Source organism: Cucumis melo, chromosome 11 (genome assembly GCF_025177605.1).
Source record: "Cucumis melo cultivar AY chromosome 11, USDA_Cmelo_AY_1.0, whole genome shotgun sequence".
NCBI classification, from domain to species: Eukaryota; Viridiplantae; Streptophyta; class Magnoliopsida; order Cucurbitales; family Cucurbitaceae; genus Cucumis; species Cucumis melo.
In genome coordinates this window covers 6,774,930-6,833,775 of record NC_066867.1, presented here as the reverse complement: position 1 = coordinate 6,833,775, position 58,846 = coordinate 6,774,930, and the positions used below count along the sequence as shown (strand labels likewise).

At 33.1% G+C, this 58,846-nt stretch overlaps 1 protein-coding gene and 1 pseudogene across 2 annotated transcripts; both read right to left on the bottom strand.

The window, feature by feature from the left end:
• Positions 1–10,945: 10,945 nt before the first annotated feature.
• Positions 10,946–18,957, bottom strand: LOC103498358 (metal transporter Nramp5-like). Of its 2 annotated transcripts, none has more exons than XM_051091597.1 (14): positions 18,600–18,957; positions 17,033–17,187; positions 16,573–16,651; positions 16,201–16,241; positions 15,893–15,971; positions 13,763–13,867; positions 13,560–13,669; positions 13,273–13,454; positions 13,101–13,170; positions 12,762–12,935; positions 12,568–12,672; positions 12,352–12,483; positions 11,550–11,645; positions 10,946–11,461 (listed from the first exon to the last, which is right to left on the bottom strand). In XM_051091597.1, exons 2-14 carry the CDS (start codon positions 17,168–17,170, stop codon positions 11,123–11,125), a joined length of 1,650 nt encoding a protein of 549 aa, XP_050947554.1. In that variant the 5' UTR covers positions 17,171–17,187; positions 18,600–18,957; the 3' UTR covers positions 10,946–11,122. The 2 variants fall into 2 exon arrangements, with proteins under 2 accessions (XP_050947554.1, XP_008459158.2); XM_008460936.2 differs by having other exon boundaries at positions 17,033–17,181.
• A 10,419-nt stretch (positions 18,958–29,376) lies between these two features.
• Positions 29,377–36,489, bottom strand: LOC103498448 (cytochrome P450 89A2-like; annotated as a pseudogene).
• Positions 36,490–58,846: the final 22,357 nt, after the last annotated feature.

Genomic DNA, 58,846 nt, shown 5'->3' with positions numbered 1-58,846 from the left:
TAACAGACACCTAGCGGGACTAGTAGTAGGTCCCTTGCTGAGTATATGTTTATACTCACTCTTTCTATGTTTAATATTTCAAGCAAAAGTAAAGGTAGAGTAAAGCTGGCGAGCGACAGAGAAGGATCCGTGACATGTCATATGCAGACTCAGTTTTGCTTCTGCGTATATGTATCAGTGTTTTAACATTCTGTTTTTATTGAAAATTAAGTTTCCCTCCTTTCAAAAAAGTGTCTCTTATTATTGTTTCTTTTTTAGTAATGACCTTAGCTTAGTATAAAGAGTTGGGTCGTTACATGTTAACTCGTCAATATAAAATAATTAATTTTTAAATTTTGTTAATTAATTAATTTATCAAAAAAAATCAATGAATTAGATAAAAGAATGAAATTTAATTATTATAAATTAATAGACATTGATAGACACTGCTTTTATCAGTAACATTGATAAACAGTGATAGAGTCTATCAGTTTCTATCATTGATAGAATCTAAAATTTTGCTATAACTCGTAAATATTTTAATTTATTTTACTATTTTTGAAAATGTCCCTTTAAGAAATTATATATAGTGAGTATCCATTTTATGGATAAATATTATAGTGTATCAATTTTATGAATAAAAATCAAGTGTATAACAACATTTTGATAAAAAAATTGCAAATATAGCATACTCTATCAGATTTCTATCATTGATAATAGACTCTTATGATTTATATCAGTGATAGACCAATATTTGTAATATAATTTATTAGTGATAAAATTCTATCATTGATAGATTCTAACAAATTTTGTTATATTTGCATTTTTAATTTTTGAATATGGGATAGTTGCAAATGTAGCAATTATATTTAAAATAATTAAGTATATAGCAATATTTTAAAAAAATTGCAAATATAGCAAAATCTGTCAAAATCTATCAATGATAGGAGTCTATCATTGATAGACCATGTAGCAAATGTTGGTCTATCACTGATAAACCATAAGAGTCTATCAACGATAGAAGCCTAACACTGATAGATTTTGCTATATTTGCAATTTTTTTAAAATATTGCTACATACTTAATAATTATTCTAAAAATTGCTACCCATTGTAATTACCCTTTTAGTATTTTGTTATATGTATTAATAGTTTAAATATAATTACTATATTTACAAGGAAATAAGAGGAAAAAAAAAGTATCTATCATATAGCTTCAATTGCTTGCTTTTAAAATTGAGTTCTTCTGAGAATGAGCGACAAAGGAGATTTCAACTGCGGATCAAAGTAGCTGATGGGAATGATGAAAGGATCAAACGCGGAAGAAGTGTCGAAATCAACATTTTCATGAACTCTTTCTTCCCATTTCAACTATTCTCAATATTGTTTTAGGGTTTGGGACTTTCTTCCTTAATATTTATATCGTATTTTTTTATTGGGTCTTTGGGCTATCAGTAAAACAAACCAGAATTGTGAAAGAAAAAATTATATAAATAGCAAAACAATGGATAGCAAACACAAAAATAGCAAATCCAAAAAAGAAGCTCCATTATAAATATCATTGAGAATAAGAAAACTAACATTCATTAGTGATAACTCCATTATAAATAGCATCGAGAGCATGTGAGTAATGCTTGTTCTTCAACTATTTCAAATCAATCACAAACATGATATTTATAACCATAACAAATTTGGAAATGATTATAAAGATTATAAATAAAGTAAAGATGTAAATATTTTCTCGAAAGAAAACTATGACAAGTAGTATAAATAGTAATGGTAACAATAATAGTGACCAAGAAATCTTAAATTGCAAGTTGAGTTAAAATTGAGAATCGAGAAGAACGAGTCGACGAAGATGGTGATTTCGACACTTCGTTGACATTTGGTGTGTTCATCGATTTGGACACTTCATAACAATTTAAATAAAAATATGTATCTAACCACTAAGACTCAAGTTTGACATAAATGAAACCATCAAAACAAAAGTTAGACCCAAATATGAAAAAGGTAGCAAACTTACAAAAAAAACTTAATTAAATGTTAAATTTATTTGAAAATAAAATAAACTGTAATACAATAATATATATTTAAATTTAATTTAGTTACGTAAAACTACGTTGCGAATTTATAATCTGAAGTAAATGTGGGATAAAAACACACTAGAAGAATTTTGGCCTTTAATGTCAGTTTAAAACCGACATTAAAGGTCTTTAATGTCACTTGGCAACCGACATCTTTGTGAGCGTTATTAAAGGCCTTTAATGTCGGTTGGGCTTTAATGTCGGTTTAAAAACGACATTAAAGGGCTCTTTAATGTCGGGTTAAAAACGACATTCAGTTTTCAACCGACATCTTTGATGGTGTTATTGAAGCCCTTTAATGTCGGTTGGGCTTTAATGTCGGTTTAAAAACGACATTAAAGGCCTCTTTAATGTCAGTTTGTCAGTTTTCAACCGACATCTTTGATAGTGTTATTAAAGCCCTTTAATGTCGGTTGAACTCAGATGTCGGTTTAAAACCGACATTAAATCCTAGGTTTTGGATTCATTTTTACAAATTTATTTTTAATTGCTACATTATTGTCCTATAGACCGACATTGGATCAATGTAGATAAATATGTTTTTCACATGCCAACAAATCAATGAAATTCATATTATGTTAGAAACTATAATATTTGTCTTTTACATACACAAAATAAAATCTTAATATTATGTTTATATATACATTCTACGATAGTACATGAAAAAAGATTCTAATACAAGAATTAAATAATTAAAAATCCTAAATGCCTTCTCAATCTTCAATTTTCAACGGTCGTTGGCCATCTCTGCACAATCGCTTAGCTTTCAACCCGATATGACTTCAATTATCTACAAACAATATCCAAATAGACATTAATTCAATCCAATGCATTAATCTCGAGCTTTTTCCTTCCCTATTACGGTGCAAAATCATTCAAAAAAACAAACTACCTAGAGCTCAAGTAACTCAATCATGCCCCCAAATTGCCACTCAATCATGCCCCCAAATTGCCACTAAGAAACCCAACAGAAAACAACATCCAGACTAGGAATTGGCAGAATAATAAGCCAAATTTGTTGACTACGAGTAAGCTTACTCCTAACGTCGAACAGTAATAAGAATAAGAAGTGATAATCAAACAGTTCAAAATAAATCCCATTCTTACCGATGCTTGCGGAGTATGCCGTAGAGATAGAAACGGTGACGAAGGGAGAGAGCGAGCTTGTAGAGAGAAGATGCCATGTAGAGGAAGTATGACGTAGAAATAAATCCCATTCTCAAGATTTTATATCCACACCCCAATCGACATAACTCTCTTCAGTCTACCCCATCCATCAGGCTTTCCTAAATCTCTTCAATCTAATATTGAAATATTTTTACATAACATTATTATGAAAACCAATATCAATCTATAAAGAAATAAGCAACATCAACACAATAAGTAAATCAATCATATTTATATACCTTGGGTGTGGAGAACCCTTGATTGGCTTTTGGTCATATTTCCTCCATGAATAATCATCATATCTGCTAGCTTGTTACTAATCGTGGGCACCTTAATCCGCCATACAGCAGTTCACCATAAAGCAGTTTTTTTTTTCTCATTTTATGGCTTCACAGTTCACCATACAACTTTCATATATTACTATTCGTATTAGTCAAACAATGGAAGTCAGTTGAACTGTGGTCAAAACAATTAAACTGGTGCTAGCTTCATTACATATCAAATTAAAAGGAAAACTAGCCCAATTAGTAAAAAGTTAACCTTGGTTTTGCATTTCTTCACTCTCAGTCGTTCCTCAATTACAAAGCCAACCTGTAACGTTATGGAAAAAAAAATTATTTAACTTTCCATTGTCACATTTATCGATCATTAGAGCATAGAAGTTCAAATACAGCAGTGCAACGGACATACAAATTATTTAACTCTCTATAGTCCCATTTATTTGATTGCTAATTCTTTAGTTTCTTCCTTACCTTTGGGACCTTCTCTGTTTTCAATCATAATATAATAGCGGATATGTGAAAGGTTAAAGTACAGTTTGCCATACAATTATGGTCAATCACAAACTCTTCATCGAAGAGCATGCTATGATCTTTTATTCACACATCAGCATCTGTTAACACTGAGAATTACTCTGGACAATGATTACAAATCCTGCACATGGTGGCTTATTCATGTTTCAAACTAGCTAGAGCAATTACTAATGTGATAAACATGAACTGAGTTTTTAACTATAATCTAGAAACAATCAAACTTTAGATTATATGTTCATAAAATTCATCATCTTATCAATCAACCTCTTAGGATCTTGAAATGCCTTCTATTTGGCCCATTGATGAAATAAATGGGAAATGACTGCTCTGTTATCCAGATCAAATCTACAATGGAATAGAAAAGACTTCTCACTTGAACAAGAAGACAAAGAACTATATCAATGTATAAAATCTTCTTTTTGTTTTTGGGTAAAGATACACAAACAAAACAATGGAATTGGAAGGGGGAAAACACCTTTTTAGGAAACTATTCCCGTTAGTAATCTCTATTGGTTCTTCAGAGTCTCTAATGTCGATTTGGTTGTTAGCAGGATCATTTAATGCCACATCCAAATGAGCTGAAATAGGTTTTTCGAGATGCATATATGCATTCTGCTCTGAAGCATCATGGTGTTTCTTTTGCAAGTGCTGGATACTAACTTCAGCCTAGAAGAAAAGATTATATCATCAACAAAAGTTCAAAATTAAATCAGGCTGAATCATTAGCAAATCAAAAGCCCTGTAAAGAGATAAGGTAAACTATCATGTTTGGCAGAGCAACTTCATCATCATCAATAACTGATTTTTCTTTTAATAATAAACAGCTCAAACGTTCATTAAGAACTGAATTAATTCAGTATCTTATACTATCAAAGTATTCAGTTTGATTAAAATACACCAAATTTGGTGTACTTATTGAACTGTAAATGGACACTTACATAGTGGATTTAATTCATTCGTATTCAGTTTGATTAAAATACACCAAATTGATCTGATAATAAACAATAAAAATCAAATAAATTATTTATTATATTATTACCAAAGATCGTCAAATACATTAAAAGAAATTCCTGATTTATTTTATTTTCTTACCCAACTATCACATTTTCATTTCAACCCTCTCTCCCTTCAAGTACAGCCCTCATCCTCATCCTCATCCCATTGACGATGGCAATCTGATTACTTCTAGCAATGGTCTTTTTAATATAAAAAAATCAAGATCTTATAATTGAGAAGAAACGAAAAAAATACAAAAATACAAGCGAACAGAAGGAGTATAAGGTAATGAAATCTAAAATAAAGCTCGACAGAAAACCACCTTCTGCTCCCACCCCAGCAATGATGACCCTCCAATAAGTCGTGCCTTCCCTTTCGAATTGTATCCTAGGCCTGCCTCCCCCTGACTTCCTTTTTTTCCTCCTCCCCACTAATTCCTCCTCTAATCCTTTGGTTCCTCATGTTCATGACATTCATCCATCCTACCATTTTCCCAATTTCGTCAAAGTTTTTCTTCACCATTCACCCCCAAAAGGATTTCTCCACTGCCCCGCATGTCCCAAAGGTGAGATTGACTGTTTGACAAAAGAACTTAAAAAATTGAGTCTTAAAATAAAGACGCCAACTGTTTGACAAAATGGCTGATGAACAAATGACTGCAAGCAAGAAAATTCTCTCAAACACCAAATAGTTTATCGATTTCGAGAGAAAAAAATGACCCATTTGAATAAATCGCACAACAAGCAATGAAGTAGAAAGAGAAATGAAGTTAATGATTAGAATTAGACAAAGACATTCATTCGACCCCGTTGAGAAGAGGAAGGGAAAGGGAAGTTCACGAAGAGAGACTTACTATGGATTGTAGAAATGGCTGAAAAACATGAGGGCGACGTAGAAAAATAGAAAGAGATGGAGAATGGATTGGAGCAGAGGAGAAAATAAGCCATGGCGTGAACTGGGAGTCGTGGTGACGATGGCGATAATTCAACCGGTCAATACTTCATCGGCCGGTGGCGACGATGCTCACGAATTGCAGGGAAAAAACTCACTCTCTCTCTATGGTGACTGTCGGCTGCACTCCTCTCACCCTCACACTCTCCTTCATCTCTTACTAAATATATGAATATATATGAAGCCCTAAAAAAATAAGTGAGGAGAGACAAAATTTTAAATTCTTATCTTTAATGTCGGTTTTAAAATAGCGGGTCTTTTATGTCGGTTTTAAACCGACATTAATCCTTTCTCTTTTATGTCGGTTTAAAACCGACATTAAACATCCACATTTTAAAAAGCGACATTAAAGATCCGTTTCCATTTTTTCCAACTGACATTAAAGGTCATATTTCTTCTAGTGACACTATTCAATTTAGATGGAGATTTTATAATGTATAACCTTTTTGATATAAAATATTAAGTATATGTCAATTTATTAAACAATTTGTAAATATAGCAAATATTTGATTTTTTAAAAAATATATTTTAATATTGCTCTCGTTTTAAAAAGAAATTGGTGCGATTTTCTCCTTCTCCTTCTTCATTTTCACCGTCATTCCTCTTCTCCACGATTTTCTCCCTTCTCCAATATATTCTCTGCGATTTTCTCCCTTCTCCATCTTTACCATCGTTTCTATAATTTTCTCCACGTTAAGAACACCTTCGTCCGCATCCAACTAGTCGTCATCTTATTGTCTATGATTTTCTCCTACTTTCGTTAAATCATCTGGTATGTAATCAGATGTTTTTTAAAGATTTTAGATTTGATCTTTCTTTTTAGTTTGTTTCCTCTTATTTTAGTTTTTCCGTTTGACTCTTTGTAATCTTTGTTTTTAGTTGTTTTCTCTAATTTTAATAATTTTCCAAGTTGAATCATTGTAGAATATTTTTTTTGTCAATTTCATGTTTTTATGTTAAAAGAATTACATGTCTATTAATGATAGTGATAGACTTGTATCCTGGTGTATCACTGATAGAAGTCTATCACTGGTACACTATGATACAAGTCTATCACTGATAGACACTTTATCTTCTACCAATGCTTCAATGTAATACTAGGATGAAAACTAATTTTTTTTTTAATTTTGCAGTAATTTGGAATTATGATTAAGCTTCCAATAGCAGTGTTTCATAGTGGACAGTGGGATGATGCAAATAGTTACTTGAATTACAAGACTACAAGCGTATTGGGGTATTTGGTTGATGAGATGATGTGTTTTGAAAATTTAGTGAGTTTGATATTAAGAGAAGTTTGATTTGATGCATCTCCTTCTTCAGTACAATTGTTAATCTTATTGAATTATGGTATCATTGATATTTAAACTGTGGTTCAAATTCACGAAGATAAAGATATTACTAGGTTTCTAAGTTTAGTTAAAGGGCAAATTACAAGACATTCATTAGTTGCCCATGCTATTGCTCATGTCTTTAATATGGATTTAGAATGGTCTAGTGTTGTTGACAGTGGGATGGATAATTTGTGTTCTTTGCTGCCTTCTTCTTCCATTGATGATGATTTTCAAATTCTTATAGATATTCATGTTAATAGCTTGTCTTCTACATTCGATTTGAAAGAAAAGAATATGTTTGCTAGCAAGGAACTACTATCAAAGTCATTTTACTACATTGCTATAAAGAATAACTTTGAGTTCAAGACTATGAGATCAAATTCTAAATCTACTGAGCTTAAGTGCTCCCAAGATAATTGTCCATAGTATGTCCGTGCATCTCGTTACAAGGGTGGGGAATTATGATGACTAAGGAAGTATATTGCTAATCACAATCGCTCCATAAATGTTATTCAAAGTACTCATAAACAAGCATATTCATCATTGATTAGTGATTGTATTGTAAAAGACTTTAGTTCTTTTGACCGTTCGACTCCAAATGATATTATGATTCACATGCGGACTAAACTTGGTGTAAATGTTAGCTACTATAAAGCATGGAGGGCAAAGGAACTTGTGATGAATTCTTTGAATAGTGAAGAAAAAGAATCTTATGCCTTGATTCCAAACTTTTTTATGAAACTAAAAGAAATTAACCCAGGTATGTTTTTATTCTTACAATTTATATATCATCAATCAAGCTTCTAATGATATGGTCTATCGCTGATAAGTTCTATCAATGATAGACCTTATAGTAAATGAGAATATCATCAGACGACTAATGTTATGGTGGTTTACTATAGGGTCTATCAGTGATAGACCGTATTAGTGATAAACCATATCAGTGACAGACCTATAGTAAAAGATAGTAAAAGAACATGTATGTATGTATATGTTTGTATATACATATATATGTATGTACGTATGTTTGTATATACGTATATATGTATGTACGTATGTAGGTATATACGTATGTATGTATGTACGTATGTATGTATGTACGTATGTATGTATGTACGTATGTATGTATGTACGTATGTAGGTATGTACGTATGTAGGTATGTACGTATGTATGTATGTACGTATGTAGGTATGTACGTATGTAGGTATGTACGTATGTATGTATGTACGTATGTATGTAGGTACGTATGTATGTATGTACGTATGTATGTATGTACGTATGTATGTACGTACGTATGTATGTACGTACGTATGTATGTACGTACGTATGTACGTACGTATGTATGTACGTATGTATGTACGTATGTATGTATGTACGTATGTATGTACGTATGTATGTATGTATGTATGTATGTATGTACGTACGTATGTATGTATGTATGTATGTACGTATGTATGTATGTATGTACGTATGTATGTATGTATGTATGTACGTACGCATGTATGTATGTATGTACGTACGTATGTATGTATGTATGTACGTACGTATGTATGTATGTATGTATGTATGTATGTACGTATGTATGTACGTATGTATGTACGTATGTATGTATGTATGTACGTACGTATGTATGTATGTAAGTATGTATGAAACTAATACAGAGGGACATTTTAAGTGTTGTTTTATGGTTATTGGAGCCTGCATTGAAGGATGGAAATATTGTAGGACCAACATATCAGTTGACGGTACATTTTTGAAATTTAAATATGGTGGAACTCTTTTGACAACCTCAACAATTGATGGTAATAATCAAATTTTCCCATTGGCCTTTAGTATTGTAGATTCTGAAAATGATGCATCCTGGAGATGGTTTTTTTAGAATATAAAGAATAGTTTAGGGGATCAGAAAGATTTAGTTGTAATATCTTATCGACATTTAAATATTCCAAAAAGTATTCATAATGTTTTTCCAAATGCTGAATATTATGTTTGTTTGCAACACCTTCTAAAAAGTTTGAAGTTGATATATAAGGACCCTATAATTGATAAGCTCTTTTTTAGATGTGGAAAAGCATATACAGTTGTTGATTTTGAGACTAATATAAGATGGATGAAGTCTATGTATCCTAGTTTACGAGACTATCTTAGTAAGGTTGGTTTTGAAAAGTAGGCTCGAGCATACAGTACAAGGAAAAGATATCAAATGATGACTACAAACATTTCAGAAAGCTTAAATGTAGTTCTAAAAGAATCTAGAGATTGGCCTGTTGCAACATTACTTGATTCTATCAGACAAATACTTCAAAATTGGTTTTATGTTGTATGAGAACTGTTTTAACTAATTGGGCTAAGGGAGAATTACGAATACAACATCAAAACTCAAGAAGCTTCACAGTAAGTTTTTGTGTTTCAATGTTTATTTATTTAATTAGTGGGTAATGTAACAAGACTTATTAATGATAGACTCTATCTCTGATAGATTCTTATTAGTGATTGTCTATATCAGTGATAGATTCTATCAGTGATAAACTATATATGTTGACTAAGTGTCTTTTTTTTAGGTTAATGCTATTAATGATTTTGAATTTCAAGTGATTGATGGAAGAAAACAATTTATTTTACAGTTAGATTGCAAATCATGTACCTATCGCGTTTGGGATCTTGATGAAATTCCATGCGCCCACACACTTGCTGTTCTTCATGGGCGTAATAAGAATACTCTAATATACTTAATATACCCCAACAATTTTTCACAACACAAATGACACATTTCTTTCCAATACGGTATTGCATGGGTAAAATATAAAATTCGTACTTGTTCGCTTGCAACGAAACCCTAATTTCTACACAAACTAATTGAAGTTTGGGAAGAAGTTCGAAATCGATTTCAAAATATTGCAACGTGTGAAATATACAGAATATACCCTAACAAGTATTTTATATAACCATCAAGCATGACTTACCGAAATAGTATGTGACGGTTGAAACTCTTCCTATCTAAGCGTCCTCTTTCGCCAAAACGCAAGCTTCCTTATACAGAAAAGGAAAAAGGTGGTTGTGCAGTCGGTTTGCGAAGGAAGAAGAGCAACAGTTGAAAGTTTCTTCAAGAAGGAAAGATTTCGACAAATTTTGAATACCAAACCGTTCGTCACGATAGCCCTTTCCTTATGCACGTCTTTCCACTTTCCTTATTTTCCTTTTTTTTTCCATTAATATTAATATTAAAGGTGGGTAGTTTTGTCATTTGGGCTCAACATTTATGTAAATTTGTAGACCATTAGGACTTTTGTGAAAATTATGGCAATCTTAGGTCCAACATGTAAATAGAGATCCCTATTTAGGCTATTCTAGTTAAAAGCCCTTCTATCAATGGTGATTTGAAAATGTGGGCTCATTGATTACATTTTTTGTTGTTAACTTATGTTACGTAATTGTACTAGAATGTGTGACTCATTGCCAAATCACCATAATCATTAAGTGCAATCCAATTATAGAACTAATGGTGATCAATCCTAAATGTGTTTGAAAATCACGTGAGATTTCCTAATTTTTTCATATACTTGTGACTGATTTTTCTAATTTTTCTCCCCGTTTTTGTTACCGTGACCTGTATAGTAGTAGAGTTATGAATCTTTAATAGTAACAAAATTAATAATTTGTTGACGGCACTTTTAATGATACATCATCGAAAGATTTTGAAAGTAGATGCACGCACAAGCAAATAAAAAAACAGTGGGCCATGACGGCACTAAAGCCCATCAGCCCAGAGATGAATACATGCCCATATTAGGGTATCAAGTCTTCTACTCTGGTAGTTGAATATGGGCCAAATCCTCTCTGAAAGGCACTGGAGTGACGTCACGAGGCCCAAAAGAATTATTAAGCCCAGTTTCCAAATGGGCTTGGGCCATAGCATCATCCTTCTCGGGTTCAATGTAAGTGACGACCCTGTCTTTTCGAAACATTAGGTAAATAACGGCACCAATGTAGGCAGCCATTAAGGGAAACACAGCGATCCCGATGAAAACATTTGCAACTTTGTGTAAATTATTGTGAATTAGCCAGTCCACGAAGGCCGTACTGAGATAATAGATGTTGATGCCGATGATTGCGAGGCCCAATATCCATGAGATTACAATGATCTGGGGAGAAAGCCCAGATTAGTATAAATGGGGTTAATGGGCCGGCCCAGTCATAGGAAAGATGAAAAAGGGAGAAGATTAGGCTTACGTATATGGAGTTCTTGTGGGGGCCCATCTTGGTGCTGCTACTACTGAATTTGAGTAGTGGAATTAGAGCAAACGGAAGCTCGAAGGAAAGGATCATCTGATGCAAATTACGCATTAAATTAATTCTTCAAAATTAATATTTATATAAGAAAATTTATAGCTACAAAAATCAAACCTCTACTCTTCGGGCTCGTAATTACCAATCTATGCAAGCTCATTTTGATTTTATATTTTTTATTTTTAGAATACGTTTTTCATTTTATCTTTTCTTTTTGGAGAATGGGGATCGACCCTTCTACTCCTAAAATGAAAACTTATGTTTAGTGCTATTTAGCTAAAAAAAATTTGAATTAACTTAAAAAATAATATTTTAGAAAACCATTTTTATTTAAACTCTCTCAATAAAAATATTTAAAATAACCCTAAAACTATTCTAAGTGTTACACTCTAATTTTTTTTAAAATGGCTTATTAATGTTCAATAAGAAAGATATTTGAATCCTTTTTGAGTTGATGTAAGTCTATTTCATTAGATTTTTTAATATTAAATAAATTATCAAAATTTTATGTTGATTTTTTTAAAGAAAAAAGTTAGCCTGGCAAATAGTTCTTTTAGAAAAAAGTTAATTCAAACCAATGTTTAGTTGGTTGTTATATAGTTCATAAATATATTATAAACAAATTATAAATAACTTTTAAAATTAAAATCCAAATTTTGAATCCATAGAAACTATGTTTACCAAACATATGTTAACTAATTGTAAAATTTGAAGAAAGAAAAAAAAAAAAGGAAGAAGAAATTACCGATGCAATAATGATGAGACGGCCAGCTCCTTGAGGACCGCCGATGATGGATACGATAAGACTTGGCGTTATTGCAATGGACCTTGTCATTAGATTTCTTGCCCATGTTTTCATTTTCAAGTCCAAAAATCCCTTCAACCAAAATTATATATTAGCATTCATTATTATTATTATTATTATTATTAAATTAAGATTAATTTAAATGAAATTAAATACCTGCATAATGAACTGACCGGCATAAGTGCCAGTGATGCTAGAGCTCTGTCCCGATGCAAATAGCGCTATGGCGTAAATAGTGGAGCTTGATTTTCCCAATACATTCTGAATCAATATATTCAAGCTAATTTATTTAAATATATGTATATAATTATGCAAATTAATATAGTTAAAAGAATTAAATAATAATAAACCTGGAGGAGGAAGGAGGCGGAGTTGAGAGTTATGTCGGAGCATTGATCGGCGGTAGTTTGGGCGACATTTCCGACAGTACAGACGGTGCCGGAAACAGAAACAACGGCGACGTTTATTAAAAATGCTATGAACAATGCAATTCCGCTCTCTATTAGGAAGTACCTACAAGCGTCCTGCATGCCACATCAAACCCAAATATATTTTATTTTGATTAAACCATGTTTATAATCTTTAACTTTCCTTTTTAACCCTATATATATATATATATATAACAAAATTCTAATATAATAAAAAAGCAACAGGTGATGTGATCACAATGGGGCTTATTTATTACATACGTTGATACCGCGGACGGAATTGGGGACTTTCCTTGAAAGCACAAGAGCGGAATGAAGAAACAGGTTATGCCTGCGCAGCTCCATTAATTCGAATTATATAGAATTAGTGATAATAATATAATAATAATAATAAATAAATAAATAAATAAATAGCTAGAGGTAGTGGTTGTACGGCATAACGAGGGCGCCCAGAAGAGCAATGGCGTCGGCGGTGGCTCCTTCGCCTTTGAGCTTTGGAACAAACATTCCTTTCAAAACACCGCTCGCTGGAGGCTTCACGTAGCTCATTTCTCCAAAGAAACACGCCGCCATTACGAACACTAATATTGCTATCAACAATTCTAGCTTCCTTGCCTACGTACAATATATATTGTTTGATTAATTAATTTATTTCTTCCTAAAAACAACAACAACAACAATTAAACCACCAAATATAATTAAATGAATGAATGAATTTACCCCATATCTTTGGAGACCAAGAAGCAAAAGGGTACTTAAACCAGTGAGGAGTACTCCTGCCCAAACAGGAATATGGAATAGAATATTCAGAGCGAAGGCCGTTCCTATCACTGCATCCAACACACAATATAAAATTAAATTAATTAACGAAAATTAATTAATTTAGAGTGCATAATAAAATAAAATACAATACAATACAATACCTTCTGGAATATCGGCTGCTATTACAGCAACTTCAGCTAACAACCAAAGACAATACTTCACAAATATTGGATATTCGGCTTTGCACACTTCCGATAGATGTTTTCCTTAAATAATAATAATAATAATAATCATCATTAGTGTTAATCAATAAAGTAATCATTAATTATTCTGGTAAACGGTTAGTCCTGTTCTCAAATTATTATTTTTAACGCTTTTAATCTAAATTTACACTATCTAAAAGGAGTTAATAAGGGGAGAAATATTTGTTTCTCTTTTTGCTCGTTTTAATGATTTGTCGTAGAGTTAAAAAGGAATTTTTTTAAAAAATATAGTTTCAAGTAACTATTTTTGTTTAAATATTGATCACTTTGGGAGGAAGATAAAGTTATAATAAATTTCACAGCGGACTTGATTTTATTTGTTTTAAATTTGATTATTCTTTTTTTTTAAAAAAAAATAATTATATTGGCTATAAGATTACATAACCTAATTTAAAACTATTAAAAACAATTTATTAGAATTATAAAGGGAATATTTGTATATATTTTATTAGTTTAAAGTTAGGATAAAATTTATCATTAAAAAATTACAGATAAATTATTTATGGTACATGTGGAAATTTCCGATAGATTTATTGATTTAGAATTCAGTTATATCTGATATTTGATTTCTAAAAATTTATCTTTAAAAAATATTCAAATAAATTATTTATAGTGTAATTGCTAATGATTTAGTTATCTTTAATAAATTTGATTTAAGAAAAACAATATTCTCTTTCATAACATAAAATCAAATTTAGATTAAAATAAATTAAATTCTGGATCTAAAATTTCTACTCATAGATTAAGTTTTCTGATTCTCTTCGTTCTTTTCTTTCTATTTTTACGATCTTTTTTAGTTCATTAATACATGAGTTTTTTTATTTATCTGATCTCTCTCTGACTTTTTGATTTTTGATTATGTGATCTCTTTATCCCTTTGGTTTTGTTAACATATAGAACTTTGACGAAGGTAACTCTCATATAAACTATATTTTGAATAATATTATTAAGATTTAATAAAATTTCTTATCCACATGTAACTAATAAAATGATCAAAGAATCAAATTCATCTATAATTTATAAGGAGTACTAAGTCGTTGTATGATAAAGTTGACGCTTAATTTTGATAAAACTTGGCGAAAATATAAAGGTTAAATTATTACAAAATTGAAAATATACTCAATTTATGAACTAAATTATAAATATTAGCAAGTAGAGTGTTTTTTTTAATATCATTACTATTATCTTAATATATTAAATGAAGAATGAAATGAGAATCTTGGTCCTCCTTTTTTCTATATTCTACCTTTTCTATAATTACCCCTCTATCTTTTAGTATCTCTTTTAATTTATATTTTAAGTCTTAATCGTCCGAGCACTCTTCATTTCTTTAAGAATATATAACCAAATCTTTATCAAACGAAAGGTTCCTTTTAGCACGACGAATTTAATATAGGTCTAAGAGCTAAGCTTCTCTAAACTCTATCATCTTTATATATAATATATATAAAATATATTTAATTTTTAATATTTATAGCTTAGTGGTTACTTTGTCGGTAATAATTTATTTTCTAGATTTTTTTTTCAGTTACAATCCTTGATTTAGAAATTAACATGCTTCAACTGACAGACCTAAACGAAGAATAAAGAAGGTAAACGATAAGCTTACCTTTGTAGTTCTTAACTTTTTCTTCATTCAAAAACTTCTTTTTGCCTAAAGATCATGGGCAAAGGACAACTACTATGTTGACCTACTAATCTCAAGACTAAGAATCGAGTTGTGGGACTCGTTTTTATGAAGGAAATCTTAGAGAGATGGGTTTAATTAACTGTTTTTATGTAAATTGTTTGATCTAATTTTAGGATGTATTATAGGATGGATTTTCATCTAGAAATAAAAATTTCCTGTCAATAATAGTATCTCTTTTGGTAACTAATTCTTGTACCCTCCCAAATTTTGGTTTTCATCATTCCACGTAGAAGGTTAGAATAAAAATTTATTAAAAAAAGTTTGTTGCAAAATAGAAAAGAAAATTATTTTATTCTAGATTATCCTAATAATATATATTATAAGATTAGATTACTTACCGGTGCTTACGCCAAGATTTGCAGCAAGGGATTGGATTATGAGCGCAAATATTAATCCGATAAGCACCACCCATAGAAGCTGCTCATCAATTCACCATTTTATTTTACTAAAATGAAATACTTTAAATATAAATAACTTTCTTGTAAAAGTATGAGCACCTGTTTATACATATATATTACAATCTCAAATTAAAATTTATGAAAAAAATTGACATGTCATTCCTCCCACAATTAACCTGACTTTGTGCATAAGGAAAGCAATTGTTTTTGGAAGTCCATATTTTGTACAAAATTTTGATTTTGTTTACCTCGAACCCGTGATTAGCTCCCGCCTGCAAGTCCGTTTCCACTGCAAATTAAGTGGAAAAGAAAAATAAAAGACACGGTATAGTATGTCAAGTTACAACTTTTGTTTAAAATATATACGATAAATAAATAAATAAAAACAAAACTTTGCTTGCCCACTAGCTACTTATGTGTGTATACTTTATCTATTCAAGTTTATTTTATTGTCTAATTCTTTTGGAATTTTCGAACCATTAGAAATGTTAGGAAGTCAAATTTAAAAGAAACAAATATTTATGAGTTGGACGTTTATATATTCTATTTATTTATAATTATTTTACTGGAGAGGCATTAAGAATTCTTGAATTTGTTTATGAAAAGAACAATAAACTTACGGTTGCCAGGATCAAGGTAAGCTAATGAGACGAGAAAGCCAGGTCCAACATGTGATACAAACTTTCTCCATCCAGGTTTCTGAATAATCAACATTCAAATCAAATTTAATAAAGGAATTTATAATGTAAATGGCAAATTTTTTGAAAATATTTTCTATATTTATAAATATTTTTATTTATTTTGTTATATTTAAAAATAATCTTTTATAAAAGATAAATACATATATTAAAATAAATTTAAAAAGACATTTTCAAAAGATAACAAAAAAAATTTTGAAATTATTTATAAAATGTAAAAAATAATTATCAAACTTTCTCTAGCAAATTTTAGTTTGTTGCCATATTTGGTAAGTGTTTTCAATTTTTTTTTTCATTTCACAGGAATTTCTCTTAAAAAAAATATGTTTTACAATTTTGATAAATAAATATTTTGTTTTTATTTTAGAGATCATCAAAAGACCTGATGGGTGGTGTTTTTTTCTTCTTGGTGATTCTGTAGATTAACGGCGTTGGTCGGAGTTGTGATGTTAACTGCCACTATGCGATTGCTGCCACCACCAAGAGACGGTGTCACCGTCGTACTCATCTGTGCTTCCATTTGCCGACTTCCTGTTTCTTTCTTATTCAGCGTCGATGCCAATTTGATGATTTAACGTAATTTGCAGTTTACTTATTTATAATGAGGGATTAGCCAATTATGTCCGACGTGGCCACACTTTTTATTTTTTGATTACGAACATCAAAAGATTTAAATATTGTTCCATATTTACACTACATTTAAAAGAAAACGTAATGTCTCAAGCTACCTTATATTATATATTCAAAAACGGATATTATAACATATAGTTTATGATATATTTCAATTGGGTGCATGTATTATATTTCTTAGAGTCAATGGGGCTTATTATATAGAACTATTAGTCACACTCTTATATGATAACAACATCTGAAAAGTACTTTTAATCCAAAACCAATGAATAGATTATTAATAAATAACGAATATGCAAAAAAAGGGGAAGTTTATGTTTTACTTTCGAGTCAATTTTCACCAGAATTTTTTTTTAAAATGTTAATACAATCAAGTTAAGTACAACAATATTGAATAAGAGTGATGTTAATACCATCTATTAGTTGATTTGGTCTTTATTGTTTTGGAGATGTTTGTGACCGAAAAAACTATTATCCTACTCGTATAAAATGGTCGAGATCTTGATTTTACCAAAATATCAATATTAATAAAAATTTCTAAAATTTATATAACAAAATTCAAAGAAAAATATGATAAAAAAATTCAATTGTTTGAGTAAGTTAAAAGATCTATTATTTATAGGGAGAAATATGGATTTAGATCTAGGTTTTTGGTTTGATTTCTATTTAAATCATAAGTTTAAGTTCTTTTTAGTTTCAATTTTATTTTTAGATTTTAAAATGTTACAATTTCAATGGTATCAGATTTAAGTTTGATTCAATTTAGTCAATAGCTTGAAATTTTATTTCATAATCACTTTAAATTAATTAACTGACATAGATAAATAAACACCCGAAGTGAGTTTTTTTTAGTGAAAAATGAGGTTAAAAAGAAAAATCTTGAAATCTAGGAAATAAATTAAAATCAATAACTTAAAATTTATATTTAAAAATCTATGGATGAAATGAAAATTAGTCCAAAAAAAAATTTATGAGAACCAAAATAATAATTTTACTTTATTTTTATATTATATTCGAATCAGCCAGTAACAATGCTATACCTTCTAGTTACTTTTTATGTTAAATGAATTTATCATGTTCATATCAAACCTAAAAATATCTATAATATCAATTTCGTAATCGGTATATTTCAAAATTTTGTACAATTAACATTTTAGTAGATTATGACCGCCTTGTACTTTTTTTTTTTAGAGTGAAACATAAATCTAGTGTGTTGGTTTTAACTTCATTATCTATTTTTATCTTGAATTTTTTATTTGTGAGTGTGTAGAGAGATCATTTTAGACACAATTAGGTTAGTCTTATAAAACGCAACTAACCTGATTCTACTATATTTATGTTGTCGCACTTCGGTATACAATACGTTCAGATTCAGCAACTGGTACGACAAAGGCAGAACAGGAATAACAAGATGAATTGGTTGAGGAAGTAAAAGCTGCAAAATAGAAAAAGATTAGTATACGACTGAGTCGCGGAACACGCTCTCTTTAATACGTTTTGCGGCTCTACTCTGAATTGTGCAAACAGATTGTTGCCCCGTCGTCCCCAGGATAAAACAACCCTTCAATTGATTTTGCACGAAAATCAACTGGTAATCACTAAATCACTCGAAGTTAATAGACACACATAGCTCGAAAACTTGAAGAGAATGTGAAATAGAAGAAGATGGAAATCAACCAATTGATCACAAAAACATTTTCGTCCATGGTCCATATATATATATATATTATCCTAAGTGAATGATGTTCAAATTAGCATATTATTATTTATTATTGTTAATATTATTACTATATTATTAACACTAGACTACATGAACCTTGCTTTGGCGACATGTTTAAAAAAATTTGAAAAGGATATGTATAAATGATTAAGTGACAAGTTCAAATGTTGCAACGTTATTTATTTGAATATTAGAAAAATCACTTAAACATGCTTCATGCCTCCCATATACTTGAAATAAAAGTTTTCATTATTCTCTAGAGAATAGGTATATATATAGGTTTCTAAATTTGTTTAAACTTTGTTAGAGTATGGAACTAAGACAGTGAACTAATAAAATATGTAGATTTAATGAGATTTTGCTTTCAAGTAGATTTCTTCTTTCCTGTCAAGGTAATTGTCACTTTAGGTTCATTCCAATGCAATGCCTACACAAATGTGTATTTTTCTATACTCCATCTCAAAACCAAATGAAAATAAATTGCTCTTTTGAATTTTTGTATGGTTTTAAGCGTTTCAAAATTACGCTCAAATAAATACAACTATCCTTTTGATCGAAAGATTTTAGGTTTAGTTTTTGATTTGATAATTAGATTTCAAAATTGTTACACATCTAGTCATCAATTTTAAATGTGATTTTAATTAGATCCTATATTTCAAGATCTATACTTTTATTATCGATATTGCTCTAAAAAAATAATTTATTTTTATAGAATATGGGATGTTTTATGATATTGATATTTGATTTCAAAATAACTTAGGAGACATGATACCTAAATTTAGTATATAATTAATGTTTCTAATATTTGTTAAGACCTTAAAAAGAGGCACAACACTCAGTGCTATTTTTAGTCAAAATTGGTGTGATGTAACAAATAGAAAAAAAAAAAAATAAGAGAGGGCCCTTCTATTTTCTAGTTGTTTTTACACGATTATATGCCATCTCAATTCTAATATTTTAAAGAGGAATTATAAATAAGAAATAACATTTTTTTTTTCATTTCTTTCTTCATTCTTCTTTATTTATTTTTATTTAAAATCAAAATAGAAAACAAAAGCCACGACTTCACTTTGGTAAAAAGATAGAAATATCTTCTTACACCATTTCAATATCAATATTCAGAGAAAGAGAAGGATTGTAAGAACTGAATTCTAGAAAATCCCATTTGAACAAAGAATATGAACAACTAAATTTCACTCCACGAACAAAAAGAAAGATTACATTTCAAATCAAGTAGACAAACTTTTAATTTTTTCGATCAACGATCAACGATCAACTTGTTCTCCAATAGAAATTGAGTCGTGTCACTTATTAAAGATATAAGACATAAATATTATTGCAAAATGACAAAATAATCAAAGTTTATTAGTGTAATTTAACCAACTTTTTCCTTAATTGTATACCTCAAAAAGCCTATGCACATGTAACATATAGAAATAGAATATTGTAGCATCTTAATTAAGATAACAATTTGCCATAAACTTGGATGTGGACCTACTGGATCTAACGTCAGTGTTATATATTATCATTTTTTGTTTTGTTTAATTGGTTGACAAATTATAGTATTATCATGTAAATGATTATGATTTGTAATTATTAGACAGAACTATGATGACATATTAAGGGATAAGGCATAACACATGCTCTTAACAATTAGGATCGGAAGAATAATTATTTTCATTTTTTAGAACAAATTGTTTAATAATTTTATAAAAAACTAACGTGAAGATTCGATTTTTCCTTGTATTTTATCTTTTATATATATATATATATATATATATATATATATATATATATATATATATATATATATATATATATATATATATATATATATATATATATATTAATTATGCTATTTTATCTTGGTGTGGAAAACTTCCACGCATTTGTTATTGTTGCAGCTCTTTGTTTGGGGGGTAGTATTAGTTTTTTTGGACTAATTTTGTTTTCTAAGCTAACTTAGTGTGGCGTTGGATTGTATCGTACTCACATATGTAAGTTAGTACTAAGGATAGAAATATTGCTATCAATTAACAAGAGTAGAATCATGTAGAGGTAAGAGGGATACATGTCTTCTCAATTAAATTATATATATTTACTAGCAGAAACAAGGATTGAAAAATCACAATAAATCGATGTTGATACATTGCAAAAATGGCACGTCTGATGGAGATAGTAGAAGGAAGATCCTTTTCAAGAAAAATAGTGAAATATGATATTGGTGGATTTTGAATTATCGTTAATGTATTGCCAATATATCGATTTTAGAAAAATATTCGCAAAGAAATTTGTAGACATGGATATTTTGCGAATATATAGATGAAATATCAAGAGTTTCTACATAATATTACACACATTTTGCAAATATCAGTCATTTTTTAAATATTTCAAGTTTGTCATTCCATATTGTTCTCTTTCTCGCGATGAAATTGTAATTTCTTTCATCTTCCTCCTGTGATTTCTTTGATCGTCTTTCTTCTTTCATTTTTTTTCTACGATTTTTTTCCATCATCTTTCTTATTTTTCAATTCTTTATTTACATCGTTTAATCTGCCCTTCCTTATTTTCCTTTTTTTTTTTGATTTCTTTCCATTGTCTTTCTATTTTTCTTCTTTTTTTTTTCCGCTGCGATTTCTTTTCATCGTCTTTCTTCTTTTTCTCTAAAACATCGTGTATAAAGAATCTTGAAAAAAAATCATTTAGATTGGAGTAGCCAAATGTAAACGATCGTCTAAAAAAAGTAAACGGTCGTGTAAAAAAAAAATCTTGTATAAAGAATCTGGAAGAAATAATAAATTAGATTTGGGTTACGTTTGTCTAACCAAATTTAAACATAACCAAATTAAACGATAAATAAAAAAAGATCGTGTATAAAGAATCTTGAAAAAAAAATCATTTGCATTGGGTAGCCAAATGTAAATGTGTAAAAAAAGTAAACGATCGCATAAAAAAAATAAATCATCGTTTAAAGAAATTAAACGATTGTGTACAAAAGAATTAAAAAAAATCATGTACCAATTTTTTCTTAAAAAAAAATCATTTAGATTTGGGTCCCCAAATCTAAACGGCCAAATCTATCTAAGCAATAATCAAATTAAATGATCGTCTAACAAAATTAAACGATTGGAATTGAAAAGATAAATTGTAGTCATATTTAAACGATTGCATACCAAACAATTATCAAATCTAAACGATCGCAAATATATTACCCGCATTTGACGGGGCATTTTTGGTATTTTACACGGTGGGTCTCTTGGCTTTTTTCATTTTCAAAATTGTTCTATAGATTATAAATATTTTGCAGTTTTTTTATATTTTTGAAAAGACCATTTTTTTTATTCATAAAAGTAATGGTAAATATTTATAAGTAAGATTTTTCCAAATATGGAAATATTTCGATTTATATTTGGGGCATTTTGAAAAATAGCACAATGAACCAATTATTTACGAAATATCTCAAAATTTCAGATTCTATCAATTTTTATCAATATGTTGATAAATACTAGAAATCTATCGATCTCCATTGATTTTTGATAGAATTTAAAATTTTACTATATTTTGTAAAAAAATTCAACAATTTTACACGATTTTTCTTCAAATTTTAATTCAACGTTCAGACTTATTGTTACAAAATGAAAAACAATTTGAAAAAAATAATAACATATATTAATTTTTCTGTCTCTTTCAAAATATTTTAATTAAATTTTCACATCAGCTCACTCCTCAAAATTTCATTTACGAGAAAACTAACTTTAAAAAGTAACATATATATTAATATTACTTTGTTTCCTAATTCAAAGTTTTATTTTTATTTTTATTGAACTTGCACGTCACCTTACTCTCAAGTAACACATGCATGCTAATTACCACACAAGTACTTTAGAAGAGTAGTCCAAGGCCAAGAAAGTCAATGTATATCTATAACGATAGAAATTATGATTATTCCCTTAACAGTTAGTTGTTCATGTGACTGTAGTTTCTATGGTTGTGTTGACGGGTTTAACACATCAGTTTGCACTCAGGTATCACAACTTTCTCATAAAAGTGGTGAAGACTTAGGCCCAAAGCCTCTATATTATCGATCCAAACTATTCTTTTATTGGTAGCATTGAGGTTGAAAACCTCATAAATGACATACTTCTAATCAGTGGCGAATCCAAAATTTCATCCAAAATCTTCTAACTCTACTACAGAATTAAACAGAAAAAATAAGAGAGAAATTAAAAGAATGTCGTAAAACTAAAACAAAAGAATTTAAGTGAAAAACTCCTGAAGGAGAAAAATCATGGACCAGAAAAATACAAGTTTAGATGTTTAGTAGGTGAACTTTTAGGCTATGATATATATATAGTTCACAAAATCTAAAAAGTATATAATAGGACTTTAAATTCTCGATTTTATATTTAATATGTTCATACATATGACTTAATTTTCTTTTGTCTAATATGTCTCTTAAATATTTGAAATGTTAAAATTTAAATGTTATATAAAAATAAAATTTTAATTTTGTATCCAAAAGTTAGATATTTATTTTTATTAAGGAATGAAACAATATTTTTTAAATAATTAATGGGACTTTAAGTAACAAAATGGAAATTTAAACCAAGTATATTTTATTTTAAAATACAATATTTGCAGAGGGAAAGATTGAACCTCTGACCTATTGGATTGAAGTCTATGCTAATACAATACAAAACTAAAAGATCGAGTATAATTCAACTAACATATGAATATATTAGTAATCAAAAGGTTTGTGGTTTGTGGCTCAAATTGCCTGCATCCTTGTTGTATTAAAAACATTCAATAATGACATTAATTGACACAATTATGAAAGAGCAAATATGTTTGAAGTTATTAGATATGAAATTAAGAGTTCATGAATTCGTTAGACTTTTTTAAATAATATACTAGATACAAAATTTGAAATTAGCTACTATAATAGACAAATTTTTTGGAAATTTAAGAACTAACAATCTTACATTCAAGTAAATACAATTTTAAACCCAATGATATAAAACATTTTAAAACAATATACTAAACATAAAATTAAAATTTGAACTCTTGAAACATTTTGAAAATTTAGGAATTCAGGATCTAACATTCAAATAAATACAATTTTAAACACAATGATGTATAATGTCTAGAAAAATCAAAATGTGTGGAAAGTTGAAGACTATAAAATTAATCCCATTTTGATTTTACTAGAACTATACACCATTTTGAAATTTTAACTCATTAATAGACAAAATTTTGAACATTTAGGAACTAACGATCTAACATTCAAATAAATACAATTATAAACTATGTGAGAATCCCAATTTCATGAAAATTCCAATGCGCAAGCTCGTAGCATGTTCTCCAAGGTTTGGTTTAAATGTCCAGATTGACCGTCATTTATAGGTAGAAAGCAGTGCTGAGTTCTAATCATTTGTCTAAGGTGGGCTAGAAACCTTTTAAAAAATTAGACGTGAAACGAGCATCTCTATTAAATATAATCGATACAGAAACTCCATGCACTCTCACCACCTCCTTCAAGTACAACTATCCCCACATATTCGATGTATAAATAGATCTTCTCGAGATGAAATGTGTTGACTCGGTGAGTTTGTCCACAACGACCCATATAACTGTGTGCTCCTTTGTTGTCTTCGACAATCCTGTAATGACATCTATTGACACATTCTCCCATTTTCATTTTAGTACATTCAAAGACTATATAAGTTTGGTTTTATGTCCTAAAACTCGTATATAGTAAATGTAGTCCGTTGACTGTTATTAATAAAATGTTATTATTGTAATTTCAATAGTGTTATTGATTATTAATTTTGTCTTAATAACCTAATTTTAATAAACTAACATCCTAAGTTGTTTGATGAGTCTTGAACTATATGTAGAGACATACAACTATATCAATGTTCGAGATACAATTTAGTTGAAAATTTATGTTCTAAAACTTGTAGTTTGTAGTTTAAATTATATTCTATTCAATAAAGTGGTTATTGAGGATTTATTAGTGCAAATAGAATACTATAATCTTGAATCTAATAAACTAAGATCCTGAGGCTATCTAGTGTAGACTTGAACTTTATGTAGAGACATAAACGTGGATCAAGTTCGAGTAAATAGCCTAAACGGTCTATAGTGTATGAATAAGGTTGGGCGCCTTATTTTAGGGACACTATGGATGCAGTCCATTTTGTAGTTAGTATAAACAAAGTGATCCTAAATCGTTCATGTAGAGACATGGAAGTAGATGATGTTGAGGATCAACAACTAAATGTATCAAAAATCATTGTCGATCATCGTGTGGTTGATCACATTAAGGACGACACCCTGTGCAAACTCGATGTTGATCTTACAGCGGTAGAAAGACTGATTGTGTGTCATGTCGTTGACGAATTTATAAACGATGATGATGAACAATTATCTGTTAAAAGCGGATCAAGTGATGACAAATAACAATAACTGGCGAATCAAGTATTCACATATATTTTATTTTTTTATATATTCAGTTTCAAGTACTCTCATATGTTTAATTAATTTTGGTTTATATATCCTCAGGTATAATCTCTAATTTTTCTGCTAGTTTCGATGAGAGCGATGATCTTTTTGATTTTAATGTCGAGTAATTGAATAACGTAGGTAACACGTCATCGGTTGGCAACACATCATGTCATCAATGTTACATGAATAATTAATTGCATAAGTCGTTTTGTTCTCTGTTTCTGAAACTATTCTGTTTTCATAGATGCCTCTTTACTACTCACACTCTTAGGAGACCTAAGTACTCGAGGATCCTGGAGTTGGATAGATACATTGCACAAAACGGAAAGAACCCCATATCTATCGCTCTAGGACAAGATAAGCCGATCTCGCCACAAGTCGTTCACTTTAGTAATACCATCAACGTGTTAACACGAGATACTTTTCCAGTTTGTTTCCTTAAGTGGACTAATGTGACATTGAAGTACATCAAGCTCGTCAAGGGTGGTTTATAGGTAAGTTTTAAAATTACCCATACATATATGTTACCTATACGTATATATATAGAGTCAATCCTAATCCGTGTGTACTTTTATTTTATAGCAGTGGTTTGTGCTAGATTTCACTGATCCAACACTTATTCGGTTTGTTGAGTATTAAATGTTCACCTGCTAAAAGGAGTTCAAGGGGCAGAACCACCATCGTTTCAAGAAATTTAGTGATCCTGAACAGGCTCATGCCAACCTACCCTCAGATTGAGTATGCGTGTCCAAGATTGGCACTTCCTATCCGACCACCACCTTATTCGGCATTTTCAGGTGATTTAGAACTTTTAATGTTTTCAAATGGTATTTCATTTTTTTATGTAACATTTTGATTGTTTGCATGAAGGAGCGATCGTCGATGAATAGAGTTGTTAGAACGAAGCAACCCTACAACCACATCAGTGACGCCAAGTCGTTTCTATAACTATAACACAAATTCACTGAACAACGGGGTCATTCGATCGACCGTGTAGAGTTACTCAAGGAAACACACACTTGAGGTGGCTAGTTTGTTTCTTCGGGGCTGCAGATGCGTATGTAAGTTTCTAAGTTGTCCTTTGTCTTATTTCACACAACATTTAATGTACACATTTTAGTTAATTAATAAAAATTTTAAAATTGCAAAACCAAATGCTGAAACTCCAGTCTCAACCTACTCTATAAGGTTCTCAACCACTCTCTAGGGACGAGATATGCGAGACATTTTAGGTAGACGACTGAGCCACTCAAAAGGTTTTGGTTGGGACTTCAAACCAAAGTCTCGACACTCTACTGGCAGTTCTTTGTCTACATCCCTCGAGCGAGAGCTAGTGCATGTCATAGAGGTTAACGAGCTAAAAGCTCGTCTTGAGACAGTAGAAGAAGAAACTAACTAGAAGCACTAAGAAAGTGCAACATGATGGAAGTACAGACTCAACAGATGGAAGAAATGAAGAAAATGATTGAAGAACTCACTCAGGCTTGGAGAGAACCTTGATTTCATTGAGAGATACGTAATTTTCGATTTTTACTTTCTTTAATTTCATATTATTGGTGATATATATTTAAACTTAATTTCGTGTCATTGTAGGTTTGAAGACGTGAGGAACTTTCTGAATGACGCTTAGATTATGTTTTTAGTTTACATTATTCATGTAATTTTTGAACTACGAACGTGTATTTTGGTATATTTGAATTTATTTTAATATAAATTTTATTTGGTATTTTAATAAATTTACGTTAGTATTTAAATGAACTTAAATTGAATTCGATTCCGATAGCAAAAGAAAAAATTAAATTAAATTAAATTTAAAAAATAAAATTTTTTAAAAATATTATAAAAAGGTTTTCCCGACGTAACTTATGCATCGTGAATGGTGTTTGTGCCAACGCCACGTCATTAGAAGGTATGTCGATGTCGCGTCAATGGTTCATGTACGCCAACTTGGTAGTAAATTATTGCTGACACATTAGTAAGACGTCAACAATGGATTTACGACGCTTTGACCAAACATTGGCATTTCTCCACTGTCGATGTGCATCGACATTAACCCTTTGCTGACATCATCTTATTTCTCTGATAGGAGTGCCTTTCACAACGCATTACTCACGACACCCTTACTGATGTTTGTTTATGCATTGGCGCAGCCTCTCCCAACGTAACTTTGACTTTGACCGACACATCTCTATGTCGGCATACCTCCTATTTCTTGTAGTGATGTGTGAGAGATGTGAGGTAATAAAACTGGTTTACCACCCAGACATCGTAGGTTAAAATCTAGTAGAATGGTTATGCTTGAATGTTTCACCTAGACTTAGGATTTTTTTAAGTTAGCCAAAATATGATCCTAATTTTATAAGTACCCTTTTAAAAACTATCATAAATCAACACTTTAGCTAGAGAAAAGCTTTAGCGTCCCTAAGAGTTCACACCATGAGGTCTATGCATAGGAGCAGACTCCCTTCAAAGAGTGTTTGCATAGATCAATATCAAGGTGAATAGGGGAAGTAATTCATAGTAAATGGGTAAGGGATATGTGACAACACATTCCACGGTCTTTCATTAGGTCACATCGTGAAATTTCTATAATGTGCCTGATTGTCTTCCCTGGAACGGTGTTCCCTTCAGAGGGTTGTCTTATAGGATTTGATACACCGTAAACTCCATATATGAATAGATTTTTTAGATTTATTTTCATACTGTCTGTCCACTTTCGAAAATATAATGATTCTTATCTCTGAGATCTGAAAATTGAGGGTTATACTTACAAAAATTACTAAATTGTTAGTATATTCTCGACTGAAGTAGCGGTAACTAAGTGCTATAGGAATATAAGATATTTAGGAGATAGCATTTGGTTTAGATAAACACACTAATAAAGATAGTTATCTTCCCTTATATACTATTTATTTTGGAAAGTTTTCATAAATATAACAAATCAGTAAAATATATGCGGCCCGTATAACAAAACTCAAGAAGTCAACCATTTTTTAAAATATTTCAGGTTTGCGTACAAAAAATAAATAATCGTGTAAACAAATCTAAATGATCGTGTATCAAAAGAATCTTGCTAAACAATCGTGTACGAAAGATTCTTGAAAAAATAAACGATTGTGTAGACAAATCTAAACGATCGTGTACCAGAAAGTCTTGAAAATGTAAACGATAGTGTAGACAAATTTAAATGTCCGTGTATCAAAAGAATCTTGAAAAAAATCGTTTAGCATTTTTAGATTTGGCTACCAAAATTTAGACGATCAAATCTAAATGATCGTGTACTAAAATCTAAACGATAATGTATATTGAAAAAAAATTATTTAGATTTAGCTATCCAAATAAAAAATGGACACCTTTAAAAAAATATACTTGCTTTTTCCTTATATACTATTTATTCTCTTCAAAATGTTCATCTTTATACTTTCTCAATAAAAATTTTCTTTTTCAAAAGAGATATGTATTCCTTTTGTGCCAATTTCTTAAAAAAGGTTGTTTTCTACTTCAATACAATAATCCTCCCATCAATCAAAGAACAACTAATTTGATTAGCTTAACCAGGAAATCGCAAAGGCCACGTCACCACGTCACCAATTTGAGAGCAATGTGGACAAGACTCTGATATAAGTTGATGAAAAACCCTCTAAGGAGATACCACATGCTATACTTTTGTTCTCTTTAGTCATAACCTTCATAACCTTTTTCTTTTATTTTTTATTCAACACAAAAGGTCTTATAGATAGTTTTATCACCTAAATTCCATAGACTTTAATCGCAGTCCAACATCTTAAGCATGGTAATATTCAACAAAAACAGAACTAACTACCACAATACAAACGCATACATCAGCAAGCAAACTTAGCTCAAAAAACTTACAACCTCAGAATTATGTTTGCTTTGAGCGGCTTTTTCATCACAATTGTGAACTCTAACTTCTCCGACAGATCAACATCATCTCCCTCCACAGCTCTCCAATCAAACTTCCATAATAAATTCGCCAAGAAATATTCCAAATGAAGAATCCCCAAACCATAACCAGGACATATCCTCCTCCCTGCTCCGAACGACATCATCTTTATCTCTTTACTCCCTGTTACATCGAACCCTGCCACTTCTTCTCCTCCGTCGCCATTCATAAACCTCTCCGGCTTAAACGCCATTGAATCTTCCCACACTGTTGGATCTCGACCAATCTCCGCCGCCAAGAAATTCACAGTCCCGTTTTTGGGTATCAAGTAATTCTCAAATTGTATATCCTCGTTCACCCCTCGTGCTTGTAAGAAATGTGCTGGTGGGTGTCTTCTTAATCCTTCTAAAACCACTGCTTTTAGATATGGAAGTTTCCCCAAATCCTCTTCCTTCACTTCTTCCCTTGTTCCATCTCCCAATACTTCTTTCATTTCTGTAAAAATCTTGGGCTGAATTTCTGGGTTTTTCACTAAATTTGCCATTATCCATTGCAAGGTTGTGGATGTTGTGTCGGTGCCGCCAGTGAGGAATTCAGAGCATAATGTGACCATTTCGCTGTTGGTTAGCTTTCTATTATCCTCGTGGGGGAGTTGTAATTCGAGTAGTGTATCCACATATGACGACACGAATTCTTTATCGTCTTCTTGTTCTTGTTCTTCACCTTCTCTGTTCCCTCTGTTTGATCTGTTTTTTATCGCTTCTCTTCTTGCTTCGATAAACGGGATTATGACTCTCTCTTGGTTCCTTCTAAGTTGCAGAAACTCCTCCCAGAGCTTCGGAAGAAAAAGCTTAGTCAATTTAGTGTTAGAAGATAGGGTCGATCAGAATTATTGCTGTGCCGTTACGAACCACTGCCCTGAAAGCAATTTCGGCTGACCGTGGTGCTAATCGTTATGCCGTTTGCTCCCCAAGGTTAACACAGCTTCCCTGGTACGGACGTGCACTCGTAAGTACAGGGAATAGAAACAAAGGCTTAAAGTGCTCAGAACACAGGACGGATGAGAGGAAGAGAGGAAGAGAAGATCGAAGTGAATTGTGATTTCTGATGGATGAGTGCTCTCCAATTTATAGAGGGGTGAGGGAGGAAGTGTATGGAGGAGAGTCTTTTACGGGAAGAAGGGGACGAGAGTGAACTTCGCAAAAGTCTGGCAGAACGTTGGACATGTTTCACGTACGTTTGAACCGCCTAAGAGTACGCCACGTACGTGAATGCCTTGACTGTCTAAAAAGATTACACGTGTCCCTTAGCTGCCAAGCCCAATAAGTCATTTCCAATAATCCCCCACAAATGACTGTTATAGCAAAAGTTTTCGGGTAAGTGGAAAGAATGAGATGTGTTCTGAGCATAGGGGAGATATTAAGCTTAGGCACCAATATCCGAAGATTTGAATTGATGCGTAGTGAAGTAAGGCAACAACCTTGGTTAGAGGGAGTGAATTATATCTTGAACTCCTTGTAACCCTTGGTTGAGACCCTTACGACACGCTTTATCTCTAGGGAAAAGCCTTTGTTTCTGCAATCATAAACTTGTGCCTTTTGGCCATGCATATAGACCGGACCTCGGGTCGTCGTGAGAGCTCTAGAAAGAGACCTTTAAACTCTTTCATAGAAGGCGGCCCCACCTTCACTGTCACGTTATATGCTCCATCAAGTTTGTCAAGTCAAACCACTCAAAAGAGCTTTGGAGACTTCATTGTCCATACTGATTATGAACTCACAGGTTTTGGATTATCCATCAAGTCCATTTAAGGACTGTCCACACATGGGCTATGGACCATCAAGTCTATCGCAACAGACCACCCAATAAGGGGCTATGGACCATCAAGTCTATCGCAATAGACCACCCATTTATCAAGTGCTATGGATCTCCGAAGGGCTTTAGGCCCATGTTCACAGAGGAATCTAATACCATTTTCCTTGTTAGTCCTTTGGTTAAAGGATCAGCCAAGTTCTTCTCAGATCGAACAAATTCCAAGGAGATGGTTCCTTCCTTTAGCAGTTGTTTTACTACTGCATGCCTAAGACGTATGTGTCTACTTTTACCATTATAAACACTGTTCTTGGCAGTACATATCGCGGCTTGCGAATCACACTGTATGGACACCGGTACAGATGTCCCCCACAATGGTACATCTCCTAGTAGGTTTTGATCCACTCAGCCTCCTGTCCTGCCAACTCTAGTGCTATGAACTCGGATTCCATCGTGGATCTGGCTATACAAGTCTGTTTTGTAGACTTCCAAGATATAGCTCCACCTCCGAGTAAAAATACATACCCACTAGTGGAGTTAACCTCATCATTGTCTGTGACCCAGTTTGCATCACAATATCCTTCTAGTACGGCAGGAAATTTCTTGAAGTGTAGACAGTAATCTATCGTTCCTTTAAGATATCTCAACAGATGGCGCAAGGCATCCCAGTGGTATCTATTAGGATTGTGTGTATATCTACTCAATCTACTGACAGCATATGCAATATCTGGTCTAGTGTAGTTCATTAAATACATCACACTGCCGATGATCTTTGCATATTCTGGTTGAGACACACTATCTCCTTTATTCTTCTTAAGATGTTTACTAGCATCAAAGGGAGTTCTCACAGGAGAAACATCAAAGGAGTCAAACTTCTTTAGTATTTTCTCTACGTAATGGGATTGACATAGAGACAAACTGGTTTTGTTTTTCCTGATTTTGACACCTAGAATTACGTCTGCTTCTCCCAGGTCTTTCATTTCAAAGTGTGACGAGAGGAAATATTTAGTGTCAGTTATTAGCTCCATGTTTGTTCCAAAGATTAACATGTCGTCAACGTATAGACATATTAATATGCAATCAGCTCCAACCATCTTTGAATAAACACACGTGTCAGAGGAATTTATTTTAAATCCATTGGTTATCAACATGTTGTTAAATTTTTCGTACCACTGTTTGGGAGCTTGTTTGAGACCGTATAGGGACTTTCTCAGTTTACACACTTTGTTTTCTTGCCCAGAGATTTTAAAGCCTTCTGGTTGTGTCATATAAATTTCTTCTTCTAAGTTACCATTTAAAAAGGCTGTTTTTACGTCCATTTGATGAATAAGAAGATTATGTATTGCGGCCAAAGCAATCAAGGCCCTAATTGTGGTTATCTTAGTTACAGGGGAATAGATGTCGAAATAGTCAACACCTTGTTTTTGGGTATATCCTACTACCACTAATCTAGCCTTGTATCTTTCTATTAATCCATTTGGTTTTGTTTTCCTTTTAAAGATCCACTTACATCTAATTGGCTTGTTTCCCATAGGAAGATCCACCAGTTCCCATGTATGATTCATGGCCAGTGAGTCCAATTCACTTTTAATGGCCTCTTTCCACATACTTGAATCTACAGAGTTTAGCGCTTCTTGGTAAGTTTTAGGATCCTCATCTATTAAGAACAAGTTTGTGAAGTTACAGTCAATTTCATCACGCCTTTCCACTATGAAGGTGCTTAGGAAATCTGGACCGAAACTTTTCTCAGTTCTTTGTCTTTTACTTCTCCTAGGTTCTAATTCACAACTTAGGTTTGGTGTATCAACAGTTTCAGAAACAGGTATTTCACTAACGATTTCAGGATCAGGCATTCTGTTAGAAAGGCTAGGAGCACACAATGATTGTTTTAACGGAAAAACATGCTCAAAGAATTCTGCATCTCTAGATTCATTTATAGTTTTGTCATTTAAACACATAAACCTATATGCAGCACTATTTTGAGCATACCCGATAAAAATGCAGTCAAAGGTTTTAGATCCTACCGTAGTTTTCTTCAATGCAGGAAGTGGTACCTTAGCCAAGCATCCCCAGACCTTGAGGTAGGAAAGATTTGGTGCATGTCCTTTCCAGAGTTCGTATGGAGTTTTGTCTAGCCTTTTGTGGGGAATCCTGTTAAGAATAAAACATGCAGACAACACGGCTTCCCCCCACATATTATCAGATAGACCAGAGCTTAATAACATGGCATTCATCATTTCTTTAAGAGTTCTATTTTTTCGTTCTGCTATGCCATTTTGTTATGGTGAGTAGGGTGCAGTAAATTCATGGATGATACCATTCGATTCACAAAATTCTTTAAGAGTTTTATCGGAATACTCACCACCTCTATCTGATCTTAATCTTTTTATCCTTTTTCCTAACTGATTCTCAGATTCTGCCTTGAATTTTACGAACATACTGACAGCTTCATTTTTTGTTCTTATCAGGTATATCTTAGTGAATCTAGAGTAATCATCAACAAAGGATACATAGTAGTTTTTACCACCTCTACTGGCAGTGGTTCTAAAGTCGGCTAGATCTGAGTGAATTAATTCTAACAGCTCAGTAGTTCTATATTCAACTGGTTTGAAGGGCTTCTTATGGAATTTACTTTCTATGCAAATAGAACATTTACCAGTTTCATGCGTCTCAGAGGTATTAATGAGTCTCATGTCTTTAAGTTTTCTAATTGATGCAAAGTTCACATGTCCTAGTCTACCATGCCATAAGTTTGCAGATTCAATCAAGTAAGCAGAACTGGAAGCATTTGCATTCATAGAAATCGTGTTTAGCACAAACAGGCCATTAGACAGATACCCCTTACCGACAAAATCTCCATTTTTCGTGAGGACAACTTTGTCACCTTCTAGCACAATTTTAAACCCGGCCCGATTCAACAGACTCCCAGACACCAGGTTCCTACGTAGGGAAGGGACATATAGAACATTACTTAAAGATAAAGTTTTGCCAGAAGTTAATTTTAAAATAACCTTCCCTTTCCCGATTACTCCTGCAGTGGCTGAGTTTCCCATGAACACGCATTCTCCATCAGCAGTGTCTTCGTAGTCATGGAGTAGTTCACGATTGGTGCAGAAGTGTCTCGAGGCTCCAGTGTCGAGAATCCAGTCCATCTTGTTTTCTATCAGATTGGCTTCTACTATGGCTGCTATGATCTCACTGTCTTGCTCTGCTAGATTGGCTTGAGGTGTTGGTTTCTGACTTGGCCTCCCTTTCCTCTGGTTGCACTGGTATGATTTGTGCCCTTCCTTTCCGCACACGTAGCAGACCAGCTTTTTCTTCTTAATTTGTCCCCCAGTGGTCTTGAATTGTCTCTTCTCTGAGTTTTTCCCTTTATGTCCTTTTTCCTGCTTCGTTCTGTCTTTGTTCACAAAGGATGATTCGACTAAGTTAGCATTAACTGAATTTAAATTTTGGGAGGCTAACTTATCTTTCAGTCTGTTGGCTTCTTCCGTGCGCATATGACTGATGAGTTCTGGGAGCCTTAGATCCTTCTTCTTGTGCTTGAGATGATTACGGTAGTCATTCCAGGATGGAGGAAATTTTTCCAACAGGACATTTTCTTGAAGTATTTCGCACATCTTCATGCCTTCAGACAGGACGTTTGCCACCAAGTTCTCGTACTCATGAATTTGTTCCACGACTGGTTTGTCGTCAGTCATCTGGAATTGTAGCCATTTTCCAACTACATATTTTTTCCGTCCAGCATCATCTCCTCCATACCGTGATTCCAGGGTGCTCCAGATGTCCTTGGCAGATTTTTGGACTACGAAGAGATCAAACATCGGATCAGACATATGGTTTAACAGGTGTCCTCGAACGGTCTTGTTATCCTTTGCATATTTTTCAGGATCAATCACTTGGTCCTTCTTTACTTGATCAGTGACAGCAACAGCTGTAAGAGGTCCCGTAGATGATTCTGGATCAGAGGATGTTGACGTGGTAGTTGGGGGGTCAGATGTCGGGAGATCTGTGGTGAGGACATAGTCGACTTCTAGTTGCTCAAAGAAGATTAGCAACTTTTGGGACCAACGGCGGTAGTTTGTTCCGTCGAGTGGCTCAAGTTTAGACAGGTCCGGTAGGATTTTGTTGAAAGTCTTGATCGACATAATTGCTTTCAGATTGTTAGAAGATAGGGTCGATCAGAATTATTGCTGTGCCGTGACGAACCACTGCCCTGAAAGCAATTTCGGCTGACCGTGGTGCTAATCGTTATGCCGTTTGCTCCCCAAGGTTAACACAGCTTCCCTGGTACGGACGTGCACTCGTAAGTACAGGGAATAGAAACAAAGGCTTAAAGTGCTCAGAACACAGGACGGATGAGAGGAAGAGAGGAAGAGAAGATCGAAGTGAATTGTGATTTCTGATGGATGAGTGCTCTCCAATTTATAGAGGGGTGAGGGAGGAAGTGCATGGAGGAGAGTCTTTTACGGGAAGAAGGGGACGAGAGTGAACTTTGCAAAAGTCTGGCAGAACGTTGGACACGTTTCACGTACGTTTGAACCGCCTAAGAGTACGCCACGTACGTGAATGCCTTGACTGTCTAAAAAGATTACACGTGTCCCTTAGCTGCCAAGCCCAATAAGTCATTTCCAATATTTAGGAGATAAATTAAGGAGACCAAAACGGCTAAAATTTAACAGCATTGTACGCTGCACATTCTCGACTTCTTTGATTTGGGATTCCTCAAGTTTATCCCCAAAACACATCAACACCAACAAACAGAACATAGCGTACTGAAAATGATCCACAACATAGACGGGACTTCCCGATTCAGAGTGAGAGAAAAGACGACCAAGAAGAATACCCAAAACCCACTCGCGAGCACGGCCGTAGGATCTAATATGGGAAGGATGCAGGATTTGGGAAGTGAGATTGCGGCGGAGAAGGCGCCAGAGTGGGCCGTAAGCGGCGGAATTGATACTGTGTTGGTTGCTTGTGAGGATTTTGGTTAAAGGAGGAGCCGGTGGGCGGTCGGAAAAAGAGGGCGCCGTATTGAAAGAGGGCTTTGTGGGCAATGGTGCGGTCGGCGATGAAGATGGAAGGGCGAGAGCCAATACGGAGAGTGACAATGGGGCCGTATTTGGCGACGGCGGTGCGGAGGTAAGACTCCATTTCGAGAGGCGATGTACGGAGCCATAGGAAGGTGGAAAGGATGGGGATTGAAGGAGGGCCTGGTGGGAGCTTGGTGGAGGTTCGGGATTTGGAAAAAATGGAGCTGAGAAGATAGCAAATGGAGAAGAAGATAAGGATGATGATGAACCAGGTCTCCTTTTTTATGTGTTTGAGATTGATTGACTGACTGTTGAACTTGGATTCTAATAAATGCATATCCATGTGGTGATAAGTGGAAACGGCAGCTCTAATTATTTGGTTTTGGAGATATTATTGTTGGGTTCAATTTAGGAACATAATTGCACTTAGTACAAATAATTAAGTTCATCTTTTCATACAAATCAATGGCGATAAGAAAAGTGGACTCATTTGATTAGCAAACATGTTCACTTCTAAATCAATAACAAAAATAGCATATTGATTTGACAAGCGGATGATTTTCATTTCAATTGCTTCAAGTTTCGGAACGTGGACCGTAGCCACATATGGATACCACTGCACCATAGTTTTAAGTAATTTTAAAGAGAATTCAATGTCAAGATACGTTAGTAAACTGCTCCATTTATGACAATAGATGTAAAGATCGTGAAAAAAATGCATCAAATCAAGTGGTCAAATGCTTAAAATGAGTTAGTATTGATATAGAGCCTTGGGCTAAGTCAAGAATCTTGGGACAACATCTCGGGGTAAATTGAAACAAAGCAAGTACCTGAAGTGGAATCTCTTGACAAAGGTGTTAAGACTCGATCCTGTTCCACTGAGAGAAAGGTCAGAAAAAACAAAAGTGATGAATCTCGAGCTAGCCTTGAGAAATCTCGGACAAGATGGAAAACAGAGAGCAAATCTTGATGCTGTGGAAAGGGATCTCAGTGATGAACTATCGAGTCAAAAGACAAAAAAAGGCTTCAGAGATGGAACTCGAGCCTTCCCAAGGTCGTACTCGATCGGGATTGGAAGCAGAAAAGGAGAATACTAGGGTTCTCAGGCATTTCGAGCATGCCCGACCGAGAAAAGTGAAGATCTCAGTTGATCTCGGACCAATTTCAGTCGAGATCACTTAAACACACACGGTGGACAGACTTTCGTAAATTTATTTCTCACGAAGGCTAGCGTTTTTTGGACACAAATATCATTTTATGTATAGTAGACTCTCTTTTCTCTCATTTATCAGCATTTTCACTTCCTAGAGCAAGTAGAGAGAAGTTGAGTTTAATTGCAAGAGTGAAGTCAAGGCAAGAGGGTAGTTTGATGCCAAGCTTCAGTTGGGTGTTTAGTCGAGAGACATCCGAGAAGGCAAGAGTGTTGGCAAGTTTGAACTAATAACGAAGAGTAGAGCTTGAGGTTAGATCCAAGTAAGTCCAAGTTTCTACTTCCTTGTTTAAAAAGCTGAAGAGTAAGTTTACTGAGTTAGGGCTTGTTGTTTTACGCTCTAAATTTGTTGGGAGCTCATGTGGACTAAGATAAACTTGAAGAATTGATCTTGAGAAAGCTAAGACCACCAAAAGAGTTCAAAGAAACCAAGGTTGCTAAGAAAAAAGTTCTCTTAGTAGAAAAGGGAAAAGCTTTACTTGAGTTTTCTTGTGTTTTCTTAAGACAAAAGAAAATATGGCAAATTTATAAACCAAGAATCTAGCCAAAAGTTGTGAGTGACTAAAATGAATTAAAGAGGAATTTCTATGTTTGGTTTGAGAATTTATGTTTTAAAGCATGCTTTGAGTTTAAGCATTTGAATATGCTAGATTTACGAAATTATTTACAAAGCATGAGTTTCAAGTTTAGAAATGAATTATCAGAAAGCATGATTAAGTTAAAGCTCTAAAGCATTTAATTTGAGAAATCTTCTTAAAACATGAGATTTATGAGAATCTGCTTGATGCTAAGTTTCCGCAAATATTTAAGCAAATATATTATTTAAAGCAAAGCTAGATTTGAAACTTGTTAATGCAAGAGTTTTCATAAGCATGGTAAGTTAAGTAAGTTAAAGTTTTAGCAGGAGATTTCTGATTATGCTTAAGTATATACAGAGATGTCTTGATCTGATAGCAACCCTACGGGGAAGATTGTCTTGTGCATAGAGGTCATGTGATGAGCATATCTAGTAAATGCCTAGAGTTTCCATCACATAGACTAGGTAAGAGATGAGAGCCTCTATGGATGCCTAGATTTCCATCTAATAATGATAGTAACTATATACGGGGGAGATTGTCTTGTGCATAGAGGTCGTGTGACGAGGGTATCTAGTAGATGCCTAGAATTTCCATCACGTAGACTAGGTAAGAGACTCTCTAAAGTCGCCTAGATTTTTCATCTCCTGATAGCTATAGCGAGATGGGGTGCTACTGGTATCTAGAGTTTCATCTTACAGATATTGAATCGAGGGGTAGGACTCCCATGACTAGAGTTTCGTCAGGTAGATAGAAAAAGTTCAAGGATAGCAAAAAGAAAGAAAAGAGAGTTAAAAGCTAAGTTTGAAAAGAAAATTGCTTCTTAAGTTTATCCCAATTTTTGCTCAAAGTTATCATCATCATGCTTGTTTTAAAAGTTCTATAAGAAAGCTACTTGGTACTAAAATGATAACCCAAAGAAATCTGAAAGCTAAAATGTTAAAACAAATTTTACAGGAAAACAAAGAAAAAATTAAGACAAATCCAATTAAGTCTCAAAGTTGCAGAAACATTAAGTTTAAAAAATTAAAGTACCTAGGGCTAGAAGGATAAACTCAACCAAAGGACACAACTTCAAAATAATAATAATAATAATAAAAAATAAATAAATAACTCCCAAAAATGAAGATGATAGCTAGATTGAAACCCACGACACTTGATTCACACCAACCTTGCCAGCTTCAGATTGAAACCTTCCAATAGCTAGACACAAAGTATTATACAAATTTTTGGTTCACGTTTCTGTGCCAATTTTAGCTTGTTTCATGGGCATATTACCCCTAAGCTAGTCAATTTGATTCTGAACATCAACAAGTGATTTTTCATGCATATCGGAATAAGAAATATCAATAGAAGAACTATATATTTTTTTTTTATCTAACCAAGGTAGATTAATAAGTTATACCTAGAGCCTTGGAACTTGATACCTTATTCAAACGAGCCTTGGAAATTGATTGTTTATGCTTATGAGCATTAGCAACGTCCTGCTTAAGATGTTCCAATAATTTTGATTTATCATGACACGACTTGGCATCAAGTTTCTGCTGCGCCCTTGAAACAAGTTCGGTAATTTTTCTGTTTATCTATAAGATAAGCTAAGTAAAAGAAGACATATCTACACCCAAAAAAGTAGTATTACAAACAACGCACAAAGTGGAGTCAGATTGTCAAGTTTTAATAATTAAGAACATGTTTTTAGGATAACTAAATAATGGATTTTGCACAATATATTTCAAAAAAGATTCAATGCAAAAATATCAAAGAACTACTGTTCATGTCGATGAGTATGAGTTTTTAATCCTCATGAAGAAATTGATATAATTATAAAGAATTCAATCAGAACACGAATGAAAAATCTACTTTTCTTTCCTGCCAACACTTGATCCCCACCAGCATCAACATCAAGAACCCTAAAAATTTGTAAAAAACTGAATAAATTAAATGAAAGTGAACCAAAAAGACAATGTGAAGAAAAATCCGGCAGGAGAAAACCTTCACTTGCCACTAAATCTAAATGGGTAATAATTATGGTATGAAGAGTGTGAAGAATACCAAAAAAGAGGAGAACTCGAAGAATGTGGGTGCCACACCCACTCATAGATGACCTACTCTCGATTCCAGAGAAGGTGTGAAGTTAACTGATGTCGATCCCCTTCTGAACAACACCAGTTGACCCTGACTACTGAACTTTTTGTAATGCTAGACAACTTTGAGTAAATTAACTTATGCAATGAATGAACATGATAACACAAATTAGACAAGCTTCCTTACATAAAGCTCAAAATAGTTAAGGCTAAACACCATTGATTGCAGACTATTCTTTTAGACCCAACAGAGAAACTAAACAACTGAACTTAGCTCTAAACTTATGCACAACATAAGTGTAAACCTAAATACTGACAAATAGGATCAAAACTATTAACAACTTTGAACAATAGGCTTGAGACAATGGTCAGACTCTTGGATCACGATCTCTGTTTGAAAAGTGGAAAAATATTTGGAAAGGGTGACCTAAATAGCTGAGTGACAATTTTGTAAAACATATTTTTAAAATAAATTAAATTTAAACTTTGTCTTTTGCATAAATAAATCATGAAACATAACATAAAATAAAACTTTTTTAAAACTTCTTTCTTGACAAAGTCTTTCTTTCTTTCAATGGCTCTTTTACTTTCTAAAAATAGATATCAACTTTAATAGTTTAACTCAAACTTTTTTTTCAATTGCTATACCACATGAATCACAAGGATAGAATCTGAGTCGTTGCTCTTGTGGGCCATCATCCTGTGATATGATATTTACCAGACAAAGCCTAGACATCAGTAGTGTCTTATCTTGTTATAGCTACACTAGAAGAAATCTGTCCTTTAATGTTGGTTTAAAACTGACATTAAAGGGCTTTAATGTCACTTGTCAACCGACATCTTTGCGAGCGTTATTAAAGGCCTTTAATGTCGGTTGGGCTTTAATGTCGGTTTAAAAACGACATTAAAAAACGACATTAAAGGTCTTTAATGTCAATTTTCAACCAACATCTTTGATAGTGTTATTGAAGCCTTTTAATGTCGGTTTAAAAACGACATTAAAGGCCTCTTTAATGTCAGTTTTCAACCGACATCTTTGATAGTGTTATTGAAGCCCTTTAATGTCGGTTGAACTCTGATGTCGGTTTAAAACCGACATTAAAGCGTAGTTTTTGGGTTCATTTTTACAAATTTATTTTAATTTAATTATTGCATTATTGTCCATTTTTTATAGATTGACATTGGGTCCATGTAGATAAATATTTTTTCACGCCAACAAATCAATGAAATTCATATTATTTTAGAAACTATAATATTTGTCTTTTACATTTGAATACACAAAATAAAATCATAATATTGTGTTTATATATACATTCTACAAAAGTACATGAAAAAAGATCCTAATACAAGAATTAAATAATTAGAAATCCTAAACGCCTTCTTAGTCTTCAATTTTCAACGGTCACCTTGCCATCTGCACACTCGCTTAGCTTTCAACTCGATATGACTTAGCTTCAATTATCTACAAACAATATCCAAATAAACCATTTATTTAGAATAACAAAGTTGTTTGAAGCACTAAAATTGCAGAGAAGGATAAAAAGTTTTCAAGATTTTATATTCATACACCAATCCACAGAAATCTCTTCAGTCTACCCCATCCATCAGGCTTTCCTAAATCTCTTCAGTCTAATATTAGAAATATTTCATAGATGCAATCATATACAATCTTTTTCCCAAATTAAAAAAAAAAAAATTTATGTGGCAACCTATGAATTCTTGTAATTGATTAGCTCATAATATTGTCAGCCAAATGAATAATCAACATTTTTTGCATAACATTATGAAAACCAATATCAATCTATAAAAAAACAAGCAACATCAACACAATAAGTTGAAAAGTAAAGCAATCATATTTGTATACCTTGGGTGTGGAGAACCCTTCATTGGCTTTTGGCCATATTTCCTCCGTGAATAATCATCATATCTGCTAGCTTGTTACTAATCGCAGGCACCTTAATTGACCCCTTCACTCTATGCTTCACTCTAGTGTTATTAAAGGTCTCCCCTTTCCTACCATTGCATTTCTTAACAAAAATATCGACACAATATACACAATCAACAACCAACATTCCATTTGAAGCATCATTTAATCTTTAGAATTACAGAAATAACTTTACTAGAATCTTCATATGCCCTTTTCTCTCCCCAACTTCCTATTTATAACCCCTAACTACTACATATCTAATTACCCTTACACCCCTACCCTATACTAATCTAGGTATCTAACACATAACAAATTGATCTCCTCTATGGTGTAAGGACTTTAGTGATATCAATTTAATCAACGTACGATTAAAATTATAACAATTTAGTTCTTATTTTAAAAAATGTTGTTTAAGATCAATAAATGTCTAGTATATGGAAAACAATAATCTAATTTACATAAACTAAACTACGATTAGAAGAGTTTTCTTAATCCATGAACAGAACTCTACCTCTGAGTACAAGACGGTATAACAATGCACTAGAAAGCAAACATGAGATACATAGAACAAAACAAGCATTAAACATTAAGAGAGGATGTTTGGCTCAGAAATGGTCTTGAATAAATCAACTTCATTAACTTTGTGTTCTAAATGCACTTTATCTTCCCTAGCTACAATGAGGTGGGAAACCTACGGATCTTCATCTCAAGAGATGGAAAAACTAGATATCATATATTTAGAACCCTCATCTCATTAATTTGTCTTAGTGATAGGAAACTAGGTATCTACTGAATACCTTCATCAATGGAACCTCTGTGTATAGGAAATAATCCCCGAGAGGTTGCTATTTATCGTATAACCTTATAGGTGTAGTCTAAAATATGTTAAAATCATTCTTTACACTACAAGAAGAAGGGGGTATGCCATCGCAAAGATGCGTCGGCAGAATCCAGAAATGCATCGAAAGAGGCTATGTCGACCCAGAAACCGACGTCAACAAGGACTTCGTGAGAAAAGCGTCGGTATAGTCTTCCCCGACGTGCGAACATGACAGCGTCAACAAAGGTTACTGCCGACGCACTCTTCGCCGACATAATATACACGTCAGTAGTGGGAACCTATTGATGCGTGTTAACGGCATCACAAATACCTCGTTCCGATGTCGCCATGTAAATCGACATCGTCTAGTACGTGATGTCGACAGTGTTATCTGATTTAATTTTTTATTAATTAACGTAAAATTAATAAAAAAATTATTAAAATTCTAACTTTTATTAATTAATGTAAACTTAATAAAAAAATTATTAAAATTATAATTGAATTAGAATTAACATAAAATTGAAATTTGTTTACTAAAATACCAAATCAAATTTATTATTAATTGAAATATTAGAAAAGTACACGTTCGTAGGTAATTCAAATATAAATTACATGAATAATACAAAGTAAAATGAAAACTTAAATATAATGCTAAGCATCGATGCCATTTTCTCAACTTCTGCACATTGCCTCAACATCATTGTAGCTAGTATGAACATAGGGACATGGTCAAAATGTGCAAAGAGAGAAGTTGAACATTATTATGAGTTGTGTCGGGAGAAACATGAGGTTGCTTCAAATAGAAACAACCCTTACTCTTGTGGTTCCAAAAAATTGATTGGGAAGAGAGGAGCAGAAAATGACAAGATAGAGATCTGAACAGGTAAGCCATAGAAAGTTTTCACTTGCATATTAGTAAACCTAATATGCAAGTGAGGAACTTTCTATGGCTTACCTGTTCGGTTCTCGTTCTTATAATTTTTTGCTCCTCTCTTCCCAATCATCAATTTTCTGAACCACTAGAGTTATGGTTCTTTCTATTTGAAGCAAAGCTTGTATTTCTTTGGACGCGACTCGTAATCATGTCCAACTATTCTCTTTACACATGCTGCCCATGTCTCTATGATCATACTAGCTAAAATAAAGTTCAACTTCCATTCTTCTGGTTGAGTTCCTCCCTTGCACATAATTATGAAATACACAACAAGTTTGATGTAAAAAATATATACAATATACATACAACATAACATACATCTGTAGGAAATAACAAAATAACCATCAATATACATTCAAAATCATTAATATACATATACAACAGAACAACCTTCATTTCTACAAAAAGAATTACACTCATTTCTACAAAAGCATCAATGTACATACAACAAAACAACCATCATTTACGATAATTGAATATCGATGACACACACATCCTTTCTACAAAAAGAATTACACTCTAGCAAGATATATTCTATCTAAATGATTCAAATATATAGTTAAAATTAATTCAACAAAGCTACTTAAATACGTACGGATACATAACTGGAATGATTTAGACGAAACCAATTAGTATGTATCTAAATTGTAATTTTTCTAAACCAATTAATTTGTACCAACTAATATTTTACAAATTTTATTGATAGGAATATTCATAATTTAGTAGTTTTTGCGCGTCCTCACTTATTCAATAGTTTATGTCCTACTTGAAAAACCCAATTGAGAAAAATTAGCACACAACAAGAGAAACCACAAAAAATTAAATTATATTATCTTTAATCTTAAAGCTGACACTGTTCCTCTATTGAATATAAGAAGAAATCTAACCAGACTCAATCATAAAATGTAAAGACTATTTACGAAGATTTATCACTACCGATTGGTTTGAAACTAAAATCCAAATGGTTTGAAACTTACCAAAAATGGAAGAACAATGATCAAGTAGCGTGGGAGACAGCGACGGCAAGGGTAAGGCACAGTGGGCGCAACAGATAACTTCTCCTCTTTTCTTTCTTCTTCTTCTCTCTTTCTCTTCAAAATTTTAGTTGTCTTTTAGAGAATAAAAATAAAATATATAGGGAAACTCCCGACACCATTAGCGATTAGTCAGGAATAGTTAGAAATGGTTCCGATGAATCACTAATGGTGTCGAGAGTAGGTAAACCGTAGTTCCAACGCCATGCATATGAAGCATCAGAAATCTTGCTCTGACACATAATTAATGTTCGAGTTTATCCCAACGTCCATGCAAGGCGTCAAAAACTATATTACCTATTTTCGATGTTGATTAAGAACCATCGAGAACAAGTGTCCTCATTCTCAATGCCATGCATGTAGCATCGAGAATCTTTCTCTGACACATAATTGATGTTTGAGTTTATCTCGATGCCCTGTGCAAGTCGTCGGGAACTATATTCCTATTTTCGATGTTGGTTGAGAACTGTTGGGACTGACTTCTTTTTTTCGACATTTTTTATGACACGTCAGAAAAAGATAATATTAAGATAATATATTTTTCGTGTCCTGGTGTATGTAATACGACGTAGGGAAATAGCCGTCTATGTTAACGTTCATTCTTTAGATATCGTTTTGTGCGTTGGAAAACCTCCGATTTCTTATAGTGTTAACTTAACTACTTTGAAAACTTGTCATAAACATACTTTCTTGTAAATCTCATGAGTATATTCATCAAGAAATACATGCTTGTCAAATATTTCTAATCTCATGCTTTGGAAACACTTTCTAAATCAATATATTGAAATATTCGAACATCAAATCATGCTTAAAATGTTTGATAATAAATCATGATTAGAAATAAACTTTAAACTCATTTTGTCACTCACAGATGGTAGCTTAAACCCTTAACCTGTAAATTTGTCTGATCTTCTTTTGACCTGAAATAATGGGAAATACTTCCATTCAACTCTCTTTTATCATAAAAATGCCAAAACTTCTCTTAAATTTCCCAAAAATCATAAAAACATCAAAAAATCACATGCTGGCATGGGCTGGTGCCCAGAGAATGGGCGACAGGGCTAGCACGCACGCATAGGCCCTTGACAAGCCTCTGCGTGCTAACCTTACAAGGGGCATGCCACATGCCTCACTTAGTCGCGCGCCCAGTCCCTCACGTCACCCTTCCTCGAGCGTAGGGCTTGCCGCACGCTTCCTTGGACGCATGTGCCTTGTGGGATTGTGCGTCCAACATATGCCCCTTAGCATCTTGCTAACCTCTTTTACTTAAAATCCAATCCCATCTCATCTAACACTACACACTACTCGACCACAACCACCTCCAGTGCCTAGAACTCAACTTTTTGGCTAGAAACTTATGTCTATTTAGAAGTGAATATCTTAAACTTTAAAACTCAAATAAAAATATTTTCTTCTACAAATTTGCTGGAACATTCCTTAACTTTCTTCCTACAAAATTTTAGCTGCAAATTCCAAGAATTATGTTTTGTAGCCTCCTTGGAGTGAAGACTGCTTAGATTTCTTTTGAAATTAACCTTTCATTCTTCTTTCAACTCAAACTCAACTTTCCTCTTCTCAAAATCAATCAGCAGCCGCAACTTTAAAAATAGACTCAATTTAAGAACTTTTAAGAGTAATTTCAGCCAAAACGAATAAGTGAATTGAAAGAAATTTTATTCTGAAGTAAGCTATTTATATTTAGTCTTGCATAAAAAGTTTTTGACACCTTGTACTGGTTAATCCACCTTCACCTTGGCTGCAATTTAACCTAGCATGCACATGAAACCTATAAAACACTACATAGACTCCACCTCTTTAACATCTCGCCTAGCCTCATTCAAAATGCCCAACCAAAACGTCTTGAGCCCTTGGAAATGCTTTACTAACCTCACTTGACAAAGCCTCAAACCTCTTCTCGCAAAGCCATGCCTCCAACACGACACTAACCTTTATGCAAACTTTCTCGCCAAGCCTAAACGCCCTAACGTAACTAGTCTCTAAAGACATGTCTTCTCGCGTAGTCTAAAACGCGTAGCACACTTCTTAGAGGTTTTCCCATCCTTCTCGGACACACTCACATGCTTGCCGCCTAGCTCATTTCTCCTTCCCCAAATAACCTCTTTAGAGGTTATTTTCTCATCCTTTGGTTGCGCACCAAGCCCAAAACGCCTAGGTTGTGGACTTAGCCAAATTTTCCCCCCTTTTCAATTTAACTTCCTTTAACTCTTAAATCATTCCTTCTTAGCTTTCCTTCTTCCTTCCTACCATGACACTCTTACAATGACACTAACCTTTCAAACTCTTTGGAAGTTTGGGGATTACAATGGGCCGTGGAGATTTTAGGAAAATTTGGTGAGTTCCATCGAGTACTGTCTTCTCGTTTTCTGGTATATGCTTCTAGTCTCATTTGTTAAATGCTCAGTCATCGGTTTGAAGTCGGCAAGGTGCTTAATTTCATCGGTGGAGACACAACTTAGTCCGTCAGATTTTTTTAGGAAGAAGGCGCACAGAGATGTTCCAATTTGTAGGGTTTTTTTTGGTGATACACGTGTATTTTGTGGGTTTTGGCTTTTCGATTTCCCCTTTATTTTTCATTAATAATAAAGCTCTACCTTCTTTTTTGCCACTCAAATTTGTTGCAGTGAAAGAACATCTTTAATAAGTTTCAATAAAAATAAAATTGAACCAATTTTTCAAAAATTAGGTTTTTTCGTTAGAGAGAAAAATAAATTGGTATTAAATTAAAAAAAGATAAGAATAAAAAGTTCACCTACAATTGAAGTAAGAAAGAAAAAGATTCAAATAGAATAAAGAAATAAAAATTTATATGAAAAATTAAAAAAAAAAAAAGAAAAAGAAAAAGAAAGAAATGGGAAGACTCGTCCGAGGAAAGAAATACTAAATCAATGTCGTTTTCTTGAATAGTTTTGAAAATGCATTATTTTGATAACCAGTTTTGCAAATTGGTTAATATAATTTGTTCGAATTTAAAAGTGTTGTACTGATTGTAAGACAACGAAGACACTTTTGTGGTGTGAATAATTCTTTGTTGTCAATAACACTTATATCTTGTCCAGTTATGTTGAAACTAATTAAGTTTTTCTTTATGCTGACTATAGCTTTGGAAATCTTATATTAAAAGGTCAATGGTTGGATTAAGCCTTAGTGCTGTTGTTGCTATTGATTTTGTTGTCAATTATCCAAAAGTTGTATGACTACAAATTTGAAGTTATATCCTCATGTAAAATCATTCCAGAGAGTCTTCTGTCTAATATAACGAGATTATTTTAGGTTGATAGGCTTGTAGTAATTGATGCAAGTGTATATGCAGAAGGTACATGAAACTTAGCTACCTTACCAAGATTGATTGCCTATGTTGGGGTGAGACTTTTCTTACTTCTGTGAACATTACATCAAGTGCGCCAATGCTAAGCAGTTTTGATGAGAGATTGATTTTATGCAAAATGTTAAGTGGGGGATATAAAGTCAGCAGCCAGATTGAAAATGTCTCAGCACAACTCTTTTGCAATATGGTTGTTGGAAAAATGCAAAATTTATCTTATTTTTTGAATTAGAAAATTGCAAATATATTGATTCATGAAGATTACACAATTTATTCGTGAAGATTCCATAAAAGAGGTTCAATTTGTTAATAGTGAATAATGTTTCTATGCACATGCTTAGATTTTCTTCTACAGAACAAATAATTTCACGATTGCTATTAGTGACCTATGTTTATTGATTCTTATTCTTTATCTATTCTTTTTAGTTTTTGGTTCTCAAACTTCACTTTGTTCATTTTAATCTCTTGTAAAGTGTTGAACCTACTTTGTAACTCTTGAAAACTATTGTGTTTTTGTGATGAAGCTACCATGAAAGTGATTGATGTTTGGTTAATTAGTGAGAAGACTTGTTGTAATTTCGTTATTCACGACAATAACTTGTATTAGTTTCTTTGTAAAATATATTACCAATATTATTTAGTTTCTATTTTGCTGTATTTGTCCCTTTATGGAAATTCGATAGATTTCATGTACTTAGTTTTTTTGTAGAAACGTTATCTATATTTTATTGTTATATATAAAAGTTCTTATTTTGATGTGTACTAGTTTTGTGAAATGTTAATATATGTTAAAATTTTGGAATTGTCCTCATGCATATCTATGTTCGAGTTTTGAAACTATAGTTGATGAATATCGTCGTTTATATATATTTATGAAACTGGACCACTATACAGGACAATAGGAGCGAAAATATAATTCAATTACAATTTTAAAAAAATTCAAAACATACTGGACGGTTTTAAAATATCATAAAGTACATTCTTGACGTTTTTAAAATGTCATAAAGAAGTACATTCTTGATGGTTTTTCAATGTCATAAACGATCAATTTCTTGACGGTTGTTAAATGGTAGGAAAACTCATAATTTTGACGGTTTTAAACTGTCATGAACATTTATACTCTTGACGGTTTTAAACTGTCATGAAAATTTGTATACTTGACATTTATAAAACTTTAACGTTCACTATTCTTGACATTTTTATCAACCGTCAAGAACTTTAACTTTCTTGATACTTGATTCAATGACGGTTTTAAAACCGTCAAGAACAATAATTATTGACAGTTTAAAAACGTCAAGAGAATCTGTTTTTGTAGTAGTGTCTATTTGTACTTTGTTTTCTTTTTGCCAAATTGTACTGTAGTTAATCAATGTTTACTTCAGTTTCTATTTCCTTTGAGCCTTCCTACTAATATGGATGATTAAATACAAGTTTCTTTTTAATATCATCTCTAAGTTATTTTCTTTTATTTTAGATAACTAAGCAAAGCTCAATCTTGTTTTTTTCTGTTGTATCACTTAAAGTTGTATAAAAACATTAAGAATTAATTCTCATTATTGCAAAATTTCATAATTTAAACCCTTCGAATATTCTTTTGATTAAAATTTATACAATAATGTTGTTTTAAATTATTTTTGGATTAAATTTGATTTCTGATCTTTACTACTACCAACCATGTCTGAAAGTTCGTATGAGATCTTCATATTTTAGCATACGATTCCTTTAGATTTGGAAATGTAATGTTTTAGGCCTTTGCAATGACTGGTTGGCGACTTGGATATCTTGCTGGTCCTAAACATTTTGTTTCTGCTTGTGGAAAGATTCACAGTCAGGTTATGTTTAAACTTCAGTATTTCTCATCTCTCTTAGCAGTTTGAACTTAGTTATGAAATCTTCAATTGTTTTGAACTCGCCTTTGCATTTTGTTGATTTATTTTGTCTTTCTTTTCTCCTGACTTTGTTGCTTACATACAACCAAGACAACGGTGCATATATATTTTTCTTTAAAGAATGTCTATATCTATTTTGAGTATCTATCCTATTGTTGTGTACTTAGTATAAAGTAAAGGGAGAAAAAAAGGAAATCCAGGAAGTTTACTTTAAAACTACAATGAACATGATAATGTAGAATGACTTTTGGAACTATCTTGGATCTCCATCTCTGGAAATATAATAGGGTATACAATAGTTTTTATATGGTTATCCATAACTTGATAAATTCCAGACGAATTTATAGGAATACTTCGAATTTCTATTTCGTGTATGGGAATTTAATGTAAGGATGATGGCTGAAGCCCCTGGGCAACAAAAAGTGTAAAGAGACTGAATGCCAAATGGAAATTCAAAGTTGTAACTTTAACTTGAGATATGGAATTATTCTAAATGCACAAAAATGAATATATGTTTGGCATCTCATAAGGATATCTTTTTTATTTATGCAATAGTTTCTCTTTCTCTTTCTAAAAAATATGTTGCAACCTGAGATGGATCAACTTTTTGGATTAAGTTTTCAAATTTTTAATTGTCAAAACATGTTTTCCCATTCTCCAACTTACTTTGTATAATTGTTATGATAATCCACTTCAGGAGCAATTAAGTGCCATATCTCAAAAAGCAGCTGTTGCAGCTCTAGGGATGGACTATGCTGGTGGGGAAGCAGTTACAACAATGGTGTAAGCTTTTCGAGAACGTCGTGATTATTTGGTAAAAAGCTTTGGCTAACTTGCAGGTGTCAAGATTTCAGAACCCCAAGTCCCAACTAGAACTACAACATTTTGCGTGTTCCAGTTGCAACGATGGAATGTATTCTGTTGAAGATTTTGTCTAAAAGATATTATGAGATTATTCTTTTAGAAGATAATATATATTAATTTAATATTTATTTATTAAATTAATAAGGAACGTGGGTGGTTTTCCCACGGTCCCATTTATTCTCTCTAACTTCCCTCTTCTTCCGACTGAAGAAGAAAGAATTTTTTGCGTAACGAAAATTAAAGGGGTGAATTCTGCGTTTTTTGAATTGCTCTCCCGTTCTCTCTGAACAACATTTTCTCTCTAAAAGAAAAATTTCCTTCTTCAAATTTTGGTTCCCACTAACCATCTCAATCAGAGAATAGGAAGGTTTCCAAGTGGTGGTGCCCAAATTGGTGATTGGTAGATTCAGAGTCGTCAACGAGCATAAGTTTTCTTCTCTGTATTTTTCTTCAAAGCATGTTTAACCATAAAAGTAGTTTTGTAATTTTTGCCAATGTATTGGTAATTTTAAGGTTCCAATTAAAATTGGGTTTCTGTAATTATTCCGCTGCGAAAGGGTCTTCATTCCTTCAATTGGTATCGGAGCCAGGTTAATTTTAATTGAGAATTTTAAAAATTTGCATTGGTTAGGTGGGATCTCTGCATTATGAATCTTGGTTTTGCAATTGAATGTTTCTGTAATTTTGCCCATAGATTTACTGTTTTGATAAGATCAAAATGTAAAGGCCCCTGCACTTTGGACATTTTAATTTGTAAATCTGTAATTTAGAGTCCAATTTTTGGATTAAAGGTATTTTTCTAAGTTTTTCGACACCAAATTTGTCCAAAACAGACAACCGAAAGGCCATCAATGGAGAGTTTTTCGATTCTGCAAGGAAACCGAAGCGAAAAAATAAAATTTCGCGGCTGGAGGTTGAAGAAGGGATGATGTAAGCATGACGTCATCAACTCTGTACGGACGGGTCGACTCGGTTGTACGGACGACTCGTGGCTCGGCTCGGCTAGACGGACGACTCGGCGCGGTCGGCTCGATTCGTCTTCGATTTTTCATATGGTGCCGGTTCATGCGGTTTTGGGCCGATTCTTCATATTTTGGGCCGGTTCAAGCATTTTTTAGCTAGTTTGGAGCGATTTTTGTCTGGTTCAAGGTGTTTGGGCTCGGTTTGAAGCTTTTTGAAGGTTTTGAGACCGGTTTTGGAGCTTTGGAAGCACTTTTAGGATAAATTTAAGGCATTATTATTGTAATTTTTGCTTTATTTTATCCTAGGGGTCAATTTTACAGGTTCAATTGTTATTTAAATGCTTTATGGATGTCATTTAGATAAATCCCACCTTAGGTTAAGCATGTTCATGTATTTTTATATATTATAAATGTTATAATGTATGTTTTTAATGCATGATTATGATTTTCATGAGTAATTTAAAATATGTTGATATTTTAAATATATGAAATTGAATAAGCATGATGCATGACATTACTTAGTTAAATATAATTTGTTATATTTAAATTAATGTTTTGTGTATGCTTGATTGATTTTCATATTTTATTTAATATAACTGTTATATTCATAAAGATGAAAATTAATTTGCATTGTGCATATTACATCCATAGTTTAATATAATTGTTACATTAATATAATGTATGCATGTAATATGGTTTTATTTAATTATAATTTGATTTTAATTATTTAAACCATAGTATGCATGATTATAGGGCTAATTAACTTATTTTATAATAGTTATAAAATTTGATTATTAGAAACCGTCAACCTATAATAAAGAGTTGCATGCAAACATAGGATCTTAGGATTAATTTGGTTTAATTTTAAATTGTTTAAAATTAAATAAACCTAAGATGACATTAATTCTAATAGGGTTAGAATTAAATCTTATTTTTAGTTTAACGAAACTAAATAGGAAAAATAGGATTTAAGATTATAAGGAACTCCACCGGTAAAGTTCTGTCTAAGGCTGGGGTACTTAAGTTGACGGTTTACGGAACACCTCCTACCTGGAAACTGACTCGGAATCGGCGTTGAATTAACCTTATTCCTATTAGCATAAGATGTCACTACGTAAATTAAACGGTTTAATACACCTAGAAACTTTAGTGTAAAGTTTTATTATAAGTGTTATAATAAGAATAGACTTAGTTAGATTCATTTATCCGAAACTTAGCTAAGTATAACTAAACCCTAAATTAATAGAACATTTTAGTGGGAGAAAAATGGTATATATGATATATCAATTTTTTGCTCTCACGTCCCTAAGAGTTCACACGTGAGATCCATACTCGGCTTCGTGTCATCCTGGGCACGGCCTCCCTTCGGAATGTGTTTGTATGGGTCAATAACAAGGTGAATAGGGGAAATGTTCATAGTAAGTGGGAGAAGGACGCGTGTCAACATATCCTACGGCCTCCTCCATTAGGTTGCACCGTGAGATTTCTATGATCCGCCTGCGTGTCGTCCTGGAGCGACCATCCCTTCGGAGGGCTTGATCATATAAGTCGGAACATCGCAAACTCCAGAAATGGATAGGATTTCTTAGGTTAATCTTCAACAGTTGTCTTTCCTAACGGTAGTCTGTTGAAGTGTACCTCTTGGATCTGAAAATGGTAGGATCACAGTTACGGGATGAATTAAGTTAGTTAATGAATCCTTGACCGAACAACGATAGCTAAGAACTATAGGAATAAGATTTATTCTGGTATTAGTAATTAGTTGAGATTGTCTCAATTCAGAAGATGAGTAATTGATCACCCTTCGGTGACTGTTGCTCTAAACTTCTGAAGTATCGTTGCAAAAACTAAATCATTAGTTTTATTAGGGTTCTTTGATTATTTGTTTTTGCTGAATTGATTGGAGTGTTTTATGTAATGGGTTAAGACAAAGATAACTAATACGGTCAATTGTTTGCTATTTCAGCATATCTTCCTCAATTATTACATTGCTTAAAAAAGATCAATTAACCGGTGAATATTATGCGACGTGGAAATCGAAACTGAATATGATTCTAGTTATCGCTGATCTATGCTTCCTCTTAATGGAGGAATGTCCTCCTTTCCCCACTAAATATGCATCCCAAAGTGTTAGGGATGCATATGACTGCTGGACAAACGCCAATGACAAGGCTCGCCTCCACATTTTGGCTAGTATGTCTGACATACTGAGCAAGAAACATGAGATCATGGTCACTGCACGTCAGATCATGGATTCTTTTAGAGAGATGTGTGGGCAACCGTCCATTCAGATCAAACAAGAGGAAAATGTTGCCCATTCTAGGAGGTTTGCACCTTCATCTTCTAGATCTGAGAAAATTCAGAAGAGGAAAGAAGGGAAGGGGAAACGTCGTACTATTGCTGCTGAGGGCAAAGGGAAGACTAAGGTAGCCATCAAGGGAAAATGTTTCCACAGCAATGATGATGAGCATTGGAAAAAAAATTGCCCTAAGTACCTTGTTAAGAAGAAAGAAAAGGAAGGTAAATATGATTTACTTGTCTTGGAAACATGTTTAGTGGAAAATGACCAAAATGCCTGGATACTTGATTCAAGGGCCGCTAACCATGTTTGTTCTTCTTTACAAGAAACTCGTTTCTTTAAGCAGCTTGAGGAGAGTGAGATGACACTCAAGGTTGGAACGGGAGATGTCATTTCAGCTCGTGCAGTGGGAGATGCTAAGTTGTTTTTCGGAAATAAATTCATGTTTTTGGAAAACTTGTACATAGTTCCTAAAATTAAAAGGAACTTAGTTTCCGTTTCTTGTCTTATTAAACATATGTACTCAATTAATTTTTCTATGAATGAAGCGTTCATTTCTAAGAATGGTGTACATATTTGTTCGGCTAAGCTTGAAAACAACTTGTATGTATTAAGATCTAATGAAGCAAAAGCAGTTTTAAATCATGAGATGTTTATAACTGCTAATACTCAAAATAAAAGGCAAAGAATTTCTCTAAATAACAATACCTATCTTTGGCATTTAAGATTAGGTCACATAAATCTAGATCGGATCGGGAGATTGGTAAAGAATGGACTTGTCTTGAAGGAAAAATGACAAAGAGACCTTTTACTAGAAAAGGTTATAGAGCCAATGAGCCTTTAGAACTTATACATTCAGACCTCTGTGGTCCGATGAATGTAAAAGCTAAAGGGGCTTTTGAATACTTCATCTCTTTTATAGATGATTATTCTAGGTATGGTTATTTATACTTAATGGAGCACAAGTCTGAAGCTCTTGAAAAGTTCAAGGAGTATAAGGCTGAAGTTGAAAATCTATTAAGTAAAAAGATTAAAATACTTCGATCTGATCGAGATGGAGAGTACATGGATTTGAGATTCCAAGACTATATGATAGAACATGGAATCCAATCCCAACTCTAAGCACCTGGTACACCTCAACAAAATGTTGTATCAGAAAGGAGAAATAGAACCTTGTTAGACATAGTTCTTTCAATGATGAGTTACGCTCAATTGCCTAGCTCGTTTTTTGGGGGTATGCAGTAGAGACTGTAGTTCTTATCTTGAACAATGTTCCCTCGAAGAGTATTTCTGAAACATCTTTCAAGTTATGGAGAGGACGTAAACCTAGTTTAAGTCATTTCAGAATTTGGGGTTGTCCAGCACACGTGTTAATGACAAATCCCAAGAAGTTGGAATCTCGTTCAAGGTTATGCCAATTTGTTGGTTACCCTAAAGAGACAAGAGGTGGTCTATTCTTCGATCCACAAGAAAATAAAGTGTTTGTATCGACAAATGCTACTTTCTTGGAAGAAGACCACATGAGAGATCATAAACCACGAAGTAAATTAGTATTAAATCAAGCTACTGATGAATCAACAAGGGTTGTTGATGAAGTTGGTCCCTCATCAAGAGTTGATGAAACCACTACATCAGGTCAATCTCATCCTTCTCAATCGTTGAGAATGCCTCGACGCAATGGAAGGATTGTATTACAACCTAACCGTTATTTGGATTTAACTGAAACTCAGGTTGTCATACCAGATGATGGTGTTGAGGATCCATTGTCCTATAAACAGGCAATGAATGATGTAGATAAGGACCAATGGGTCAAAGTCATGGACCTTGAAATGGAGTCTATGTACTTCAATTCAGTGTGGGAGCTTGTAGATCTACCTGAAGGGGTAAAACCTATAGGGTGTAAATGGATCTATAAGAGAAAGAGAGATTCAGCTGAAAAGGTTCAGACCTTCAAAGCTAGACTTTTAGCAAAAGGGTATACCCAAAGGGAAGAGGTTGACTATGAGGAAACTTTTTCCCTTGTTGCTACGTTAAAGTCTATAAGGATTCTCTTGTCCATTGCCACATTTTATGATTATGAAATATGGCAAATGGATGTCAAGACTGCTTTTCTGAATGACAATCTTGAAGAGAGATCTTTATGTCTCAGCCCGAGGGGTTCGTAACCAAAGGTCAAGAACAAAAAGTTTGCAAGCTGAATTGATCCATTTATGGGTTGAAACAAGCATCTAGATCTTGGAACATTAGGTTTGATACTACGATCAAATCCTACGGTTTTGGCCAAAACGTTGATGAACCTTGTGTATATAAGAAAATCAACAAAGGAAAAGTAGCTTTCTTAATACTTTAGGTGGACGATATCCTCCTCATTGGGAATGATGTGGGATACCTTACTGATGTTAAAGCTTGGCTAGCAGTCCAATTCCAAATGAAAGATTTAGGAGAGGCACAAAATATGTTCTTGGGATCCAAATCATAAGGGATCGTAAGAACAAAACGCTAGCACTATCTCAAACAACCTATATCGATAAAATGTTGGTTCGATATACGATGCAGAACTCTAAGAAGGGTTTATTACCTTTCAGGCATGGGGTTCACTTGTCTAAGGAACAGTGTCCTAAGACACCTCAAGAAGTTGAGGATATGAGACGTATTCCCTATGCCTCAGCTGTGGGCAGCTTAATGTATGCTATGCTCTGCACTAGGCCAGACATTTGTTATGCAGTGGGAATAGTCAGTAGGTATCAGTCCAACCCAAGGTTAGACCACTGGTCGGCGGTTAAAATTATTCTCAAGTAACTTAGGAGAACGAGAGACTTCATGCTTGTGTATGGAGCTAAGGATTTGATCCTTACAAGATACACTGACTCTGATTTTCAAACCGATAAGGATTCTAGAAAATCTATGTCGGGATCAGTGTTCACCCTAAATGGGGGAGCTGTAGTATGGCGTAGCATCAAGCAAGGATGCACTGCAGACTCTACAATGAAGGCTGAATACGTCGCTGCTTGTGAAATAGCAAAAGAAGCAGTTTGGCTTAGGAAGTTCCTACATGATTTGGAAGTTGTTCCAAACATGAACTTGCCCATCACTCTATATTGTGATAACGGTGGGACAGTAGCCAATTCTAAAGAACCTCACAGCCACAAACAAGGGAAACACAAAGAGAGAAAGTATCACCTGATACGGGAGATTGTGCAACGAGGGGATGTGATCGTCACCAAGATCGCTTCGGAGCATAATATTGCTGATCCATTTACGAAGACTTTCACGGTTAAAGTGTTCGAGGGCCATCTAGAAAGTCTAGGTCTATGAGATATGTACATTAGGTAACCTAGGGCAAGTGGGAGATGTGTAATGGGTATGATGATACCCTAGTTTATTGTATTTGTATATATTCGTTTTATGTAATATACTTGTACATTTTACCATTTTCAATGTTTGAGGATTACTTTATTATGTACATCCCAAAAAGACTAGAGTTTTAGTCCAAGTGGGAGTTTGTTGGGTTTTATGTCCTAAAACTCATAGATAGTAAATATAATCAATTGACCATCATTAATAAAGTATTTCATTAATATAATTTCAATAAGTGTTATTGATTATATTATTAGTTTTGTCTTAATAACCTAAATCCAATAAACTAACATCCTCAGCTGTTTGATGAGTCTTGAACAGTATGTAGAGACATACGGGGATCAATGTTCAAAATCAGCTTAAAGGGTCTAATGCGTTCATGTATACGACATGCGAGTGAGGGTATCCTATGCAATGAGTTTGCATAAGACGAAAGTAAAACAGTTCCTACAACGACAGTTGTTAATCCTCCAGCTAAACTATAAGATAGAGTTGTTAGTACTATGGTAAAAAAGGTCATACCAGACCTCTTTGTTTTAAACTACAAAGAAACAAATGGTGGTAGCGGGATGCAGAGTATGGCAGTTTAAAGCACAAATCAACTTTCAAAAATTAGAACAAAGGAAAAAGAAGTTGTATAGTTTGGAAAGTTAAACTGTTTGAACACTGCAATATTGTCTTTAGAACAGTTCAATCTTCAACTGATGCTTGGTATCTTGATAGCAGTTGTTCTAAACACATGACTGGAAACATATCCTTCTTTTCTTAACTAAAAGAGTGTACATTTGGACATGTTATGCTTGGAGATGGTGCAAAAGGAAGAATACTTGCAAAAGGAAATATTGAGAAATATAATCTACCATGTCTAAATGATGTACGATATGTTGAAGAGCTCAAGGCAAACCTAATTAGTGTCAGTCAACTATGTGATCAAGGTTATACTGTTAATTTTAACAAGGAAGAATGCATTGTGACTGATATTAATAAAATTGTTCTTATGATCAAACATATTGCTAATGCAATGAATGTATCAGATGGACATCACTCATGTTTGAGTATCATGGATTTCTGGGAATCACTGTGGTGGCAAGCTCTCAATCTTTGCATCTGTCTATTGATGATTTGGCTTTTGTCTTATCTCGAAGATCATTGTCAGTTTGGCCGATGAATGAGATTTCTGTTGTATCCCTTAGTGTTAAACACGTCATACTCCATAAGATTGACTTTACAAACTGGTTTCCTTCGTCGTGTGATCCTAGTGCAGCTGATCAATCTCAAGAGTAGACATTCTT

Coding starts and splice junctions, on each gene's coding strand:
- LOC103498358 (XM_051091597.1), bottom strand. CDS start 17,170: ATGGAAGCACAGATGAGTACGACGGTGACACCGTCTCTTGGTGGTGGC. Junction 13,171..13,272: donor CTGGGCGCCCTCGTTATGCC/GTACAACCACTA, acceptor GGAGCTGCGCAG/GCATAACCTGTTTCTTCATT. Junction 12,484..12,567: donor CCGGTCAGTTCATTATGCAG/GTATTTAATTTC, acceptor TTTTGGTTGAAG/GGATTTTTGGACTTGAAAAT.